The sequence below is a fragment of the Chenopodium album genome, chromosome 2 (genome assembly GCF_948465745.1).
Source record: "Chenopodium album chromosome 2, dcCheAlbu1.1, whole genome shotgun sequence".
In the NCBI taxonomy this organism is placed as follows: domain Eukaryota; kingdom Viridiplantae; phylum Streptophyta; class Magnoliopsida; order Caryophyllales; family Amaranthaceae; genus Chenopodium; species Chenopodium album.
The window spans coordinates 14,493,806-14,565,894 of NC_137835.1; the positions used below are offsets into that span (position 1 = coordinate 14,493,806).

The window sequence follows — 72,089 nt, forward strand, 5'->3', positions numbered from 1 at the left end:
TCCTTCGGCATTTTAAGTGCCAATTGATAATATCGGGCCTTTTCTGACTTTTTATTATTAGGGCTAAAATAAGAAAATAATTAAATAAAAATAAATAAAGAATTTGGGCCAAAAATAAATAATAAAATAAAAAAAAGGTTTGGGCTAAAAATTAATTAATAAGTTTGGGCTGAAATTAAAACTATGCTTTTACCAAACATCAAGACTAATCCATGGACTGTTCAAAAATATGAAAATATGATTTTTTAAGCACTCTCGGGATTAAATACTAAACCCGACCAATAGTGGCGGTGAAAGGTTGTTCATCATCGGGTTTGGTTTTGGGGAGACATTTTTAGGTGTCTACAGAAAGTAAGGATTGTCAGTTGGCTTAAACTTAGGGATGTCATTGGCATTGAACTTATGCGGAAGAAGTTCCTTGTCCACTGAGACCCCTTGTGAGCTAATGCCCTGTAAGCTATAGTCATTGGATATTTTTCTCAAGCTCTCTTGCATGGGCTCCATTTGTTGTTGCTTCACAAGGTCATTAATTTGGAGGGTTAAAGTCTTCAACACCTCAGTCACGTCAGCCATTTGCTTCTTAATTGACTTCTTCTTGACTTGCCATTATCTTCTTAGATTTTCTCTTTTGACGAATCGGTTTATCAAAAAGTTGAACTTGAACGAAGGTGTTGTCCTTGATTAATCGCCCTTCTCTCCTTACCAAGTACTGTGGAAAGGGAAATTAAGGATATTCACTATTAATTATTTGAATCAAACTCTATTCAACATGCAATAGATGGAAGGAGGTTGGAAGAATTATTGTGATATGGGGAAAGCATGTAGAGAATAGAAAGATGATGTAGATGGAGAGATATGAAAAAATTAGGAATAATAGAATGTACCCCCAACTCAAATGACGGAAAAAATCGACTCATGCATGAACCTAAGACATGGTCATGGTGACATATACACAAAGCGTGTGCTAAGACTAGTGAGTGTATGTGACATTTTAAGACTCGTGTCATGACCATGTGGCTAGACCATATGAATAGACTCAAGCAAAGAATAAATTAAGACCTCACGTATATGCATTGAACTGAACAAGCTGTGGTATTTTAGTCATACTTTTGATCTGTGACTCTGATTGGGATGAAACCAATGCCAAATTAAATATAAAACTTGGTGCTACAGATCCATAGGTTATACAACTCGTAACTCTTTCTAGAACTCCGAATATGACCAAATTAAGTTGACGCTTGTGCAGTATACGGGAATAAAAATCTGGGTTGACTCAAAGGAACTATGACTCGATTTTAGACATATTTATTAGCTCAAATTAATTAATCAATTAATTAAGCAAAGTCCTTTAGTCCTTAATTAGTTTATTTATACTTAATCACAAGTCAAACAAACGGTTAGGAAAAACACATAGAGTATACACGACAAATAATGCACAAGTAGTCAAGTAGGCACAATATGATGCAATGAGTTTGCAACCTAACCATGGCTCTAGTTCTCTAAAGTTTTGGATATGGGTTAGTCAAAGAGGGTCCATGGTTATGAGTCCAGATGAACCGTGCGGAAGCCTTACCTTTGTAAGGGTTGGCGCGAGTGGATGGGATCCCACGAGTTAGAAACTCGCTTCCATGGTTTGGTGAATTCAACATTCTCGGATGTACCGTACCCTTTGTTGCACAGAGCGTTCAATCAGGTAGATGGAGCATGAATTCCCAGAGGGTTATGTCCATATGTAGAACACATATGGGTTTCAGAAAAGTGAGAAAAACTCAATAAGGAAGTAGAATCGAGCCAACAGTGCTAGAACTGGTCGAAATTAGAACTCATATTTCTAGCTCGGTATTGGAAGAACGCAGCGCTAGCCAACAGAGACCGTCGTCGCAATATAGCCCTGTCGCCTGGCGACAGAAATGTCACTCGGTGACAGAGCCATATCATCGGCGACAAGCTCTGTTTGCTTGACGCCAGTTCCTACATGCCTCAATAGCTTTCTGTGTTCGATAAAATTTTCCAGTTTTTCGCAACATTATTTTGATCCTAGTTGTGAAAGATATTCCTCAAATTTCCTATGTGTAAAAAATCCTATGTTTTTAACTCATTACAGATGGTCTTTCCAATGAGATCTTTTTTATGCATATGACAATAATGTTAATCAAAATTACACATATGAAATACTTAGAACTTTACGAGTCTCATCCACTCATTCTAAATCATTGCCGAAATAAATTTAAGGAATTAAAAAGAAATCCTTCCCAGTGGAGTAAACTGTAGGGAATATTTCAAGCATCACCCCAGAACCCCACTGTGATCATACACTTAAGCATGGTGGTGTCCAAAGGGAAATAAGCTAGAGCAAAAGAGTCGCCAACAAGTTTTAGGAACTTGTAAACCGTTCACAAGGTGAAGGTTACACCCCTTAACGATCCAAGAGATCGTTAACTCCAATAAGTCTGGAACCATGACTGGAAGTTCGGGGATGAAGGTACAAATCCAACCTAAAAGGGATTGAACCTTCCCTAATAATAGGCCTTTACTTTATTCTTCTCGTATTCATGTGCGCCATCTGACTAACATGCAATCAATAGGTTTACCCTAAACCTGTTTAATCTATGTTGGTTGAATATTAATGCACAAACAAAACTATTATTGGCGATCACTTGAATTATAATCATATTAACCCTAAACAAGATTATTAATTATCTTACTAAGCGTGATTACAAGTACAAATTTCCTTCAAACATGCATAAAAGGTGTGATCAAGCAATAACAATATGATAAATCAAGCAACATAATAATAATAATTATAACAATCATAATCATAACTATAATAATTATAATCATTTTAAAGCATAATAATAGCAAGATCCTAGGCATGATACTAACAAGATTAATAACTGTGGGGAATAGTTTCAAGCCTTAAATCCCACTAGCTTTAACCCCACTGTGATCATACACTAAAGTACGGTGGCGTCCAAAAGGGAAGAAGATAGAGCAAAAGAGTAGCCAACAAGTTTTTTAGGAACTTGTAAACGGTTCACAGGGTGAAGGTTACACCCCGTAACGATCCAAGAGATCGTCAACTCCATAAGGTCTAGAACCAAATAAGGGTTCGGGGATGAAGGTACAAATCCAACCTAAAAGAGATTGAACCTGCCTTAATAATAGGCCTCTACTTTATTCAGATCGTATTCATGTGCGCTTTCTGACTAACATGCAATCAATAGAATTACCCTAAACCTGTTTATCTATGTCGGTTGAATATAATGCACAAATAAATCTATTATTGGCGATCACTTGAATTATAATCAAAATTAACCCTAAACAAGATTAATAAATATCTTATTAAGCGTGATTACAAGTACAAATTCCCTTTAAACATGCATAAAGGTGTGATCAAGCAATAACAATAAATATCAAACAACATAATAATAATCATGAATAATTATAATAATATCATCATAAATAAAATAATCATCATCAAAATAATAATAATAATATTCATAATCGTCATAACAATTATAATCATAATCATGTTCATGTTAATATTAAAGCATAATAAAAATAGCAAGATCCTAGGCATGATACTAACAAGATTAATAACAAACCCTAGCATGTCACTAAGCAATAAAAATCAAATCTTTAATCCTAACATGATACTAACAATCATAAATATTAGGAAGAACACAGGAAGCATCGTAACAATCATATTAAGCATATTTGATATTATAACCTTTTCCCTAAACATTATACTAGGAATATCATAATAACAATAAAAACATGATTTCTACATCATAATATCAATAAAATCAATTAAAGTACTTACTTTGATGCTTCGTACCTCTTTCTAATAACAAAATACACACGTTAGTAACTTCAAGGAAAATAATAAACAAACAATTAAATTAAATAATTGAAATAGAGATTTGGGACCAAACCCTCAGAAATTAAACCTTTCACGTCTAGGGCGAAGGCAACTTCAAATATGGCTAGGTGTTTCTAGATCTTGTGAATGCGGAATTTTGTATGTGAGAACAAAATTTAGAAGAAAGAAAGAAAGAATTAAAAGATTAAAGAATGCTAATTAAAACTGATTGTAGATGAGAACTTGTGAATGAGGAGAATTAGTGAATGTAGATTCTTGAAAACGGAGTTTTTAATACGATATTTATAGAGAAAATCATCCAAAAAGATAAAATAAACAAAACAGAGTCGACGCAAAAAACAAAGTTGGCGCACACCCTGGCTAACTGGCACCAGGCACCAACACTAGCGCCAGGCGCCAATGGCTAGCGCCAGGCGCCAGGCCTAGTTCCAGGCGCCAAAGCCTGGGGTCAGGCGCCAAGCCTATTTCCAACGCGTTTTCGAAAATCAGATAAGTTTGCCGTACTGGATGATAAAATCATATAATTTCCTCAAAAATGCTATTTGATTTTGATTAAAACTCTGAAAAGTCAAAAGTCAATTTATCAATGCTAATTGAATTAGAAATGAAAAGAACCTTCTAGAAGATTCTAGAAGACTAAAACCATTCCTAATTGAATTAGGAATGATAAATCATATTAGGCCCTCCCCTAGATCATTGGGCCGTATATAAGGCTCAAACCGGGCCTTGTTTGGTAAATTGGCCATAAATTCCTCAATATTCATCGGAATTGGGCTTATAATATATCGGTTGTAAGCTCTTGTCAAGCCCCATCCAACTACACTACTATTGGACCCATATCATGGACCAACCAAACTGGATTGGCTATTTTCTTAAAATAAGTTTTCAAAAACAGAGAGAAGAGAAAAGAAAATTAAAACTATCCGCAACACTAGACTTTCCACACTTTCACTTCATTCGATTATGATTCGACATGAAAGGTACTCATCACTGGGTTTGGTTTTGGGGAGACACAAATGGGTGTCTACAGAAGCCCCCACTTTGACTGAGTTTGGAGAAACGCAGGTTTCGAAAACAAAAGTCAAAGTAGCGATAGGGACGGAGAATGATTCAGAACGTTCTGCGATCCTAAATCACTCTTGTAACGCCGATACCTGCAAACTAACGTTAGTTAAACAGATAAGTGAGTGAAGAAACGCGTATCTTGCACCGTCGAGCACACGTCTCTGAAAGTAACCGATTTGTTTTGATGACCTCCTACAAACTAGAGAATGTCATCCCGCTTGAAAACCGCTAAGCCCGTAACTGCTTCCAATATAGAAGATTGCTTCGCCTGAAACGATCCTCCACCGCATTGATAATATTCCACGTCCAAGGGAATACCATCGAAGATTGCTTCTCTTGAAACAAATCTCCATCCGCATTGATAATATTCCACGTCTAGGGGAATACTATCGAAGATTATTTCTCTCGAAACAATCTCCATCCGCATTGATAATATTCCACGTCCAAGGGAATACTATCGAAGATTATTTCTCTCGAAACAATCTCCATCCGCATTATGACTATCTTCCATGCCTAAGGGAATATGATCGAAGACAACTTCGCCCGAAATTACCTTCAGTTGTTTGTGACAACTCTCCGCAATCTAGGGAATGTCGTCGAAGATATCCTCACTTGAAGTCATCCTCATTTGATGCGATAATTTTCCAAAGGAAATTACCGAAGATCCACGCCTGTCGATCTTTAAAAGTTCGCCTGAACTTTGCTTCTGCTATGCCTGTACGTCGACATTTCTGCTGCTTTGAACCTGTACGTCGGTGCCCTTTTGCGAATGAACCATTATGTCAGTGCCTCTTTGCCAATGAACCAGTATGTTGGTGCCTTTTGTTAATTAGCCAATGCTTAGGCGCTTTAAGCTAAGTGAGACAATCTATCATCAGGTCGATCACTTTATGTAATCAAGCCGATTACTAAATCATGTCAAATTTCTCAAAGGGGCTAACTGGCGTACCAAGGAACCCAAAAATATGTTGCAAAAAGGTAGAACAACCTCGTCAGGTGGCTGGGTGATCTGGCGCCACTGAAAAATCTATCAGCCCCAGTTAACTAGTCTTAGTGCCAGGCGCTGAGATTGGCGCCAGGCGCCAAGCCAAATTCGTGACGCCAATGCATAGGGCTTGGCTCCAGCACGGGGATTTCCTTAAATACCCATTTCCTCTTCATTTTGCTGGCTGCTCGTCGCGAATTTGCTCGAAAAAAAAATCCGAAAACTTCAATTGCTTGGTTCTTGCTCGTTTCTCAACCGAATTTGCTCAAATTTGTTTCAAATCAAAACTCCTTTCATCTATTTTCCCGATCTATGTAAGTTTTCTTCAAACTCACATCGGTTTTTATGAATTTTTGGCATGTTTATTCACGAATTTCATGAAAATTCGAAATTTATAATGCTCAATTTGCTTTGTTTGTCAAGTTTTATGCCATGAAATTGCTTGATTATGTTTGTATATTGCCTTGGGAGTAATTTGAGACTTGTTCGACTAAATTTGGCGAAGAAATCAGCAATTTGCCATTGTTGGACCTCTTAAGGTCGTGAAGAACAATGTGACTTGTTCTTGATGTTTTTGCTAGCAATTCTTGTCCAATTTGTCACAATAATTACTATAGTATTGCAAGAAATTGTTTGATTGCTTGAAAAATGTCGTTATGCTCAATTTGAATTTGTGCTCTGTTTTAGTACTACGTACTCTGTTTTTTGCGAACATAGTATCATGCGGCTAGGCGAACCTTAGACATTATAGAACCTCAATTTATGATGTTTTTGCACAATGTAGCATGGCTAGACAACGAGGTTTGGGTTCACGGTCCCGAAATACCAGACGGGAGCATGAGCCCGTAGAGGATGACGTCACGCCTTCCACTTCGCTTGGTCGACTTCCGGAGTGGGATGAGCGGACCCTGTTCTTCGCCCCCGTCCACCACATTCTGAGAGGGTGAGACGGGGCATCACGCCCGGGAGGACGCGGCATCATGGCTCCGGCTGTGATGGTTTGGGGGATTTGTACAGGATGTACATCGCCAGGGATCTCGAGACGAGACTCCTATGGGAGTCTTGCGGGCTAGCTACTCTGTTCAAGACCTCCGAGGCTATGGTTGCCTCCAGCGGGGGTCATTATGTAGTGCGCGCTTTGGTGGAGTTCTATTGGGACACCACCAACACCTTCCATTTCCCTTGGGGGGAGATGATGGTCACCCCTATGGACTTCATTCTCATCACAGGACTGGAGTTCACCTCTGTGTCACTGTCGTTTGACAGTGGAATCGACGTCTTTTCTTCGGAGGTCGAGGAGCTGTTGGGGCCGCTCGCTATTCGGGCCAGAGCTGAGGTCGAGACGACTCAGTTTAGTGCTAGGGGAATTCGCCTCTCGACGCTGGGAGCGACCCTTGATGACGATGCGACCACCCGAGAGCAACGGGTGCGCATCTTTGCGTTGATGTTGTTGTCAGGGACATTCTCCCCTGACAAAGGTAGTAGGGCGTTGCTTTACTATCTTCCTGCTGTCCGTGATCTTCACCGGATCGGGACTTATGACTGGGCCAGCTTGACCTATGCTGACTTTGTTCGTGCGCTGAGGGACTCGTGTTGACACTGGTCCTTTGGGACGAATGTTGCTTTGTCTGCCTTTTGGAAGGTAGTAGAGGTAAACATTATTCCCTATAAAGTTTAGCTCTACATATTAGCTAGCATTTACTCACACTTTTAACTCTTTGTAGATCTGGTTCTACGAGCACTTCCCTTCTGCTGCGCCGGCGAGACCATCTCCGCGGGGATTTCCAGTGAGCGCCTCTTGGGGCGGCCACCATGTGGATATGTCTACTACACATGTCCGGAACTGGATCATCGCGGTACGACTTTTATTGTTTATTTGCTTTTTCGCGATGCTTTAGGTATAATTTCGCCTGATTGATGTTCGTTGTAGGGTCCTGAGGTGGTGTACCGGCCGTGGGGCGGTTGGACAGTCCCTGGATTAGCCGCACAGTATTCTGCTGAGCGTCGCTATTTCTTGGGGACTTATGGAGCGATCGTATACTTAGGAGAGAGGGTTGCTAGACAGCATTCCTCTAATGTCTTCGTCGTTCCTGCTGCTCCACCACGTCATATGTTCGACGAGGCGCGATTGTCGAGCATGTCTGAGGGAGCTGGTACCCCTTGGCGGTCCTATGTGATCCCTGGGCAGTGCTATGCGGAGGAGCTACTACCGTTGTTAGCTCCAGCCCCCGTACCAGCCGAGGATGTGAGGGTAAGCTTTTTTCAGTTTTTACTTTCCATGAAGTAGCCCCCAAGTAATGTTTTACTGACTTTTTTGTTTCATCATGACGGTGCTGCTAAGTTCGTGCCACCCTGTATGTCCATTCACTACTAGGGGATGTACGGGCCGATTGAGGAGATGATTTCTCCTGCTCCCGAGGGTGAGCGCTTCGTAGAGCGGTCAATTCCTCGCCACCAGACTCGAGTAAGCCTAGTTATTCACAATTTTGTGTTCATATATCATGCATGTTTACTGACTTATTTTTCTGACAGTTTTCGCGCGAGGTGGTTTCGGCGATGGCACGATGTATAGATGTCTTTCGGAGCCAGCTCATCCGGATACGGAATGCGGCCACTTGCCGTCGGGATGACGTCACCCGAGAGGTAATCTTTCTTTTTATTTTTTTTTTGCATTACCGCTTCAATTTTGCCTTGTTTCCGATTTAATTCTTTTTGCAGGGCCAGCCTATTGCTTCTCACACCCGCACGAGACCTGAGGGGCGGAGGGATCCGGCGAGGTCCAGTTTGAGACGTCGTCGTACTTCATCAGGGGGTAGAGGTGGTCGCTCTGAGGCTGCTCGTGCTGACGTTGCAGAGGGCTCAGGATCTTCTTTTGAGGGTGCTCATGCTGCGCCAGTAGGAGAGGCTACCTCGGCTTTCAGAGGTGGTGGGATGTACGAGGTAGGCTAGTCATCGCGGCAACCTGCGCAGCCTCAGCCTCAGGTTGATCCTGGGTGGAGTGGTCCTACATTGAGTCTTCCTCCTCCTACGGAGACTAGAGCTGGAGCTGGAGCTGGTGGAGAGGTGACTCCTCGTACGGCGCAGTTTTATGAAATGATGGGCCTACGTCCTCCAGCGCCGTAGTTTGTTCCTGTGTATATTTTTATTTTGACTTTTATAGAACTTTGCCTTAAACTCTTTATTTATAGACACATTTTGTATATTTATGCTATTATGAGTTTATTTGTTTGTTATTATTATGTGTATGTTTGTGTGTGCAAGAGAAGTGTGACAAACAATTTTGCGCAAAAAATTCCGTCATTTTTATTATTGATGGAGGGTATCCGACACTCTCCCCCAAAAAGAAAAAATAAAAAGGAAAAAATCAAATAAAATGTCGGGTGTTTATAAAAAGAAAAAACTTGGAAATTAATCTAGATAAAATCCAAATAAAAGAATAATATAATTAATATAATAGCTATTAATTAATTAAGAAAGAGGATAAAAAAAAAAGATGTTTAGGAAAGATAATCAGAGCCATAAAGTCATTAGTCGACTCGAGTTTAGGATTAAAAACGCAAGTTAAGCACGCGCGTCTGTTGTGACAACTTGGCGCCAGCTGGCGCCACAATATGGCGCGTGGCGCCAGGCGCTACACCTGGCGTGTGGCGCCAAACGCTGGCGGCTGGCGCCAATTACGGGGTTTTGACGCCAATTGACGCTGATGCCGTATTTCATTCTGATTAAAACTTCTCGCAATTTGTGTATAAATAGCCCCCTGCCCAGCCGATTCTTCTCATAATTCCAGCGAATAAAATTATTCTTTGCTTTAGAAAAAATAATAATAACCATGTCTTTAGTCACCAAAACCTTCACCCAATATACTCATGAATGGTGTCGATCTCTTAATGCTAGGGAGAGAAAAGAATTAGATTTATTTCACTTGGGGGGAATTTATGGCATCAAAGGGGTAGATCTTGACTTAGATTTCATACATACCGCTCTAGAATTTTGGAATGTTGATATTCATTGTTTCAGAATAGGGTATGATGAGATTAGCCCTTTGCCAGAGGAATTTGGTGCTATCTTAGGCTTCCCTGCAATAGACCTCATAGTAATCCCTAGAGTAGATGCATACTATTATAAGGATTTTGAGCGCTTCTTTAATTTAAAAGAAAGGGATTTATCAAAAATAGTAGATGACAATATAGTTAATTTGAAAGAATTTGCACGCCATTATTTTGATAAACCTCTTTCTGAATCTTTTGATATATATAGAAGAAGGGCGTTCCTACTTTACATGCTTAATCAATTTTTCCTTAGTAGTAGTAAAAATAATGAAGGTCAATCAATTATAACCACTGTTTTAGAACAAATTGAATCAGGGAGAAATCCAATGCCATTGATAGTTGGAGAGACTATGATTAGTCTTGATGAATTAAAAAGGGACCCAAAAGCACCTTTTCGTGGCTCTCCAATTTTATTACAGGTAGAAAAATAATATTTTTAATTACAGAAATCAAAAAATATATTTTAGTATTGTAATAATAATTTATTTGCATTGCAATTTTTTTACAGATGTGGCTAATGGAAAGGCTAGGATTAATTAGCCCTCCGGACGATATTGAGAAGTATACTCCTAATTGCTTCGTGAGGAGGAAGAAACGCTTCCCTAAGATTGGGCGCCATGGGTGGAGAAAAGTCTTCGAATCACGTGATTTTGCTATTAAGTGGGTCGTCCCATGGTGGAAGATAGAAAGGATGGTTGGTGTTAACAAGCAACCTTTCTGCCGTCTTCCAAGCTTGTCTCGTGTGACTTATTATTACCCCTGCAGGGTAAAAAGACAATACGACTTGCTTCAGAATATTCCTTCCGGGGATCTTCGTCCTCCCTACGAGTACTCTGTTTCTCAAGAAGTGGACAGATTTGATGCTTACTGGAGTGCTAGACCTTTGTGGGAAGTGGTTACCCAAAAGGTTCCTCCTTCTTTGCCCAATGATGTGAAGAAGTGGTTGCTGAAGAAGTCTTCGAAGGATCAGGGTAGAACTGATGTGAAGAATCGTCTAGGTGACAGGGTGATTCCTGCCAAGGAACGCTTAGGTGCAAGAATTGAATTCAAAACACCTACAATGCCTAGGAAGAAAAATGCTACCAAAGATAAAGGGAAAAGGAAAGCTAACACCACAGATAAAAAGGCTTGGGTGGAAAAGAAGCATGGAGTGTTAGCTGAAGGGGAGACTATCTACTCCAAAATTGAATGTAGGTCCTCTAAAGGATGCCTACTAGCTAAAGTTATGGATGAGGAGGAGGAAGCAGACAAAAATTGGAAAAGGGCTAGAAAGGAAAAGAAAGATTAGGAGCATTGCTTAGCTTTAAATTATTAGACTTAGTTTATTATTTTTTATTTAAAATTTATTTCAGCTTTATTTAAATTCCATCAATAATGTAAGTTTATTTTATTAACAAAATTTTAGCTTTTAATTAAATTATGTACTTTAAATTTATTTTATTAAAGCAATGAAAACCGAAAAAAATTAATTTTACGGAAATTCTTCGAGTACGGAAGTCGAAAAATTTCCGGAAAACACCGAAATTTGCCCAGAATTTATTTTCAAATTGGCGCTACTTATTTGCAATTGGCGCCAATCATTGGAGTTTGGCGCCAGGCGCCAATTTCATCGGCTGGCACTGATGATTTCTGGCTGGCGCCAAGCTCTTCTCTGCGACGCCGATAATTCGCCGATCTTCTGTTGAATTTTTAATTAATTCTGGAACGAGGAGATGTCGAAAAACAAACTGGCTGCACCCGTAAAGGGTTGCCTACGTATCCTTTCTTAAGGAATTAGGCCGAACGTAGCTCTCTTGAGAATCCTACTCAAGTGACTATGGGTAGTATTTCTTAAGTTGGTCAAGATTTGTCATGTTTGAGAATTCATTGCCATCCATATCAGTTAATTTTGCTGCACCTCCTGACAGGATTGTTTTGACAATGTAGGGTCCAGACCAATTAGGTCTAAATTTACCCCTTGGATCTAAAACATTTTTCCTTAGTGCTTTTAACACCAAGTCTCCTACTTTAATATTTCTCGTCTTGACCTTCTTATTAAAATGCCTAGCCATACGAGTTTGGTAACACTGAGTGTGATGTAGAGCTTCTAGTCGTTTCTCGTCGAGTAGAATTAATTCTTCATATCTTGCCCTAGTCCATTCAACTTCATCGAGTTCACTCTCCAACGCAATGCGTAGAGATGGTATTTGTAGTTCGACAGGTTGTACGGCATCCATTCCATATACCAATGAAAATGGCGTATTTCCTGTTGATGTGCGAATTGATGTACGGTAACCCCACAATGCGAAGTGAAGTTTGTCAGGCCAATCCTTATAATTCTCCGTCATTTTTTCGATGATAGTCTTTAGATTCTTATTAGTTGCCTCGACTGCTCCATTTGCTTGAGATCTATAAGGGGAAGAATGATGATGTTGAATGCCGTATTTTTGTAGCAATTCTTCACATTCGGCCTGAAAGTGAGTTCCATTGTCACTTATCATTTCATGTGGGACTTCGTATCGACAAATAATATTTCTCTCGATAAAGAGTGCTACATGTTTTGCAGTGAGTTTAGCGTATGATTGCGCTTCGACCCACTTTGTGACGTAATCGATTGCTACTAGGAAATATTTGTGGCCTCCAGTTCCTGGGGGAGTGATTTTGCCAATGATATCAATTCCCCATGTAGAGAATGGCCATGGCGATGTGTAGGTGTAGAGCAAAGATGGAGGAACATGTTGTAAATTGGCATAAATTTGGCATTTAGGGAATCTTTTTACGTACTGATGGCAATCCCTATTCATCGTAGTCCAATAATATCCTTCTCGCATTATCTTTTGGACTAACATTTTGCCATTTATATGAGTGCCACAGATTCCTTCGTGGACTATCCTCATTGCTCTTTGTGCATCTTTCTTTCCTACACATAGGAGAGCTCGACCTTTAGGTACCCTTTTATGTAGCTCGTTGTCTATGAGTACATATTGGGAAGCCAAGAGTCTTAAGGCCGTGTACCACGGCTCTTCTTCTTCTTCTTCTTCTTCTTCTTCTTCTTCGCCTTGGACTACTTCGTCGTCTTCTATAGCTTGTATGTATGCTGGTTTGTGCCTTTTTTCAATAGTTAGAGGCATTTGCTCGATTTCCGTGGGAATCCTAACCATTGAGGCTAATCTTGCCAAGGCATCAGCAAATTGATTTTCCTCTCTAGGTAGATATGTATATTCTACCTTGTCTAGCTGATTGGTAAGAGTTTCCAGACAGGTTTGGTAAGGGGCTAGGCTTTCGCTCCTTACTTTCCACCTTTTAGTTATCTGATTGATGATCAAAGAAGAGTCTCCGAATATCCTTAACTTTTTTACTCCCAATGCCAAAGCTGTTTCAAGGCCTACCACGCATGCTTTATATTCAGCAGCATTGTTGGTAACATCGAAATCAAGCTTTATGGAGATTGGAACATGCTCTTCTTTGGGTGATACAAATAACAATCCAACGCCACATCCCTTTTGGTTTGAGGCTCCGTCGAAGTATAAGGTCCAAGTATCATCTTCAGTGACCATTAAATCTTCATCTGGAAATTCATTGTCTTGTATTGGCGTCGAGTCTTCAATTAGAAAATCTGCTAGAAAATCTGACACCACGGATCCTTTGATAGCTTTTTGTGGCATGAACCTTACATCAAACTGAGCTAGATTGACTATCCATCTTGAAATGCGTCCATTGAGTGTAGATTTCTCGAATAGATACTTGAGTGGATCTAATCAGGAGACTACGAAGACGGTATGCACCAGCATGTAATGTCTTAACTTAGTTGTGGCCCACACCAAGGCGAGGCACAACTTCTCAAGCGGTGTATAGCGTGCTTCGTATTCGAGCATCATTTTGCTTAGGTAGTAGATTGCGTTCTCCTTGCCTTCTACCTCTTGTGCTAGCATAGCTCCCATTGTCTCTTTGGTAACCGTCAACTATAACCTAAGAGGTACTCCGAGGAGTGTTGGTACTAATACGGGAGGATTTGCGAGATAGGCTTTGATATTTTTAAAGGCTTTTTGACACTCGTCATCCCATATTACCGGTACATTCTTCTTAAGCTTTTTGAAGATTGGTTCACATATCGTCGTCAGTTTTGATATGAACCTACTTTTGTATTGCAACCGGCCAATAAATCCTCGAATCTGTTTCTCAGTCTTGGGCGGTGGCATGGACATGATTGCTTTGATCTTGGTTGGGTCTACCTCTATTCCTCTAGAGCTTATGATGTAACCCAAGAGCTTGCCTGAGGTGACTCCAAAATCACACTTAGATGGATTCAACCTCATATTATATTTTCTTAGCTTTTCGAAAAATTTCCTTAAGGCTACTTGATGGCCTAGACGGTCTTTTGATTTTACAATCATGTCGTCGACATATACTTCGACTTCTTTATGCATCATGTCATGGAGTAGAGCAGTTGCTGCACGTTGGTAAGTAGCACCCGCGTTTTTCAACCCGAATGGCATTACCGTGTAGCAATAAGTGCCCCATGGCGTTATAAAGGTTGTTTTCTCCATGTCTTCTTCTGCCACGAGAATCTGGTTGTAACCTGCGTATCCATCCATAAACGAAAGAAGCGCGTGATTTGTCGTGTTATCTACCAGAATATCGATGTGTGGCAAAGGAAAGTCGTCCTTTGGACTTTCCTTATTTAGATCTCGATAGTCGACACACATCCTTACCCTTCCGTCTTTCTTCGGAACTGGGACGACGTTGGCGACCCATTCGCGGTATTTGGATACCTTGATAAAACCTGCAGTTATTTGTTTTTGAACTTCTTCTTTTATTTTAAGAGCTACGTCGGGTTTCATTCGACGTAACTTTTGTTTTACAGGTTTCATTCCTGGAATTAATGGTATAGTGTGTTGAGCTATTTCTCTGTTAATTCCTGTCATATCTTCATATGACCAAGCAAATACATCGATAAATTCTTTAAGTAAGTTAATTAAATCGGTTCGTTCTTGCTTATTCAATGTTAATTCGATTTTAACTTCTCTTTTATGAGTTGAATCATTTGAGATATCAACTGTTTCAGTTTCATCAATTATCGGTGTTTTCTTTTCGAGTGTTTCCATTGCTTTAATAATTTTTTTGTCTTTTTCATTGTTAGCTAAGCAATTCTCGTCAGGATCGCTAACTATCCTAGGAGAAGAAATAAGAGGGGGAGGTGTTACTACTAAAGACTTAGAAAACTCTAGAGGGAGAGACTCTGACTCAGACGACTCCTCAAACATCGGTCCTTGTCCTGTCGTGATGGATATCTTCCTTCCGCTTGGAGTAGTCACCTTGATAGTCTTGCGCCACCCTTGTAATGATCCTTCAGCTGGAGTAATTAGCTTCGAGGGATCGAAGCTTTCACTTTGTAGGACTGTTTGAATGAGCGAGGAGTTATCTTCTTTATAAGTTGGCTCATTCTTTTCTTGCCAGAACAGTAATCCCATGACGTTAAAGTCAAAGCATGGGGGTGCTTTCTCCTTGTGGACGGGGGTTGGGATTTCATCAGTGAAGTAGCAATCCAAGAAAATCTCGAATCCCGGTTGTCGTATGCCGTTTACAACAAATGGCTCGGGAAATTCATGGCATGGATAGTCCTCTCCTTCTTTTAAGAACTGACCATTAAGCGTAAGAGGGTACTGATCCATTGGAATTGCTTTCTTTTGAATGCGAGCGTCCCTACGTGCTTTCGACTTTTCCTGGGCTCGCTTGAGATATTTCCAAGTCGGTTCGAAACCAAGTCCGAAAGTGTCTAACTTAGGGAGGCCAGGTGACTCCAGCGGTTTTGCCATTCCTTTCTTCTTCCCTAGGGTCATCCCAGGAAAGTGTCCTTGTTTCTTCAGCATGGCGTTGACAATCATGTTGGAATGGGGGTCATGGCAAAGAGGGGTTCTTTCATCCTCCTGGATTAAGGAGTCTTCTTCGTTAAAGCCCCATAAATCTTCATCATCCTCGTCGTGCTCCACATTAATAATTGGATTCTCTATGGATTTGATCCTCATATGCGAAGCATCTATGGTGATTGGAATTCCCTCAACTATAGCTTTTACTTGTTGGTGGAGAGATGAAGGGACGACCTTTAGATCATGAAGCCAAGGGAGTCCCAACAATAAGTTGAATGAAGCTTTGATGTCTACTACTTGGAAAGTAGTAGCATGTTCTATTGCTCCTGCCGTTTCATTTATGGTAATCTTGCCAAGAGCATGACGATGAGTGTTATCGTAGGCCCTTATTCCTTGTGTGGACGGAGTTAAATCTTCGTCCCTTATGCCGAGCATCCTCGCAGTTCTAAGTGGACAGACATTGAAAGCCGATCCATTGTCTACAAGAGTCATAGAAACATTCATCCTCTTACAAACTACTGTGAGGTTTAATGCCTTGTAATGTTTATCACCTTCTGGGGGTAAATCTTTGTCAGAAAAGGTAATCAAGTTAATCGGACTAGGAAGGTCACTTGTGAGGAAGTTGGCTAGTCCCTCAGGAGTAGTGTCAGAATCTATCCCGATTTTGTCCAAGGCATTCATTACAGCCAACCTATGTTCTCGAGATGTTGCCAGAAGTTTCCATACATTCATCTCAACCTTTGTCTTCTTAAACTGCTTAACAATGTCATTATCTTCAATGATAGGTATGGGAACTTGTTGTGTGGTTGGCATAGGTTGTGTTGAAACGGGAGGTTGCATTCTCCAAAATCTTGTGAGGACGTCTATTGATGAGTCTTCTTCACCCCAAATGTCATCTGTGGTATATGACACAGAAGGTGTAGGTCCTACTACATCCTTTAGATAGACATCTTCTTCATCACTGTCCCAAACTCCATTAATGGTTGCATCTTCTTCTTGTTGAACTTGGACTAGTTTCTTTTCATCAATCATTTTCTGAACCAAATCCTTGAATTTAAAACAGTTTTCTATAGTGTGACCCCCTGATTGATGATACTGACAGTAATATCTATCCGTCCTTTTCAATGATTCGAATGATCATGGTTCGAGAGGTTTGACCTCGCCACTCTCGGAGAGCATTTCGAACATTTGTGCATATGGGATCCCAATTGGAGTGTAAAATCTGTTACTCTTCTTGGGTTTTTCCGTGACTTGTAAGGGAAAATTCTTTGCCTCATAAGTCGTTCCCACTGGTGTGAATTCTCTTTTAGGTTCATCTTTCGGAAGTGGAAGCTCATCATATTTCTTATGGAGTTCGTTTATAACTTTGAGAGCTTCGCGTAATAGCTGCGATACCTCCCTCATAGATAGTGTGAGCAATTGTATATCTTCCTTATCTGCTGGTTCTGGAAGGTTATCCTTGACATCGAAAAAGATTTCCTCTTCTTTTTCTATGGCACGGATTTCTTTGATAGGTCTAATGAGATATGAGGGGTCAACCTCGTTTTCCTCATCACAGATAGCCAGGGTATGAGCGAAAGGTGCATTGTCAATGCTCGGCTTCTTACTGGCAGGGGGCAACGGCATCTTGTTGTTGTCGATTAGGTCTTGGATAGCTTCCTTAAGCTTCCAACAGTTTTCAGTGAGATGGCCCCTACCTTGGTGATACTTGCAGTGTGCATTAGGGTTCCAATTAGCCGACCTCTTCTCAACTGGTGGGTCCCCAAATGGTCCAATAGGAGTTATAAGACCTTTTGCATTTAATCGATCAAATGCGGTGTCATAACTCATACCAATAGGAGTGAAGTTCCTCCTAAATGGTTTCTTCTGTCCTTGATTGTTCATGGCAAGGACTTCTCCTAAATTAAAGGTTCTAACATTGTTTGAGTGGGCGGTTTTGGAAGAAGAAGGATTGTCGTTCTTCTTTCCTTTCCACCCACTGTTGGAGTTATTGTTAGCAGCTTTTAACTTAGCCAAGTCATCTTCAATATTGATCCCAATGTCATAAACGGCTTTGAAGGTATGGAGGTTATTTTGATACTTGAGATGCTTGGAATATTTTTCTTGGAGATTTTTGATGAACAGTCTCACAGACTCTTTTTCACTTGGCACCTCAATCATTTTTTCTGAGGTTTCTCTCCACTTGTTAAAGAAAGAGGTGAAGCCTTCATTCTCTTTCTGCTTGAGGATTTCAAGTTCCCTATGATCAGTCTTGACTTGAATGTTGCACTTGTACCTATCAACGAAAGCATTTGCTATGGACTCCCAGGTGGAGGTCTTTTCTTTCTCAAGAGAAAAGAACCATTGTTGGCAAACGGTCTCGAGAGATAGTGAGACCAGAGAAGGGAAGACCTTCTTATCAATACCCTTGATACTCATGATTGTTTCAAATGCTCTTAAATGAAAGTAAGGGTTGTCAATTGCTCTGAATTTTGGGATGTCGTTGGCGTTGAACTTCTGCGTAAGAAGCTCTTTGTCCACCGAGACCCCTAGTGATGTAAGCTCTTGAAACTTGTAGTCGCTAGACAACTTGCTTAAACTCTCTTGCATGAGGTCCATCTGTTGTTGCTTCACGGGATCATCAATCTTGAGTGCGAGAAGCTTCAGTGTCTCAGTCACGGTAGCCAGTTGGTTCTTAAGATCGTTGACTTCTTCTTGTGTTGCCATTATAGTCTTAGCTTTCCTCTTACGAGCTATGGGTTTGTCTAAAAGTTGGACTTGTACGAAGAGGTTGTCTTTGATTAACCGTCCTTCCTTTCTTGACCACGCGCTGTAAATTAAACCATTTTGCGTTTTAATTACTTGACTCGAATCAACTTGACTTTACGGTTTATTTTAAGGAGGAAAAGAGAAAAAGAAGGAAAACGGGTGCATATTTTCTGGCAAAAATAATGTACATATTTTTAGGAAAGTAAGTATAGTTTTTTTTTATTGGAGGATTAATATTCGACTTACCCCCCTAAAAAAATGACAGAAAAACGCGCACACAAGACTCTCTTAAATATAGTCAAATTATGTGTATTGGTGTGTGCGTTGAGTGTAAGTGACATGGGACTTAGTGCCTAAACTCGATCATTGACTCAAATAAGTACTATTGACAACAAAATTTAACCGAATTAAATAGAAAACTGATTAATTAGACTCTAGGTGATGACTCGACCAATAATCCGAACTGTCGGCCAAGCGACAGGACTGGCGTCGCACTGTGGAGCTTGGCGCCAGACGACATAGCTGTCGTCAGGCGCTACACTCCATAATGTGGCGCTACAGCTCAGACCTTGGCGCCAATATTGAAGCTTCGATCTGGGACTGTTTTCGGTGTTATTAGTCAATCGGGGTATGCCTAAAGTCGTATTAGGTCAATTCAGATTAAAATATTAGACTTTATTGACTCAAATTAATTAATTATTTAATTAATTAGGCAAAGTTCTTTAAGTCATTAATTTATTTAGTCTCAACACAAGTCAACAAACGGTTAAGAGAAACATAGAATATATATGCACAACAAATAATGCACAATTAGTCAAGTAGGCACAATATGATGCAATGCATTTGCAACCTAACCATGGCTCTAGTTCTCTATAGTTCAGGATATGGTTTAGTCAATAGAGGGTTCATGGTTAATTGTCCAAATGCACCGCGCGGAAGCCTAACCGTGAAGGGTTGGCGCGAGTGGATGGGACACCGCGAGCTTTAGAACAAAAACTCGCTTCCATGGTTTGGTGAATTCAACATCTCGGATGTACCCTTTGTTGCACGGAGCGTTCAATCGGGTAGATGGAGCATGAATTCCCAGAGGTTTATGTCCATATGTAGAACACATATGGGTTTCAGAAAAGTGAGAAAAAATTCAATCAGGAAGTAGGATCGAGCAAACAATACGAAAAACCGATCGAAATTAGAACTCATATTTCTGGCTCGGTATTGGGGGAAATTGGCGCCAGCAATCAGAGACTGGCGCCAGCTTTTAGCTGAGCGCCTGGCGCCAATACTGGCGTCTGGCGCTACGGTTTAAATGCTGGCGCCAATGCTCTAGCCCCTGACGCTACTTCCCACATGCCTCAGCAGCTTTCTGTGCTCGATAAAATTTTACAGTTTCGCGCGGTGTTATTTCGGTCCTAGTTGTGAAAGATATTTCTCAAATTTCCTACGTGTAAAATCCTATGTTTTTAACTCATTACGGATGGTCTTTCCAATGAGATCTTTTTTATGCATATGACAATAATGTTAATCAAAATTACGCACATGAAATACTTAGAACGTTTCGAGTCTCATCCACTCATTCTAAATCATTGCCGAAACAAATTCAGGAATTAAAATAGGAATCCTCCCAGTGGATTTGCCAAAAACTGTGGGGAATAGTTTCAAGCCTTAAATCCCACTAGCTTGAACCCCACTGTGATCATACACTAAAGTACGGTGGCGTCCAAAAGGGAAGAAGATAGAGCAAAAGAGTCGCCAACAAGTATTTTAGGAACTTGTAAACCGTTCACAGGGTGAAGGTTACACCCCTTAACGATCCAAGAGATCGTCAACTCCATAAGGTCTAGAACCAAATAAGGGTTCGGGGATGAAGTTACAAATCCAACCTAAAAGAGATTGAACCTTCCCTAATAATAGGCCTCTACTTTATTCATATCGTATTCATGTGCGCTTTCTGACTAACATGCAATCAATAGAATTACCCTAAACCTGTTTATCTATGTTGGTTGAATATAATGCACAAACAAATCTATTATTGGCGATCACTTGAATTATAATCAAAATTAACCCTAAACAAGATTAATAAATATCTTATTAAGCGTGATTACAAGTACAAATTCCCTTTAAACATGCATAAAGGTGTGATCAAGCAATAACAATAAATATCAAGCAACATAATAATAATCATGAATAATTATAATCATAAAAATAATAATATCATCATAAATAAAATAATCATCATCAAAATAATAATAATAATATTCATAATCATCATAACAATTATAATCATAATCATGTTCATGTTAATATTAAAGCATAATAAAAATAGCAAGATCTTAGGCATGATACTAACAAGATTAATAACAAACCCTAGCATGTCACTAAGCAATAAAGATCAAATCTTTAACCCTAACATGATACTAACAATCATAAATATTAGGAAGAACACAGGAAGCATCGTAACAATCATATTAAGCATATTTGATATTATAACCGTTTCCCTAAACATGATACTAGGAATATCATAATAACAATAAAAACATGATTTCTACATCATAATATCAATAAAATCAATTAAAGTACTTACTTTGATTCTTCGTACCTCTTTCTAATAACAAAATACACACTTTAGTAACTTCAAAGAAAATAATAAACAAACAATTAAATTAAATAATTGAAATAGAGATTTGGGACCAAACCCTCAGAAATTAAACCTTTCACGTCTAGGGCGAAGGCAACTTCGAATATGGCTAGGTGTTTCTAGATCTTGTGAATGCGGAATTTTGTATGTGAGAACAAAGTTTAGAAGAAAGAAAGAAAGAAAGAATTGAAAGATTAAAGAATGCTAATTAAAACTGATTGTAGATGAGAACTTGTGAATGAGGAGAATTGGTGAATGTAGATTCTTGAAAACGGAGTTTTTAAAATGATATTTATAGAGAAAATCAGCCAAAAAGATAAAATAAACAAAATAGAGTCTGACGCACAAAAAACAGAGTTGGCGCACACCCTGGCTAACTGGCGCCAGGCACCAACACTAGCGCTAGGCGCCAATGGCTAGCGCCAGGCCTGGTTCAAGGCGCCAAAGCCTGGGTTAAGGCGCCAAGCCTATTTCCAACGCGTTTTCGAAAATCAGATAAGTTTGTCATACTGGAGGATAAAATCATATAATTTCCTCGAAAATGCTATTTGATTTTGATTAAAACTCTGAAAAGTCAAAAGTCAATTTATCAATGCTAATTGAATTAGGAATGAAAAGAACCTTCTAGAAGATTCTAGAAGACTAAAACCATTCCTAATTGCATTAGGAATGATAAATCATATTAGGCCCTCCCCTAGATCATTGGGCCGTATATAAGGCTCAAACCGGGCCCAGTTTGGTAAATTGGCCATAACTTCCTCAATATTCATCGGAATTGGGATTATAATATATCGTCGGAAAGCTCTTGTCAAGCCCCATTCCACTACACTACTATTGGACCCATATCATGGACCAACCAAACTGGATTGGCTATTTTCTTAAAATAAGTTTTCAAAAACAGAGAGAAGAGAAAAGAAAATTAAAACTATCTGCAACACTAGACTTTCCACACTTTCACTTCATTCGATTATGATTCGACGTGAAAGGTATTTATCACTGGGTTTGGTTTTGGGGAGACACAAATGGGTGTCTACAATAACAAACCCGGCCTAGCATGTCACTAAACATCAAAAATCAAAGCTTTAATCCCTAACATGATACTAACATGAATATTAGAACAGACAATAAAAGGCATCGTAGAAATCATAATAAGCATATTTAATGTTATAACCTTTTCCCTAAACATGATACTAGGAATCATTGTTGTCATTCAAAACATCAAGCATCCTAACATGATACTAGGAATCATAATAACAACCTAGAAATGATTTCTATATTATAATATCAATTAAAGTACTTACTTGGATGCCTCGTACCTCTTTCTAATAACAAAACACACACGTTAGTAACTTCAAGGAAAATAAAAAAACAATTAAATTAAATATATGAAATAGAGATTTAAGAAATTTTAGACTAGATTTGGGACCAAACCCTCAAAAATATCAAACCTTTCACGTCTAGGTCGAAGGCGACTTCAAATTATGCTAGGTGTGTCTAGATCTTGTGAATGCGGAATTTTGTTTTAGAAAAGCTAGTTTAGAAAAGAGAGAAAGAGTATCAAGAATTTCTTGATAAGAGTTGGTAATAATTGATGGAAATTGATGATTGAAAATCGAATTTTAGGAGGCTATTTATAGAGAAACTCGGCCGGATATGATAAAAAACGAATTAGAGTTTCGAAAAGAATAAAACACGACATTGTCGCCAAACACACGCATGTCGCTAGACGACAGGGCTGTCGCCAGACACTGCACGTGTCACTAGACGCCAAGTCTGTCGCCAGGCGACAGACGTGTCGTACAACGCTGCAATCAGTTTTCCACACGTTTTCTTATTTTGATAAAATTTAAGCGTACGAGAGGGTAAAACTGTAATTTCCTTAAAACACTTCTTTTATTCTAATTAAAATTCTTAAAAGTCCATTTATCAATGCTAATCAAATTAGGATTCAAAAGAACCTTCTAGAAGATTCTAGAGTACTATAATCAACCCTAATTGCATTAGGAATGATAAATCATAATAGGCCCTCCTCTAGATCATTGGGCCGCATAATAAAATCAAACCAAACCCAGTTTAGTTATCTAGCCATAACTTCCTCATTATTCATCGGAATTGGGCTTATAATATATCGTTGGAAAGCTCTTTTCGGACCCGATCCAACTACACCATTATTAAACCCTTGTCATGGACCAAACTAAACTGGATTGACTGTTTTCTTGAAAAAGGTTTTCAAAAACAGAGAGAAAGAAAAGAATTAAAAACCAACAGCAACACTAGACTTTCCACACTTTCACTTCATTCGATCATGATTCGACGTGAAAGGTACTCATCACTGGGTTTGGTTTTGGGGAGACACAAATGGGTGTCTACACCGGTTGATTATTAATGCACAAATAAATCTATTATCGACGATCACTTGAATTATAATCATGTTAGCCTAATTCAAATTATTAATTATCTTATTAGGCGTGATTTCAAGTACAAATTTCCTTTAAACCTGCAAGAGAGGGCGTGATCAAGCAATAACAATAAATATATTTAGCAATTATAACAATATTGATACAACAAATAACCATCATCATCAGCATAATATTCTCATCAAAGCATAATATAAGTAAGATCTTAGACATGATACTAACATGATTAATAACAAATCCTAGCATGTCACTAAACAATGAAGATTAAAGCTTTAATCCTAACATGATATATATGAAATAGGAAGCAACATAAATATTATACTAGAAAGAAATAAAGGCATCCTAACATGATACTAGAAAATAATATAATCTAAGCATGCTTTCTAAAAAGATAGAGCAATTGAATTACCCACTTTGTTGCCTCGCATCTCTTTCTATCAAAACAATACACACGTTAGTAACTTCAATGAAAATATTAAATCAAAATAATAATTAATATTAGATTTGGGACCAAACCTTCAGAAATTACCAACCTTTCACGTATAGGGCGGAAGCAACTTTAAGCTTGGCTAGGTGTGTCTGAATCTCGTGATGGACGTATGGTGTATATTGAAAAGGCTTGGCTTAGAAAGAGAGAGAAAAAATAAGCTTCTTGCTTAAAGAGAGAAAGAACAGATTGGAGATTGTTGATAATTTAAAAACGGGGAATATCAACCCTATTTATAGAGAGAAATCGTCCGAAAACGATAGAAAAGAATCAGGATTTCACTCGGAGTAAAATAGGATATGTCGCACAGCGACAAGCTTTGTCACATTGCGAAAACGTTGTATGATAATCTTTTGTACGGAGTTTGTTTTCCAAAATAATTGGGTTAATTAGAGTCTGTACTTATCTTTGTTTAAAATCAGATTTAATCTTTTAAAAACACTTGTTTTATTCAAAATAAAATCCTTTATCTTTTCAAAATCAATAAAAAATATAATTAATTATCCTAATCCCATTAGAACTTAAAATAACCTTCTAGATTATTCTACAAATTAAATTAAATCCTAATGACTTTAGAAATAATAATTAATAGACCCTCCACTTAATCATCGGTCCGTACATAAAATCCGGTTTGGACCCAATTTAGTATCTTGGCCATAACTTCCTTGTTATAACTCGGAATTGAGCTTATAATATATCGTTGGAAAGGGTTTTTAAGCCCCATCCAATTACACAATTATTGAACCCATATAATGGACTAAACTAAAATGGAATGGATGTTTTTCATAAACATGGTATGAAGAGACAGATTTTCAAAAACAGAAAAAATTGTTTTTATTAAAAACAGAGGGATTCACGAGACTCTTTCACATTTAACCTCATTTGATAATCAATGACGTTAAATATATTCATCACCGAGTTTGGTTTTTGGGGAGAGACAATCAGGTGTCTACAGCGTGGTAGGTGCATCCAATGGCATGGTAGCTTCTTTTTTTTTTTCTTATTTTATATTTTTATGCTCACTAGTTGTTGGCTCGCACGCAACACGCACAATCCCCAAATTTGGTGATCTCTGATTGGTGATTAATGTGTAATTATGCGATCTTATATGTTAGATTATCGCTAATGTTTTATTTGTGACGAGGTTAGGTAATAGTTGTTAGCATTGATCAAAGTTGAAATCTGACGGAATAGATCGATTATTGACAGGGTAAAGTCGTATCCCCTAATCAAAAATAATTACCTAAGTCTCTAACTAAAGTAGATAGGGAAGTAGGGTCGATCTCCACAGGGAAACAAGTCTTTTTACTCCTAATTAATTATTATAATCTAAATTATCTAAGTAACCAATATTTATATTCAAATGAGAAACTAAACTACTAAGATTGAGAATAGGGAGAAAACAATATATAAAAGGATCTAGGGCATAGGTTCACCAATAAATAATACTCCAGGGTAAAACATAGTAATCAATCATTGACATTGCATAAATAACACGATTAACAGGCTCTCGCAATTTATTAATCAACATAGATCTAACAGGCTTTCGCAATTTACTAGATCTAAGTTCTTATTGAAAATAGCCTTTAATATCAAATTAACATCTGCTCGATTCATCAATTTAATATTGCTATACTTTTACAAGCCGCAATTGTAAAACGTTAAAACAATTCAATAAGAAATTATCATGCAATACCAATAATCAATAATAGTCAATCATCAATGCATCAATTAACCAGATTGTAAAGGGCTTTCGCTACGTATTACAATCACACAATTAATTTACCGGTATTAAATCTCATCTCTCGAATCTCGACTTAACCATTTATAAATTAATTAACCTATTGAAACTAGACCTAAACATTAATTCTCATCTTTCGAATCTCGAATCAATGTTGTCAAACTCATGCATGAAAGATCTGCGCAAATCTAGTCATAGAGCATTAAATCAATCAATAGGAAATTAATCTAGCATTGATAATTAACAACAACAAATTGCCCCTTCATATTATTTATGGACCCCCATAACCCTAGAAATAAAACTACTCACACATATTAAAAACTAAACTAATCAAAGCAATAAAATAAATCATAATAAAAAGAATAAAGTAAATAACTGAGATTAAGAGAAGAGAAATCGTTACCAAAATAAATCTGGAATTAAGAGTAGAATTAAGAACAAAGATTTAAGAGAAAAGAAATCTAAGAGAATAATTAAGATAGTAAAGAAAGAGTATAAAGGAGAAGAAGAGATCCTAAAATCGTATTACGGAGGAGTATTTATACTCCGTACAAAAATCCTAAACTAAAACAAATTAAAACGACGTTAAGCATCCACTAATAAATACACGCGCCCGATCGGGCGAGGCACCGCCCGATCGGGCGCGCCTTTTTTGCTCATAATAATAATCTCGCGCCCGGCCGGGCGCGTCACCGGGCACCAGCCTAATCTTCTCCCGCTCGGCCGGGCGCGCCTTCGGGCGCCAGCCTCTTTAGCCGGGCGGCTCATTTGGGCCACTATTTGGACTACGATTGGGCTCCAATTCTTCGGGCCAATCTGAGTTTCCTCTTCCGGTCTTGAATACTCGGTCCAAATGCCCCGGTATCACCTATACCGAGCCCTTAATCATCGGTTCGATGGCTCTAACCGGCCCTGGGCTATAGAATCTGGTCGTGCTTCTCCAGTGTTCGTGATTGCTCTAAAATATCTCGGGAAAATACTCCAAAAGCATAAATCCCTGCAAAAGTCAACCAAATCTACGAAAACACTAGAAAACACCAATTAGTAATAAAAGTGGCTCTAAAGAGCCAAAAACACTACTAACTATGACCAAGGGACGGGGGTAAAATACTATATAAAATAGACACATCAATTATGCTGCTAAGGAAGTAATGTAATATATGGGTGTGTTGATTGAATTGAATTTATTGCATTATTTTAATTTTGGTGATCTTAATATTTTATTATTTTGTAAACTTTTTTATTATATATTGATTTATCAATTGTAAACATTTGTGTTAGTTATTATTGGATTGTTTAATCCCCTTATATGTGATTAGTAAGGTAGCTTCAACAAATTACTCACGATTTGTGTTAGTAATTTTTAGTAGCTAGTGCTCCTTCTATTTCATGAAATTTGACGGGAAATAAAAATTGAATGATTTGTGATGGTTGCATTTGTATTTAATGTATTGTAGACACCCATTTGTGTCTCCCCAAAACCAAACCCAGTGATGAGTGTCTTTCACGTCGAATCATAATCGAATGAAACGAAAGTGTGGAAAGGTCTAGTGTTGCGGAAAGTTTTAATTTCTTTTCTCTTCTCTCTGTTTTTGAAAACTTTATTTTAAGAAAACAGCCAATCCAGTTTGGTTGGTCCATGATATGGGTCCAATAGTAGTGTAGTTGGATGGGGCTTGCAAAGACCTTTTCAACGATATATTATAAGCCCAATTCCGATGAATATTGAGGAAGTTATGGCCAAATTACCAAACTGGGCCCGGTTTGAGCTTTATGCACGGCTCAATGATCTTGGGGAGGGCCTAATATGATTTATCATTCCTAATGTAATTAGGAATGGTTTTAGTCTCATAGAATCTTCTAGAAGGTTCTTTTCATTCCTAATTCAATTAGCATTGATAAGTTGACTTTGTTGACTTTTCAGAGTTTCAATCAAAATCAAATAGCATTTTCGAAGAAATTATATTATTTTATCCTCCAGTACGGTAAACTTATCGGATTTTCGAAAACGCGTTAAAATCAAGCTTGGCGTCCAACCCCAGGCCTGGCGCCTGACGCTAAGGCTGGTGCCTGGCGCCAGCTAGCCAGGGTTGGCGCCAGCTCTGTTTCCTAAGCGTGAGACTCTGTTTTGTTAATTTATCTTTTTTGGCTGATTTTCTCTATAAATATTGTATTAAAAACTCCGTTTTCATTCACCAATCATCATCTACATCTATCATTCACCAATCATCACCAATTATCATCATCTACATTCATTCATTCACCAATTGAATCATTCATCTCTCTTTCATTCATCTTTCCTCTAAACTTTGCTTTTCTCATACAAAAATTCCGCATTCGCAAGATCTAGAAACACCTAGCCATATTCGAAGTTGCCTTCGCCCTAGACGTGAAAGGTTTTAATTTCTGAGGGTTTGGTCCCAAATCTCTCTTTCAATTATTTAATTTAATTTGTTTTTATTATTTTCCTTGAAGTTACTAACGTGTGTATTTTGTAATTAGAAAGAGGTACGAGGCATCAAAGTAAGTACTTTATTGATTTTATTGATATTATGATGTAGACATCATGTTTACATTGTTATTATGATATTCCTAGTATCATGTCTAGGGTAATTTTAATATTAAATATGATTGTTACGATGCTTCCTATATTCTTCCTAATATTTATGAATGTTAGTATCATGTTAGGGCTAAAGATTTGATTTTTATTGCTTAGTGACATGCTAGGGTTTGTTATTAATCTTGTTAGTATCATGCCTAGGATCTTGGTATTATTATTATGCTTTAATATTAACATGAACATGATTATGATTATTATTATTATAATTTATGATTATTATTATTTTGATGATGATTATTTTATTGTTATGATTATAATTATTATTCATGATATTGATTATTATTGTGTTGCTTGATATTTTATATTTATTGCTTGGTCACCTTTTATGCATGTTTAAAGGGAATTTTGTACTTGTAATCATGCTTAATAAGATAATTAATAATCTTGTTAGGTTTAATATGATTATAAATTCAAGTGATCGCCAATAATAGATTTGTTTGTGCATTAAATTCAACCAACATAGATAAACAGGTTTAGGGTTAATCCTATTGATTGCATGTTAATTAGAAAGCGCACATGAATACGATCAGAATAAAGTAGAGTCCTATTATTAGGGCAGGTTCAATCTCTTTTAGGTTGGATTTGTACCTTCATCCCCGAACCCTTATTTGGTTCTAGACCTTATGGAGTTGACGATCTCTTGGATCGTTAAGGGGTGTAACCTTCATCCCGTGAACGGTTTACAAGTTCCCTAAAAAACTTGTTGGCGACTCTTTTTCTCTATCTTCTTCCCTTTTGGACGCCACCGTACTTTAGTGTATGATCACAGTGGAGTTCAACCTAGTGGGATTTTAAAGGCTTAAAATTTATTCCCTACATGTATACATATGATTAATGGGGCTAGGTGCGATTAGGACGATTGGAGGATTGACAAATTAGGTGGTGCAATCAAGGCGATGTGAGGATTGAAAAACTGGGCGGTGCGATCAAGGTGATTTGTGGATTTAAGAAATGGATGGTGTGATCAAGGCGATTGGAAGATTGAGTGGAGGATTGGCACACTGGGTGGTGCGATTAAGGTAATTGGGGTCTTAACAAAATGGATGCTGCGATCAAGGCGATTAGAGGATTGAGTGGAGAATCGGCACACTGGGTGGTGCGATCAAAGCGATTAGGGGATTGACAAACTAGGTGGTGCGATCATGGCAATTAGAGGATTAGTAATAGGCAAGCTGCTTGCATCATTTTAATGTAAAATATCAACCCTTACTCAAATTAAAATGAATAAAGACAAGTAGGTTTTAGTATCCTAATATTAGGATAAGTATTTTTTATATATTACAAATACTTATTGAGATTAGTGTATAGCATAAAATTTGAAAGTTAAAAGCAAGAGAGGGATGTCATAAGAATGGAGATAGAGAGAAGGCGGGAGTGATAGAGGGATTAGTTTCCTTCTTTCTTTTCTCTTAGCTCCCCCCCCCCCTTTCTCTATTTCCCCCCCTACCCCAATCTACCACAATATCTTTTTAAAAATTTCTTATATATAATTCATGTTGACTACGAGATAATCAATAAGTTTATCATAATTATAAGTTTTAGTTGTTAAACAACTATCTAAAAGGGTTTTCACGTATTATAACATTGATGTCTTGTTATTGTGTTATTTTACGAAATAAGTATTAGGGCTATAACCAGTGAGGTAAAAATCTTCTATTTATCCTATTTATTTACTTGTACTATATTTACCTTCTTTAATAATATCGTTTATTTAGTAATCTCTTTTTAAGAGGTTTCTATCTCTTTTTACTTGTTTTAACAAACTGCAGAGTTTATAGCTAAGTTCCACTTGAATATGTACCTTATTCATTTGGATTCATGTTTATAAGAAATTTATCTATCTAAATTTTATTGATTACAGGTTGTACTCCCTCTCCTCCCCCCCCCCCCCTTCTCTCTCTCTCTCTCTCTCTCTCTCTCTCTCTCTCTCTCTCTCTCACTCATAAAAACATTAATGTACAAATCTAGCATGATTCTATTATAGATTCTTTATAGTGTTGTCGTCTTCTGACGCCACCTTACCTCATTTTCATTTGTATTAAAACATGAGTAATTAGTTGAAACTTAAAACTGATTGATTGTCTATATATGTATTTTTTTCTTCAAACTTTCGTCATTTTAAAAACAAAAATATCTTCTAATATTAAACTTTTTTTAAATGTTCAACAAATGAGAAAAATAATTAATTTTTAACAACTTACATGATAGTTTTTTTTAAAAAATTAATAATTTATTGAATTGAACAGCTAAGGAAAAATTATAAAAGTTTTTTACATTATTGATGGCACATGTTATTTACGATTTTTCCTCAATTAAAATCTACAAAATTTCTTCTATTCAATAAAATCTTACAAGACCCCATCAATCTCAAAATAAATAACCAACTTTTTTCCATTGACATCTCGTGGTTGCTCAATCAAATAGGCAGAAGAATGTGAGTAGAAAAACCTGAAATATTACAAAGAGGAAATTAATCTTTACGTAGCCACAACATAAATTAGGAAGCTCTAATCAATCACCTTAAGAATGGCTTAAGACATACTTTAACAATCACTAGGTTTTCGCAGAACAATTAATATATCAGTCTTCTTAAAAAAAACAATTAAGATACGTTGTTAGCGTTTACTACAGCTAGATAACTAGAATTGATTGTCCTTATTCGTTTCCATAAAGGAAGTAAGACATTACTGCTTGCAAAATTCAAAAATGAAAGCAAGTTTCGGAAAGAAGCATCCACGCACATAAACATATTTTTTTACTAAAAAAAAAACTATCAGCTGAAGTAAGAAAAAGCTCTAGAGTCTAGAACTTGTAAACCAGTTAATAGTTATAAAAACATTAAGTTTAGTAGGGTGTTACCTTTTTCTCTCTATTTTTTTACACCCTAAAGCCTGGTTATATCATCACCACAAATAAAAGTTAGCCTTTTGACACTTTCAGACACTTGGATCCACTTATACACATTTTCAAGCACACAAACACTGGATCTTGAGAACTTAGACAACAACCCTGTATATTTGTCTATTTTACAACATTGTGTGTGTTGTTTGAGAAACATTACTCTTGTTCCTGATTCCAATCTTCAAATCTCTTTTTTTGCTTCATAGCTAACCCATCTGTGTCATCTGCAGTCACAAGATAGTATGTTGTAGGAAATAAGGAACTTATTAACTACTCTGAATACATTGGATAATCAGTATAATTTAATAAAGTGTAGTACCTGACAGTCAATGAGAATAAAGTCAAATGGAGGGAACTTCCGGCTTAGTGTTGGAGTTATACTTGCTACGCCTTCTAGTAAGCTATCTAGGGAGATGTTGTGCAGCATCCTTCCGCATTTAGAGAGGATTTCAGAGTGTTTACTGCATGTAATCCATATACGACAGCCATCAGTCCAACTCCTACTTTGTCCAACATTATTGTAACCACTCTCTGAATATCTGTATTCTGCAAGGATAATCTTAGCTCCTTCTAAGGATTTCTTCTATTCACTCGAATTCTTTTGTAATAGGCAAGCTGCTTGCATTATTTTATTGTAAAATACCAACCCTTACTCAAATTAAAATGAATAAAGACAAGTAGGTGTTATTATCCTAATTTTAGGATAAATATTTTTGTATATAGTATAAATACTTATTGAGATAAGTGTATAGCATAAAATTTGAAAGTTAAAATCAAGAGAGGGAGGTCATAAATAAGAAAGATAGAGATAGAGAGTAGCCGGGAGTAATAGAGGGTTTAGTTTCCTTCTTTCTTTTCTCTTAGCTCCCTCTCCCTCTTTTTTTGATTCTCCCCCTACCCTAATCTACCACACTATCTTTTTAAAAAGTTTTTATATATAATTCATGTTGACTACGAGATAATTAATAAGTTTATCATAATTATAAGTTTCAGTTGTTAAACAATTATCTAAATATTTTTCACGTATTATAACATTGATGTCTTGTTATTGTGTTATTTTACGAAATAAGTATTAGGGCTATTACCAGTGAGGTAAAAATCTTCTATTTATTTTATTTATATACTTGTACTATATTTACCTTCTTTAATAATATCTTTTATTTAGTAATCTCTTTTTAAGTGGTCTCTATCTCTTTCTATTTGTTTTAACAAACTGGAGAGTTTATAGCTAAGTCCAACTTGCTTATTCATTTAGATTCATGTTTATAAGAAATTTATCTATCTAAATTTTATTGTTACAGGTTTTACTCCCCCTCCCCCCCCCCCTCCTCCCTCTCTCTCTCTCTCTCTCTCTCTCCCTCTCTCTTCCTCTGATAAAAACATTAATGTACAAATCTCTCTCCTCCTCTCTCTTTCTCTCATAAAAACATTAATGTACAAATCTAGCATGAATATATTATATATTCTTAATAGTGTTTTCGTCTTTTGATGTCACTTTACCTCATTTTCACTTGTATTAAAACATGAGTAATTAGTAGAAACTTAAAACTGATTGATTGTCTATATACGTATTTTTTTCTTCAAACTTTCGTCATTTTAAAAATAAAATATCTTCTAATATTAAGAATTTTATTTAAATGTTCAACGAATGAGAAAAATAATTTATTTTTAACAGCTTACATAATAGTTTTTTTTTTTAATCAAGAATTTATTGAATTGAACAGCTAAGGAAAAATTATAAAAGTTGTTTGCATTACTGATGGCACATGTTATTTATGATTTTTCCTCAATTAAAATCTATAAAATTTCTTCTATTCAATACAATCTAACAAGACCCCATCAATCTCCAAATAAATAACAAACTTTCTGCCATTGACATCTCATTGTTGCTCAATCAAATCGGTAGAAGAATGTGAGTAGAAAACCTGAAATATTGCAAAGAGGCAATTAGTCTTTACGTAGCCACATTATAAATTAGGAAGCTCCAATCAATCACCTTAAGAATGGCTTAAATCATACTTTAACAACCACTAAGTTTTCGCTGAACAATTAATATATCAATCTTCTTAAAAAAAACAATTAAGATACGTTGTTAGCGTTTACTACAGCTAGATAACTAGAATTGATTGTCCTTATTCGTTTCCATAAAGCAAGTAAGATATTGCTGCTCAAAATTCCAAAATAAAAGCAAGTTTCGGAAAGAAGCATCCACGCACATAATCATATTTTTTTACCAAAAAAAAACTATCAGCTGAAGTAAGAAAAATATCTAGAGTCTAGAACTTGTAAACCAGTTAATAATTATAAGAACATTAAGTTTAGTAAGGTGTTACCTTTTTCTCTCTATTTTTTTTACACCCCAAAGCCTGGTTATATATTCACCACAAATAAAAGTTAGCCTTTTGACTCTTACTAACACTTGGATCCACTTATACACATTTTCAAGCACACAAGCACTTGATCTTGAGAACTTAGACAACAACCCTATATATTTGTCTATTTTACGACATTATTTGTTCTGTTAGAGAAACAATACTCTTGTTCCTTATTCCAATCTTCGAATCTCTTTTTTTGCTTCATAGCTAACCAATCTGTGTCATCTGCAGTCACAAGATAGTATGTTGTACGAAATAAGGAACTTATTAACTACTTTGACTACATTGGATAATCAGTATAATTTAATAAAGTGTAGTACCTGACAGTCAATGAGAATAAAGTCAAATGGAGGGAACTTCTGGCTTAGAGTTGGAGTTATACTTGCTACTCCTTCTGGTAAACTATCTAGGGAGATGTTGTGCAACATCCTTCCGCAGTTAGAGAGGATTTGAGAGTGTTTACTATGTAATCCATATCCGACAGCCATCAGTCCAACTCCTAATTTGTCCAACATTATTGTAGCCACTCTCTGAATATCTGTCTTCTGCAAGGAGGATCTTAGTTCCTTCTAAGGATTTCTTCTATTCACTCGAATTCTTTTGTAATAGGCAAGCTGCTTGCATCATTTTAATTTATAATTCTAACTCTTACTCAAATTAAAATGAATAAAGACAAGTAGGTGTTAGTATCCTAATTTTAGGATGAATATTTTTTATATAGTATAAACACTTTAAGATAAGTGAATAACATAAAATTTGAAAGTTAAAATCAAGAGAGGGAGGTCATAAATAAGAAATATAGAGATAGAGAGTACCCGGGGGTAATAGAGGGTTTAGTTTCCTTCTTTCTTTTCTCTTAGCTCCCTCTCTCTCTTTCTCTGTTTCTCCCCCTACCCCAATCTACTACAATATCTTTTTAAAAAGTTCTTACATATAATTCATGCTGACTACGAGATAATCAATAAGTTTATCATAATTATCAGTTTCAGTTGTTAAACAGTTATCTAAAAGATTTTTCACGTATTATAACATTGATGTCTTGTTATTGTGTTATTTTACTAAATAAGTATTAGGGATATTACCAGTGCGGTAAAAATCTTCTATTTATCCTATTTATTTACTCTTACTATATTTACCTTCTTTAATAATATCTTTTATTTAGTAATCTCTTTTTAAGTGGTCTCTATCTCTTTTTATTTGTTTTAACAAACTGTAGAGTTTATAGCTAAGTCCTACTTGCTTATTCAATTAGATTCATGATTATAAGAAATTTATCTATCTAAATTTTATTGTTACAAGTTTTACTCCATCTCCTCCCCCCCTCCCTCCCTCTCCCTCTCCCTCTCCCTCTTTCTCTCTCTCTCTCCCTCTCCCCCTCTCTCTATCTCTCATAAAAACATTAAGCATGATTCTATTATATATTCTTAATAGTGTTGTCGTCTTTTGATGTCACTTTACCTCATTTTCACTTGTATTAAAACATGAGTAATTAGTAGAAACTTAAAACTGATTGATTGTCTATATATGTATTTTTTTTCTTCAAACTTTTGTCATTTTAAAATTAAAATATCTTCTTATATTAAGAATTTTATTTAAATGTTCAACAAATGAGAAAAATAATTAATTTTTAACAACTTACATAATAATTTTTTTTAATCAAGAATTTATTGAATTGAGCAGCTAAGGAAAAATTATAAAAGTTGTTTACATTACTGATGGCACATGTTATTTACGATTTTTCCTCAATTAAAATCTACAAAATTTCTTCTATTTAATACAATCCTTCTGCTTTTTTAGAGGATTTGAGAGTGTTTTCTACATGTAATCCATATCCGACAACCATCAGTCCAACTCCTACTTTGTCCAACATTATTGTAGCCACTCTCTGAATATTTGTCTTCTGCAAGGAGAATCTTAGTTCCTTGTAAGGATTTCTTCTATTCACTCGAATTCTATACAAAATGCACATCCTTCCTTTCTTCAGAACTAGCTACTACTAATTAAAGTTATTTTATTCTCGTCGAAATCTCTCAGACAATATGATCCATACAATCTTAGAATTATCATCCTGCTCCTTCTCCCTCTTTCTCAGACTAAGTATGACACTCTCCCTCTCCCCCTTGCCCCTTTATATCTTTTGGCTTCTCTCTATCTTCCTTTTTTTTAAAACCTCACTTTCTTTCGTTTTCCTCCGACCCATCTCTCGCTTTATCACTGTATCTCTTTCTCTCTCTCTATCTCTGTCAGCCATGCTTTCTCTTTATTACTCTATATCCTTCTCTTATGACCCTTCTATATATCTCTCTCTCCTCCCTAAGCTATCCCTTTTTCACCCAGCCCCCCTCTCTCTATATATATATTAAGAATTAAGTAAAGGATTCCCAGTGTTTCAAATCCTAATTGTTGTGATATTAAGTCAACACTAACATGCTAAAGCTATATACGGATAACTGACCTCTATTCACACTTGATCAGATTTTTGACATAATGGAAGCTAAAGAAGTATTAACTGAATAAAGTAAACATCCCTTAGCTCATAAATCATAGAGAATTAATCCTTCCACTTTCCTGCACTTATTTAAATTATCCCACTTCATCCTGAATAAAGAACCCTTCTCGTTGTTATTGTCACTGCTTATAGTACCTCAATCAATATAGCAATATCGATTTGATAACTTCACATTCATTTTATTCAATATTAAATCAGCTCAACGCTTCCCCCAATAATCCCATGCCTATCACAATTCATGTTGCTCGTCAAGATATTACTGATTGATTAACTAATCTTTAGATATACTACTTGCATCACAGTTAAAGAACTCCTAGTCTAAACAAGGAATTTAATTACTAATTTATTTATCATACTGTCTTCATTATTATAAAAAAAAAAAAGTTAACAAAAAAAAATACAGCTCAATTATCAAAATTCCAAACAAAAACCCAATAACGATCATTACAACCAAAGCTTCAAATTCCTCAACCTCCGCAATAATTTAATTTTCTCAAAATTTAATAACAATAATCGCAAATACAATTATTATAATTTAGCGAACAATGCAACACCATTAAAATAAAATAAAAACAGTCAGATAAAACAGGTTAATATGAAGGTGAGCAATAGTAGACCGGTGATCAAAGGAGTAGAGAGGGAGATTCATCTTGGTTGATGAAGGCATGTAAAGCATGTTATCGATCCGATTGTATACAATACAACTGTAATTAAACAAAATATTTACAATTTTATAGAGGAAATATACAAAGTGTACTGATGAGCGATTATCAGGAGATTATTCGATTTCAACTTATCAAATAGTAACAAAACCTGAAAATATACGAAATAAATCATTTCCACTTATTTGGGATAATCTAAAAACCACGTTCAATGGTAGAAGATAAAGGAACCTGCAATATCACACTATCACATGCTCATATTCTTAAGCCTTCATAGTAATTAGATGAGAAATCTATAATATCAATTGACCACCAGAGATAAAACGGACAATCTGAACCTGTATTCAGAACAATGCACCTAAGGTTCCAATGTAGATAAATATATAAAACTAACATGCCATTCAAATCAAGAGATCAATAAAGTTATAGTATCATCATATAAAACCTAGGCTGATGACAAGATCACATTTCTTTAACGTATTACAGATAGTCATATCACATCTACACCATGAAGATCACAATGTCACAGAAATAGAAGATAAAAGCACTAAGTAGTACATTTCAAGTATCCTTTAAGCTCTTTAATGATTAAAATCATTCGAAAATCCAGCAGATTATTCATGGAAAGACAAATAAAGATTATTTCAATCAGCAAAAAAGCCTTTCTTTAAAAATAGGAATACAATTCTTAAACAGAATGAGCAGTGCATCATGAGCATTTAGTAATTTACAGTAGAAGTTAAAAGACACTCTGATACACACGAGGTGATTCAAATACATAAATAACCGATTGAAGGGTGTAACCAAGGGCTGAGGTTAACAATTGAACATCTAGGTTTGAAAAATAACAGATCACTTTAATAACTACATACTTAAGAATAAAACCCATCATTTTGATTCATAAAACTCGAGATCTGGAACAAAATACTTCATTTTACCCTGACAAATTTATACAGGAATAGCTCATACAATTTTCACCCAGCCTTAATGAGATTTTTGGCCATTGGAGAACCCATGATTCCCAGACAAAGAAACCTAACACGACATGAAAATACATCTGCAATAATACACATTGATATTAAATATTGGCTAAAATTAATAAAATCATTATTCATCAACATAATTGAAATATAGTGAAATTACTCAGAAATGTGAAAAGAACATTAATTGTACCGAAAAATTCTGATTTATTTCAAAATATTTAGAAACAAATGTCCAATTTTCATTTGACGGTCAATTTATTACTCATGCGTTTTCAGGTAACAAGATCTCAACAAGATTTTATTTTAAAAAGCATTAAGTCTAGCATATTAGCTGCCAGATATAAGAACTATGCAAATAGCCAACCTTTTTCAGAAAATCCGCTTTTTGCTGACAGCTCAAGATTGCAGGTTAAAGAGAGCAAAAGGAAAACACACGCAAGGAAATAAATGTGTGGGTGTGGAGCTTCACCTTCAGCAATAGAGTATAGACAGTGGGAGTGAGGCCATGGAACCGGTCATGCTCTTTCCGATATGAATCTCCGCGATTGAAATTGTTCGACTTTCCTCCCAAGTCATTATCCGAGTCTATTATCAGTCAACTCGGTTAATTAGTCCCAGTTTGAATTCTTCTAATACTTCTCTTCTCTACAATTTCACGCAAATTATGTGAAAATACAACTTTGGTAGTGAATTTTTCTACCAAATTCTATAAAATCTGTGAAATTAAGAGGTAAAATTATGCAATTTCTAGCTAAAGATACATAATTTTACATAAATTGAGCTTGAATATTGTTGTAAAAGACAATCAAATTTTGGAAACAATAAATATTATTACTTAAAAAATTCTACCTTTTTTTATGAAAATAACAGCTTAGCGAAGATTTAATTAAGTTAATTACCTTTAAAGAAGGAAAATTTGATTGAAAATCAATTACAGAAAGAATTTGACTACTCGATTTCTTGTGATGTTGTGAATCAACTACTACTTTGAATTTAAACACCTAACTTCTCTCTCTATTCATAATGTTGACAATTTTGAGCAAAGAAAATTGAAAAACATTAATTATGCGCTATAAATAAAAAAAAAATCGAAAAGCCCTAATTCTTAAAAAATTATCCAAATAGAAGATCAAAACCGAGATTTTTTGTTGAAATTGCACAAAAATTCAAGAGGAGGGAGAAGCAAGACTCATTTCTGGAAGCTTGTTCAACAATTGCAAATATAGATGAGGTATGAAAGAGAAGAGATCGACAACTGTTGGAGTAGAAATGGATTTGCTAAGAAGAAGAAGGAAGCGATCGTTTGGAATAGGGTTTCTGCAGAGTTATCGATACCATTTTTGGCGATGTGAGGAAGAAGATTGGGGTAAATGAGAAAAAAATGAAAAGGAGAGAAAATAGGGCAAAGAGGGAAATAACGATGGAAGAAAAGCAGGAACAAGCCAAAAAGACAAAACAAGTCTAGGTAAATTGGGGAGTTTAACCAAGAGAGTAAAGGGCAAAATGGGTAATTCACTATACATACGGAACAATAAATTTGGAATAGTCTTGGTGCTTGGGACTTTTATATATATATGTTAAAGAATTAAGATTTTATAATTAGCAAAAATCGTAAATGAGAAGAAAAATACCCTTGGGCGCACCTTGAACTCGGGATACATATATATTTTTTTAGTGGTGTATCATATCATTAACTCCGCCAGTGGGTTTCCCGCTGCCAGTCCCAAGCCTGGATAAAGGAGGAGGGTTACGGTAGGCCAGTGACAGCCAGTATAAAACTTCGTCACATCCCATGACATGAGCCAAACAGATATTTTCGTGGGGGCGTTCCCTACTCAGCGACGCGCTGCACTTCCTAGACCCGGGTGTAGTGATAAGTATGCAAGGGTTGCTAGGTCGTCGCCCAGAAGCGACGCGCCACATTGCCCGAGTGTGGTGTCAAATGAGCAAGGGCGTGCCATTGGGGCGTTCCCTACTGAGCGACGCGCTGCACTTCCCAGACCCGGGTGCAGTGATAAGTATGTAAGGGTTGCTAGGTCGTCGCCCAGAAGCGACGCGCCATATTGCCCAATTGTGGTGTCAAATAATCAAGGGCTTGGAGTTGGGATCAGGAGGGAGCGTGGGAGAAAAGAATTTAGTTTGCGGATTGGTTCTTGGAATGTGGGGTCTCTTACGGGAAAATCAGCAGAATTGGTAGAAGTAATGAAAAGACGACGCGTGAACATCATGTGCCTCCAAGAGACAAGATGGACAGGAGAAGGAGCTCGAGGCTTGGTTTTGGGGTATAAGGTATGGTATGTTGGGCAAGAAACGAGCCACAGAACAAGGAATGGTGGAGCTAGGAACGGAGTTGGTGTGGTTCTCGATGAGAGGTTGGCAAAAGAGGTGATCGAGGTCTATCGGAAGAACGATAGGTTGATAAGGCTGAAGTTGCTATGTGGCAAGGAGATTGTGAATGTTATCAGTGCTTATGCTCCCCAAGTGGGTTTAGATGCAGAAGAGAAACGACAATTTTGGGAGGACCTAGACGAGGTGGTGCAGGGTGTCCACCACTCAGAGAAGTTATATATTGGAGGGGATCTAAATGGGCACGTTGGGGCGAGCCGAGATGGCTATGAGAGTGTCCATGGAGGCTTTGGGTATGGGCAGAGGGACGCCGGTGGTGAAGCTATTATGGATTTTGCCCAATCATATGATTTAATTTTGGCTAATACTTGGTTTAAGAAGAGGGATTCACACTTGATAACTTTTCGGAATGGAGCAAATGCAACTCAAATAGACTTCCTGCTCACAAGGAGCATAGATAGACAAAGTTGCATAAACTGTAAGGTTATCCCAGGGGAGAGTGTGGTCACCCAACACCGGCTATTGGTAATGACTATTCGTCTGAAAGAGAAGGCGAAGAAAAAAGTTAGACAAGAAGAACCAAGGATAAGATGGTGGACCCTAAGGGATGCAAAAGCTAAGGTTTTTACAGAAAAGGTAATTGAAGAAGCGGATTGGGATGGAGAGGTGGATCCGGACATGACTTGGTTACGAATGAAGAACTGTTTCCTAAGAGTGGCCAAAGAGGTCTTAGGGGAAGTAAGGGGAAGAACTTCGGTACAGAGAGATACTTCGTGGTGGAATGAAGAGGTGAAAGCAGTAATTAAGCAAAAAAGGGAATGCTATCAAGCCTTAGGAAAATGTAGGAGTGATGAAACCTTTGCAGCGTATAAGGAGGCTAAGAGTAAGGCAAAGGCAGCTGTTCGCCAAGCAAAAGAAAAGGCATATCAGGAGGTTTATGAAAAGCTTGATTCCAAGGAGGGAGAAAAGATCATTTATAAGATGGCAAAGAGAAGACAAGAGGCAAGGAAGGATATTGGCATGGTGAAGTGTGTCAAAGATAAGAACCAAATGGTCCTAGTGCAAGAGGAGGGCATCAAGGACAGGTGGAAGGGGTACTTCGATGAATTATTTAATGGAAGTAATGGAGTTGTGATAGGAGATACCTCTATGAGTGATGAAGAAATCAACATGGAGTATGTGCGAAGGATTAGGAGAGTAGAGGTGGAGATTGCACTGAGGAAGATGAAACCTAAGAAGGCGGTTGGCCCTGATGGGGTACCGATAGAGGTGTGGAGGTGTTTGGGTAAGATTGGTATTGATTGGTTAACAAACCTTTTCAACAAGATATGGACGGCTACAAGGATCCCACAAGATTGGAGGAAGAGCACCTTGGTCCCGGTTTATAAAAACAAAGGAGACGCTCAAGATTGTTCTAACTATCGAGGAATTAAGCTTATGAGCCATACTATGAAGTTGTGGGAAAGGGTGATTGAACAAAGGTTGAGGGCATGCACAAGCATTTCAGATAACCAATTTGGTTTTATGCCTGGGAGATCTACTATGGAGGCAATCCATTTGATAAGACAAATGATGGAGTTTTATAGGGTAAAGAAGAAAGATCTTCATATGGTCTTTATTGATTTAGAGAAGGCATATGACAAGGTGCCAAGAGAGATACTTTGGTGGGCAATGTTGAAGAAAGGTATCCCACGAAGGTATGTAGACCTAGTTAAGGATATGTATCGGGATGTGTCAACAAATGTGAGGACATGCGGAGGGTTGACAAAAGATTTCCCTATTACAATCGGATTGCATCAAGGGTCTGCATTAAGCCCTTTTCTTTTTGCAACGGTTCTAGATGAATTAACTAGACCAATTCAAGATGAGGTTCCATGGTGTATGCTGTTCGCAGATGATATCGTTTTGGTGGATGAGACTAAGGATGGGGTTAATGTCAAGTTGGAGCAATGGAGGCAAAGGTTGGAATCTAGAGGGTTTAAGCTAAGTCGGAGTAAGACTGAATATTTGGTATGTCGTTTTGGCACTCAGAGGGGGACAAGCAATGAAGTGGTGAGTTTGGATGGAAAGGATTTGACCATGAGTGAATGTTTTAAGTACCTAGGGTCGATCATCCAGAAGAATGGTGACATTGATCAAGACGTGACCCACAGGATTAAGTCAGGGTGGCTTAAATGGAGAGCGGCCACGGGAGTGTTATGCGACCGCAGCATTCCCTTAAAGTTGAAGGAAAAATTCTACAGGACTGCCATAAGACCAGTGTTGCTCTATGGTACAGAATGTTGGGCTTCTAAGAAAGAGCATATTAAAAAGATGGAGGTTACGGAAATGCGCATGTTAAGGTGGATGTGTGGAAACACTTTAAGAGATAGAATCAGAAATGAGGTTATTCGCAAGAAAGTAGGTGTGGCGGGCATTGTAGATAAATTAAGGGAAAATCGTCTGCGTTGGTTTGGACATGTAAGACGGAGACCCGAGGGTGCACCGGTGCGAAGAGTGGAAGAGTGGGACCATGGAGGGATTAAACGAGGAAGAGGGAGACCAAAGATGACTTGGTTGGAAGGAGTGAGGAAGGATATGAAGTGCATGGATTTACGTGAGGATGAAGTTTTGGATCGTAAGGGATGGAGGAGAAAGATTTATGTTGATGACTACACGGAATAATCAAATTTGGTTCATGTTAGCCGACCCCACTTTTGGGATTAAGGCTTTGATTGATTGATTGATTGTATCATATCATTAAACTAGGATACTAGAAATTTTTTCCAATAATTAAACAAACTAAAATTAGGAAAAATTGCCAAAAATAATACAACCTTTGACCGGTTCTTTTTTAATAATACAACTTTTGGATAATTTTGTAATAATACAACTTTTAGGGGTGTTAATTTTAAATAAGACAAAATTGAATTTTCGGTGGATTTTGAGTTTAGGAAAGAGAAAGGAGTGAGTTTTTAGTGGTGGGGACGGGGAAAAGGGGAATATCCCCTCCCCTCCCCCCCCCCCCCCCCCTCAAACTCTAACAAAAATTCGATTTTGTCTTGTTTAAAAGTAACACCTCCTAAAAGTTATATTACTATAAAATAATCCAAAAGTTGTATTATTAAAAAAGAATGAGCCAAAGGTTGTATTATTTTTGGAAATTTTTCCCTAAAATTATTTATATCATTAGATTCGTAATTTGACATATGAGTCTCATGATGTATGTGTTACAATGAAATTAAATTGGTTTGTTAAACCTAAATTATTGATTTATCGGAAATTTATATTACAACATTATTATGTTACACAAAACTTATGTTATACACTTAAACTTCATCCACTTCTCTAATATTGTAACATGGGAAGGAGACAAATTTTTAAGGAAGATGAGATAGATAGAGAGAAATTAAGATAGGGAGCCATGTGATTATGAAAAAGCTAGAAATTAAAGAGAGAAAACTTAGCTTGAACAAATAGGAAATTATTGCAATATTTATGAAACTTTTTAAAATAATAATTGTTGCAATATTTGTGGAAGGAAGTAGTATAATTATTCACATGCAATGCATAAGTATCACCATTAATATGTATTCATAACCAATTAAGAATATCTTTATTATTATACATTACTTGGTTAGGTTATTTAATTAAAGGTGAAGACTGTCATTATTAAGTTTCATTGTAAATAATGTGAATAGTACATATAACGTAGCTATAAATACAAAAATAGGTAAGTAATTAAATTATCATAATTAGTGTAACATATACAGCCATATTATAAATAGATAATGTGACAATATCAGAGAACATTATACTTATAAATTCATCACTTGCATAAATTAATAAGAGTATATTACATTTCTCAACCTTGAAGTACATATTCATTTCTGAAAATGTAAGTATATCGAGTTTCTTATTGTAATCTATATTATGTCATACATTGTTTTTTTGTTGCTCATTTTGGTTTTTATTTTATTTTATTTTTTGTTCCTTTTTGTCGTTTTATAGAGTAGTAACTATTAAGTCATATATGTATCATTAATATTGAAAAGATTAGGGATTCATTTTGTATTAATTTTGATTCATTACTGGAGGTATATTTTTCCATTTATCTTTAGTCAAATTTTGGGTAATTTTGTATGTAATAATTGTGTTTTATTGATAATGGGTCACTTATTAAGATATTGATGATCGCTAATATAATTAAATTGGATTGACTCGAATAGTGATTTACAATAATATTATATTTAAATGATTACAAGTTCGCAATAACTTTTATAAACATATATGCTCTATATTTAATGAAATTATTTTTATTTATAAATTTACAAACTTTTATATTTCTTGTGATTACATATGTTTCTATAGCAAAAAAATGGATGCATCCAACAAGAAGTCTGGCACCGCAAACAACCAAGAAGGGCAAAGCCTCCCTAAGGATGCAGCCAACTCTGACCCTGAAAGGCTTAGAAGGTTAAATTTAATTTTGCATCTTCTACTAGTTAATCCTAAATTATTCGACGAATTTACATGAGAATTATTTACATCATAAGTTTAATAAGAACATCCATACTAAGGCTTCTTATGTTCTTTTATCTTATGTATGTATATATACATGCATTTCAGATTGTTATTAAACAGATTGTACGCTAAAAAATGTTACTATAAGAAGCAAGAGCGCATACAGGAGTTACAAATAGCAGCAAATGAAATTCAGGTTTTCTCTCTTCTTATCTTTAGCACTAATTAAAATATAAAGAAAATGGAAATCCATAAAGTCAAAATATAATTCTATTTTTTTTTTAAACAAAGTCAACATATAATTCTTAGGTCAAATAGAAATTAATTGACGTCTTAAAGTTTTTATGCATGGTATTGTGTTCAATGTGAGAGTAATTAGGGTTGTCACCATAATTATTTATGCAAAATCTTTATGAATAAATATGAAATATTTATATTAAATGTGACCTTAATTATAATAATTTGAGGCATTTTCACATTCTTTATTACATTTAAGTAGAAGAATTGATTGCATCATTAGTCATATGTAATGCACTTAATAGTTAATAATTATTATTACCATAAATGTTCTAAAGGTAAAATATTTATCGCGAGTAATCATAAATACTCGTAGTAAATAGATGTAGTTACACAATAATACCATTTCAAACTTAGTGACTCATGAAAATTTTAAGATTGTGATTAAAATAAAGTTTGACTAATGGTCAATTAGTAATAGAGAACGATGAAGTGTCATAGAAAATGTAATTGGGTACTACAAAGTTGAACCTTGTTCTCTTCGTCTAATATTTACTAAAATAATTTATGCAAAATTAGTACTTGAACAAAAATTAAATTATCTTCGATGAACTTAAATTATTTTTAGTAATGATTAAACTTATAATTAATTAGCAAAAATTATATATGCAAGTTCCATATTAATCTTCTTACGATATTTGCTCTCTAAAATTTTCAATTTTTAATATTTAAAACTTTATTTTACTACACTAAACTTGTTTTTGTTGATGAATTTTTTTTTTTTTTTTTTTTTTTACACAAGAAATGAAATTGTTTTTTCTGAAACTTGCATATATGATTTTTGCTAAATATTTCCTCTGTTTTTTTTTAAAAAAAAAAAATTAGATGCATCACTTTTCTAATAAAGGTGAGTTCATGTAAGAAAAGTTAAATAAAGAGGGGTGCATACAAAAAGTATAATCATTGAATAATTAACGGGGAAAGATGGTAAGGATCGAAGTAAATCAAACATAAAATGTGGAGTAAAGTAAAATGAGTAGAACCAAATACAACAGATTAATATGGAAAATGATTTGATAAAAGAGAACAAGTAAGGTATTAATTTTAATACACACCACAAGCTGTTTCTCCCATTTATATTGAAGTTATATTATTATTTATCCTTTTAGTTTGTCTAATAATTTGAATTTTCATTCAAATATAGGAGAATATAGTATTTTTGTCCACCCAAGTTGCATCATGCCGAGCACAAAATGCAATACTAACTTACGAGAATAATGAATTGAGGAGCCAGTTAGCTGTGCTTGATCATCAAGCCCGTGTTGCTAATGGTAAGTATAAATGTGTAATAGAAATAATCTAGTTACGAGTTTGCGATCTATTTGATTACAATATTAAGTTAATTTGAAGTTGAAACAAAATTCACGATATAATTATTACTACTCCCTCTGATCCTTTTTGTTCTTTCAACTTGGATTAAGAGGATAGGAGGGAGTAGAAAATAGGTAAACACTTGTAATACTTTCCCTTATTTAATGTTATAGTTTCTTTGTTCTAAACTGAATTGTTGCTCAAGAATAATAAAATAGAAGACTAACTAATTTAGTTATTTTTTTTTAATTTCAGCTAAATATGAAAGATTGAGGATGGAAAAAAACATACTGAGTACATTGCACATGGAAAGTTTTTATCAGACACCGCCAGGCAATGGGGATGACATAAACAATGGGCTATAAACCCGATAGGGATTTCAATAGTTCTTATAATTTCTAGTTTTAGCGTTGCAAATAGTTTCGATACTTATTATGTATTGTACTGTTTGCAAAACTTATTAAGATGGAACTTCATTTGAAAATTTAGAGTTTAATTTCATATATCGTTTGAATAATTTTTTGCAAATATATTCTCTCTAGAATTGTCAATTTCTAACCCATAAACCTGATTGTTTTGAACAAAGTCGAAAGGGTACTAAACCATTGAAAACCTTTTTTAAAAAATTATAATAAACTTGAGCTGGCTAGAGCCGTTAAAAACCGAACCAAACATTTTAGAATTGTTTTGAAAGGAATGAAAAATAATCTGTTATTTTAAAATCAAAAACTGACTCGAAAACTCTCCAGCATGCCTCGCCTGACTATTCTTGCACACTTATTTATGTATAGTAGAATTTACTATGTAATTTGAGGATATAAGTAGTTCTTGGGGTTCTTTTGTACGGACATCCAAGTTTTTAGAGCTTTCTCTTAGTTTGTAGTCTTTGAAATCCAAAAACTCTTAAAATATTAGTTAGCTTTAAATTCTTAACTTGGAAATCTCAATCCAAATCATTATATAAGAAAAGTTCCACCATTGTTATTTAAATTTGAAGCTTGTAGTAGCTATTTCTCACTCTTTTCTTCAATCTTCTTTACTTTAATTGCTTATTGCTTTCTTAATTCTTGTATGCTTAGATTTTCAAATAGATTAATATTAATCTTGAATGTGTTGATGAACTACTTAGAATTGTTGATTGAATTTTCCTACCATGAATTGTAAGTAGTCTAATTTCTAAGGTTTGGGTAAAACCCTCAATGTAGTCACTAAAACTTGTTGCATGTGGTAATTTAATTTGGTTATTGTGAAGGTGTTAATTTGTTGAGCTTAAGCAGTTTCATTGTTAGTTCTTGCACTTGGCTAATTAATGTTAGGATTATTTATCTAAATAAACTTTCTCAACGAAGGATCAAGGGATGAACTTGATTTAGCTCCCTTTTGTTTAATAGACATGAAATGCCATAAGATTAGGAATTTCTAGTCAAGGGAATGTTTATGTCATCGTGATTATGTATGCTTTAACACTTGTTTTATGCTTTGTAACCAAAAGATTAGGTTGCATGTGTTCATAATTCAAGTAATCCCTCTAGCTTGAGAGAGTAGTTGGGTGCTTTAAATGACTTCCCCTGATGTATCCCCTAATTCACCTTATCATTGCATGCTAATTGTGATGAAGTTGAGTGGTGTAAGTGTGTAACCTGAGCCCTAGATCCCATCCTCTTAATATCGTTAATATCCTCTTAGCGTTTATTTGAGTTGAACTAGTAGAAGTTACTTAAAACCAAACAAAATTTGACTTGATTTAGCTTATTTAAACGGTAGTATTTTGGTGGATGATCGATCAAACGCCTCTCTTGGGTTTTTCCCTTTCTTATAAGTTGATGAGACCAGGATATATAGGACTATCTTTCGTAGGCTCGACGACATCAACTATTTTTGTATAGTTAATGCTAGCTTTCTAGTGAATATCAAAGGATGTTTTGACTTTTACCACATTTACTTAAGCTTATTTGACTTTTACCACCTTTTAAAAATAATATTACCTAGTACCGCTGTTAACTTTTATTTGCAACTCACGGACTCCTAGGCGATAATTTTTAAAGCATGATTAATAAATTATTAAATTGTACTACGTATATTAAATTGATGATGGTTAATAAACCACCATTCACAACAGTACGTGAACACCCACGCACCTTACCACTAACCACCCCTTTGACACCATGCTAAAATATAATGAATTGTATTCTCTGTCAATCTCATTCAACATAAACGGCCATATACAAATATATAGACTAGGATACTTGGAGGGCAAGACCAAATAACCTAAAGATAATCACAAGATATTCTAAGATATCTTTCATATATAATATTCACAATATTTCACAATATTTATATTTCCTAATACCCCTCCTCCAAGTTGGAGAGTACGAATCTAGGACACCCAACTTGCGAAGAAGAAACTCGAATTTAGCTTTTCCCAAAGCCTTAGTAAAAATGTCAGCCAACTCAACTGTCGTGGGAACATACGAAGGTATATACCAGGTCTCTTGGACCATAGAGACACGTTATGTAGATAACATGTATTTTATGTTAGGTCTCTTTGGCCAATTTTGTAGTAGTGTATAATCGTCCCATTTGTAATCGCATCCCGAACAAAATGACAATCTGACTCAATATGTTTTGTTCGTTCATGAAACACTGGATTATGCGCAATGTATAACGCAGACTGACTATCACAATAAAGGTGCATCCCATTCTCATGTTTAACACCTAAGTCACCAAGAAGTCGCTTCAACCACTTGAATTCCCAAGTCGTTGCATTCATACAACGATATTCTGCTTCCGATGAAGAAAGAGCAACAGTAGGTTGCTTCTTGATTTTCCATGACACTAGGGACAAACCAAGAAGCACAAACCAACCAGTTAAGGATCGTCTGGAGAGAATACAACCTGCCCAATCTGAATCACACCAACCTTCCAACTGTGAAGCATTATCAGATCTCAATAAAATTCCCTGTCCCGGACTCTTCTTCAAATATCTAACAACTCGCACAGCTGCTTCCCAATGATAAATCCCGAGATTTTGCATAAACTGTGATAAAATGTGCACAGAGTATGCTAAATCGGGTCTCGTAACAGATAAATAAACCAGCCGACCTATGAGGTGACGATATTTCTCAAAATCATGAAAATATTCTCCTTGAGATAAAGCTAACTTGTGATTTTGTTCCATAGGGAATCTACAGGGTTAGCATCAAGTAAACCGGCCTCAATAATAATATCCAATGCATACCTCCTCTGGAAAATAAAAATTCTCTGTTTATTCCGGGCTACCTTTTGCCCCAAAAAATATTCCAACACTCCAAGATCTTTCATCTTGAAACAATTTCCCAGATATGGTTTAAAACTGAGCATATCATTTTTATCATTGCCTGCAACAATTAAATCATCGACATATACTAACACATTGAGCTGCATTTTATCCTTTGTCATAGTAAATAAAGAATAATCATAATATGACTGTTTAAAGCCATCATTTTTCAAAGCTGTAGCAAGCTTTGCAAATCAGCATCTTGGAGCTTGTTTAAGCCCGTACAGAGATTTCTTCATCCTGCAAACTTTGTCAGATGTATCTTTCTCAAAACCAGGGGGAATTTTCATATATACCTCTTCTTCCAAATCACCATGAAGAAACCCATTATGAACATCCATTTGATGGACTTCCCGATTCTTCACCGCCGCTACTGCAAGAAATGTTCGAACCGTCACCATTTTTGCTACAGGAGCAAATGTCTCGTTGTAGTCTAACCCTTCAACCTGATGATGGCAAAATATGACTAATCTCGCTTTCAATCTCTGCAAATTCCCATGCTCATCATATTTTTCTTTGTACACCCACTTGCTTCCTAGTGCCTTTTTTACCAGGTGGTAGTTTTTCTAGCACCCAAGTACCCTGCTCTTCTAGTGCTTGGATCTCATCTGCCATTGCTTTCCTCCAACCCTCATGTTTCATGGCCTCCCTGAAACTTTTAGGTTCATTTCCTTCTGTAATAGCAGCAATATATTTTCTATGTTTCACAGAAAACCGGTGAGAGTCAATACAATTCGTTAAAAGGTAAACAATAGATGAGGGAAGTGACGTCGCAGGTGAACTCTAAGATGTAGATGGACTATTATTTCGGATCGTGTGAGTTACATAATCACGTAGCTTCACAGACGGAATTTTAGGTCGCATGGCTTTACCCAAGGCCTCGTTCACACTGTTGGCTTTTGTGGTCTTACTGCTGGCTAGCTGCTGTGTGGGTAGGGGTGTTCATCACCGGGTACCCGGGATTTCGGGTACCCGGAAGTGCAGTTAGTAATTTTGACGGCCCATTACCCGACCCGGTAAAAGCAGGTACCTGCCCGCTGATCGGGTACCCGAAATTTTAATATGTATGCTTTTTTTTAAAAAAAAAAAAAAAAAAAACACACACACACACACATGCTGTTAATATGGAATTATAAAACTGCTGTTAAAGTTCAAAGTTCAAGGTGTCTAGCTAGAGAGAGTTCAGAGAGTTTAAGGAGTTTACATCAAATTAAAACAACAAAACAACCAAATAAATTACAAAGTCCAAATAATATTTCAAAGCCACAAATCAAACTAAATGGGAGAGAGGATCATTTCAGACACTTGTGACATCCGAAGCTTCAATTGCCTCATTAATGATAATTGTTGGTTGCTCCGAAACCAAGTCTTAACCCCTGCACAAAATAAATCATTCCAAAAAAAAACATATATCAATTGTAGAATATCACAAAGAATTAACAAGAAAACATGAAAATAACTTATCAAACATAAGCAGCGAAATAATACAAAATGCAAGCAAACATGAAAATAACTTATCAAACATAATCACACTTAATCAACAAATTAACCCCAAAAAATTCGAATAAAACCCTAAAAAATGTAATTTAAAATAACTGGAGTATAATCACACATTATCAGCAAATTAACCCAAAAAAATTCAAAAAATATCCCTAAAAATGTAATGGAAAATAACTTGAGTATAATTAAACATAAGCAACGAAATTTGCCCAAGAAAATTTGACAAAAAGCCCTAAAAAATGTAATTGAAAACAACTTGAGTATAATCCAACATAAGCAAAGAAATTAACCAAGAAAATTCGACGAAAAACCCAAAAAAATGTAATTGAAAACAGCTTGACTAGAATTTAACATAAGCAAAGAAAAATTAACCAAAACAATTCGAGAAAAACACCAACCTTACGCGACCGACGATGGTCGGTGAGGGACTAACGGTCGACGAAGGTTCGCCTGAGAGGTAGGACGTCGGTCGCCTGAGAGGAAGGAAGGAGGGTCGCCTGAGAGTGTGTGTTTGAGAATTGAGAGTGAGCGAGGAGAGAGGAGAAAGGAGAGAGAAGAGGGGTAAGCTTGAGAATTGAGATGCGTCTACTAATTGTCTGAGGAGAGAGATGAGTAAGTAACCCTAATTTGAGTTCCAGCCAAGAAAATTTAAACAAAAAACCCCGGGTATTTAACGGGTACCCGCAACACTTAAAGGTCGGCCCATTACTCGACCCGCAAATCTGGTATTTTAGCGGGTCAGGTACCCGACCCGCAAAATTGGAAAAATTCAAAATTACCCGGCGGGTCAACAGGTCGGGTATTTATGAACATCCCTAAGTGTGGGTGTCTCGAAGGGGCTGATCAGTGTGGGCAGGGGGCTTTTGCGAGCTGCCAATAAGGACAGCAACATCAGTGCTCGCTGGAGATCCTGCGGCTTGATCTGATGGCCTGGTAGGGGACTCCATGGCCTGGTCGCGGGCTGTGTCTGCAGGTCACCGGGGGGGGGGGGGGGGGGTCACGGACCTCACTGCCTCCCCCTCAATTATCTCTGCCTCCTTGTTTCTCACTGTCGCTTCCCCCATAGTACTCCCTACCTCCCTCTCACTCACAGTCTCCTCACTGCCCCTGCACTCGCACACTCCCTTTCAACTTCCACGCCCCACTCATCATCACTCACCCCCGCATCCACAAAATGGTCATCACTTACTCTTTTCTCATCAAGTATAGGGGTTATGTAGGGGTATTTCGTTGCATGAAATTGAACATCCCTTGACACAAAAATTTCCCGAGTTTCCAAGTCATGCACCTTCCATCTCTTCTTCCCAAAAGGATATCCTATAAACACACATTTCCGACTACGGCTAGCAAATTTGTAACCTTTACTCCTTTGATTATATGCATAGCATAAGCACCCAAACACCCTAATATGCTGATATGTAGGTTGTTTGCCAAATAATATTTCAATGGGGGTTTTAAAATTAAGCAATCGAGATGGGGTTCTATAGATCAAATGACAAGCGGCTTCCACACAATCCCCCCAAAATTTTAAAAGTAAATTTGCTTAAAACTGTAAAGCCCTAGCAACATTCAAAATATGTTGATGTTTTCTCTCAACACGCCCATTTAATTAACAGCAACCATAAATCAACCCTCAAAACCAACCCCGACCCATGACCAAAAACCCACCTTCAAACCACCCACAATCACTAACCCACCCCCCAAAACAATCGCTAACTTACCCCATCAAAGATCTCCTATCTTCTTCTTCTTCTTAGTATTAACCACACCCACCCTATAAAAACAAAACCACAAACCCAATAACCCACCCCCACCACATTGTCGTAATCCTAACCATTCACCTAATAACCCAACTCCACACCGTTTAAACCCCTAAACTAGTTAAAAGCCACTCTAACAACCCATATTCTCAAAACCTAGAACACCTAACCTAAAATAGCTTAAATCTAAAAGATTTCCAAAAAAAAGAGTGATAAGTGAGGAGGAGCGGTGATAGCAAGAAGGTAACTTCGTGAGGGTGCTGGTGATAGTATGGTGGTGGTAGTGGTGGTTGATGTGATAGAAAAAAAAATAAGAAAGAGAGGTGGTGGTAATGGCTAATAAGGAGGAGGATAGAGAAAATAATAAGTGGTATTGATGGTAGTTTTTGTCGTCACTGGGAATGAGGCTGGAAAGAGAAGGTGGGTTAGATTTTAAAACTTTTAACTAGCCATTTTTATTTTTTTTTGGTGGAAAGGACGGATTTTTTTATAGGTATACAATATAAATGTTAATTTTATAATATGTTTTTATTGAAAAATAAATAATTTATAAAGGAGAAGAAGGGGTGAAAATTGAATGTAATTATAGAACATATTTAATTTAAGGAAAGTGAACCAAACAACATTCATACATGTTTTGATTTAAAGCTAATTTTTTTTTTTTTAAATATGAGAAAGGGGAATAAAAAAAAGAAAGGTTAAATGATGAATTAACATGTGACATTGGTGAAAAAATTAATTTACATGTTGCATAATGAAGACGATAGTTTTTGTTTTTAAATACTAAGTATAGAAATATAGATAGATATAGATAGACTAGTTTTGGACCTGTTTATTGAACGGGCTTATTATATGTAAAATTTATAAAGATTTGTATACCTTAAGATATCAAGCTTACATAACATTCGAAAATGATGTTGTTAGATAATAATTAATTGTTTGAGGCTGTGAGCAACATCTATACACCCTCCGTGTTTTTTTAAGTGTTACACTTTGACCAGCATATAGTTTTGGGCAATTTATTTGAATTAAATAAAATATGCAGTAAGTGGGGTAGTTGGAGTATTAAAAAATTGTAAAACAAAGATAATGGGGTTAATAATTTATTGAAAAATAATGAATGTGAGAGGAAAGATATAATTAAAAAAAAAATAGTATTGAGTTTAGATGGGGACCATGAGAGGACAGAGATATAATATTAGGAAATTCTACAATATAACCCGCTACATTTAGAATTCCTACGCTGTGCCCTTACTTTTTAAAACTTCTATATAGTAACCCGCAAGTTCATTTAGTGACTATATAGTAACCTTGCCGTTATCTCACTGTTAATTAATTCCGTTAGTGGGACCCACTCTCCAATTTTAAATATTTTTGCGCGTTGTAAAATACTAAAATGTTACATTAAAGGCTTTGGAGGCCATTTTGGATCTAAAGGGACTAAATTTGTACTGTACTTTAGAGATTATCTTCTATTCTCATCACAAAGTTCAATGTGCTTCGTATAAGATTTGTGTGTGTGTGTGTGTGTGTGTGGGTGGGTGGGTGGGTGGGGGGGGGGGGGGTAGTTTATTTTTTGCTAAACGTCTCTTTGTCCATTTCTGGTCAAAATCGCCATCCATTTTAATGGGGCAAACTTGAAACCTCTCACATTACATTATCTACATTACAATGGCAAATCTAAAGTAAACCATTCCAATTGGAATCTACTTCATAAACAATAGTAAAAATCGTGCTTTAATAATTGAGTACTCTACGTCTCTACCCAAAGCCTCAAATAACATATAAAGTCGAGTAAAACATAAAATTAAGGAAAATAATCTAAATTAAACATGCAAAAATTGTATAAACAATCTCAACAACGTGAACAACCAAGGAAATACTTTGAAAAATCAAAATTAAAGTTGACTGAATTCAAATTAAGTAAAAAGAAGCAATACATAAATAGATAAGAAAATCAATATCAAAATCAACATATAAATAAACAAACTCAAAAGATCAAAGTAACTCACCAATCAGAACATGCATATGAATACGATGATAGGTCTTTATTTTATAGAGTCAAAATTTTATGAAGAGAGATGAGAGAGGAAATCCCATTAAGTAATTGGGAATTAAAATTGTAATTAATATGATTACAAAGTGTATTTTTTTGAGGAGTATTATTGAATTGGAATATAGTAGGCTACGTACTAAAGAAGGGAAAAGACCTAGGTATTGAATTTGAAGGGAAAATGAATGGTTATTGTAAATTAAAGGTTGAATGGCACATTTATTTAGGAATTAATTGTTGTAAAGGGAGTAGAAGAATCACCTCAATGAGATAGAAGATGAACTATGCAAAAGTCTGTAACAATAATTATTTCTTTATTTATTTTGTGTAATAATATACAATTACTACATACTTAGCTTTATAAGTTTTTAATTATATTTTTATAATTGTTAATTAATTAATTACTTTTCCTTTGAATTAAAAAGAGAATAGTGCACACGTGGCACATTAGATTGGAATAGCAAGTTAGCAACCACTTGGCACATTGGATTGAAATAGTGAACATTTAGCGCATTGGATTGGAAAAGAGAATATAGGATGGGGACGTGTGTGTCATGGTTTGAGTTTTCAAATACTAAAATAAAGATATGGATATTGATGAGGATGAGTTCAGTTAGATTAATTTGATTTAATGTATAAATTAAATTAAAGTAAGCGTATGTTGGTAATTTTATTGTTAAAAAAAATGCATTTATGAAAAATAAGGGCCTGTTCTCATTCATTTATTTTTAATTCAGTTCAGTTCAGTTCAGCTCTAATCAGTTCAGTTCAGTACAGGTCCAATCAGTTCATTTTATGTCTAATGATATTGCTAATGATATAAAGCAAATTTATTCTTTTAAACTCTTATTACAACAACGACAATAATAATAATAATAATAATAATAATAATAATAATAATAATAATAATAATTATAATTATAATAGTAATAATAATAATAATAATAATAATAATAATAATAATAATAATAATAATAATAATAATAATAATAATAATAATAATAATAATGATGATGTTAAACTCATTGACAAAATGAGAGTACTATAAAACTTAAACTAATTTTATTTTGTAATTAAATAGTATATGTTTTTAAAATGTTTTGGGGTTTCATGTTATTATTACATTTTTCATAATTATTTTAATTATATAGTATATTTTTATTAAATATTTTAATATGTATATTTGTATATACACATACGTATAATAATAAATAATCAAAGATCACTAATGTAGTTAAAAATCATTAATTAATAAGTTCAGTTCATTTCAATTCAGTGCAATTTTAGCTCAGTTCAGTTCAGCTCAGTTTAGTTCAGCTGAGTTCAGTCAATCAATGAGAACAGGCCCTAAGTAAATTTCATGTAAATATTATATTTTGTGAATGATTATTGCAAATAATATACTTCATCCGTTTTTTTATTATTGCACCATAGGGGTTGGGTACAAATATTTTGGTAGTGGAAAAAAGTAAGAGAGAGAAAGGTAAAAATACAAATTTGCCCATGTGACATATTAATAAACTAAAAAGTAAATGTGAAAATCCAAGGGTATGTTGGGTATTTGTAGTGTGAACACAAATAATTTTTTTCCTAAAGAGGAAATGGTGCAATATTTATAAAACTTCCTAAAATGGCAAGTGGTGCAATAATAAAAGAACGGAGGAAGTATATGTAGGTTCTATATTTAGTAAATGTTAGAAATTAAAAGAAGGAAAAATTCACTTAATAATTCCAAAACTTTGCTCAATTACTTTGAATTATCCCAACTTTTGATTATTCCGCAACAATTCCAACTTTAACCTGTTTTTATCTAACGATCCCAAATCGATCAATAAAATTCAACAACCTATTATTGTAGGTTATTTACCATGTGTTGTCATGTGAGTGGTTCAATAAAAAAATAAATTAAAAATAAAAAAAACCTTAAAATAGAAAAAATAAACAGCCCATTACCCAGCCCGACAGCCACAACCACCTACTTACCTAGGCCTCAGCCCTAATAACCACCTCCTACCCCTGCCCCATCGCCTAAAGCACCCTCGCTCTTTCCATAACCACATGACTGTAACATATTAACATACCCTTCTCCCTATCCCCACCACCAAAACTAGAACCCCATGCCCCGAAACTGCCCTAAACTCAAACCTCAAAAATCCAAACGAAAGCTTCCACCCTAAATGAAAGATTTCCCTACCTGAAGATTTCCTCCCACCCATCAAAACCAGGGTTTAAGTGGTGGAGGAGCACCAGATTCATGATATGAAAGAGATAGAGTGAAAGAAAACAATAAAGGGGAAGGTGACGGATTTTTGCAGTAGGCTTAATTTGGAGGGGATGGTGCTGGGAAGGGAAATTTTCTAGTATTCTGGGAATGGGAGAGTTTTTCCGGCGAGTTGGGAGGGAGAGTTTTTCCGACGGGTTGAGAAGGGGGAATTTTTCCTAGCGGGCTGGAAGAGAGGGAGGTGTTTGTCAATTTTAATTTTTTCTTTTCATTTTTTGGACTAGTAATTGAGCGACACGTGAAATATTAGAAAAAAAAAATTAACCTTTTTAGCAGGTTGCCGGTTTTTGAGATTAAAGAAAAAAAATGGAGGTAAAATTAAAGTTGGGATTATTCTAGAATAATCAAAATATGGGATTATTCATAATAAATTGAGCAAATAAAGTTGAGATTATTAAAGAGTATATTTCCTAAAAACAAAAAAATGGTAGTATGTTTTTTCATTGAAAACATACCATCTTCCCCATCGTCCATTTATTTCTTTTGTTTATTATATTTACCTCCAATGAAACGAGATTTAAAAGAAGTGATTAAATTCGACCATAAAATTCCTTTTTTTTTTAGTTTTATGGACAAATTTAATCATCCAAAGCCACAAAATTGATGATAATTAGAAAAACTATATTTTACTATTTATCTATCTTGTACTAAATCTTTTTTTTTGTCAAGGGGGCGAGAGTTTGGAGGGTAGGATACAATGGTGGTTGTATGGGGATGGAAGTTTCAGTACGTAGTAGTGTGGGGTGTTTCTTTGGTGGGAAGGATTCTACAGTGGTTGTATGGTGGTGGTTTTAATTGGGTTGGGTGCAATGATGAGACATAAGGGTTGTTTTTGGATAATAAGGTAGCACTTGAGGAGCCATTACGGATGAGGAGATGCAACTATCCCCCTCACTTTAGAGAAGAACTATTATAAATGTCTATAATATTATGTTAATTATGAAAGAAGATCGTTCGGCAGTGAAAGGGCTTCCATGCATGTCTCCATGATCATTTAATTAGTTCAATCCCTTTGTCCAAATTTTTTTTCCTCATTTATTATTTAAACTTTTCTCCTTTCTTTCTTAATTCCTAACATCATTTTTTTTTATTCATTCGTACTACCTCCATTTAATTTTATTTGCAACTTTTGGGGTGGACCAGACTTCTAGGTTAAATTTCTAAATGACGTCGTTTGAATTTAACCAATGTGTAGTTAAGGGGTGATTAATTTCTACCGCACAATTAATCCACCCACCATATGATCACCTCACCCAAACCCATCATATGCATTATGTACCCACCAAATCTACAATGACCTACCTACAAAACCTACCCCACCCAGATCTACAACATATGAACCACCCACCACCTCAACAAATCCTAATATTCTTGAAAACCACCTCTAGGAAACCTACAATAACTTACCTACAAAACCTACCACCGCAACCCTAATATTCTTGAAAATTACCTGTAGGAAACCCACCAAAACCGCACCCATAAAAACCACCCTAACAATAAAGAAACCCATCAATAACACACACCCCTAGGAAACTCACCAAAACCACCCCACCCTCTCCAAAAAAACCCTTCCAACCCACCAACACCTACCCTACAAACCTAAAATCATCATACCTCACAAACCCACAAATCCCGCCCCCCCCCCCCCCAAAAAAAAACGATCGAAACCACGTCCATATAAAATATATCAACCAACCAAAATTCGGCCTTGTACTATAATCGGGTTTAATCTTTTAAAGTTGAAGATAGAGAATGAAGATGATGTGATATAGTGAGATTGAAAGGTGAGCGAGAAAGAAAGATATGGGGAAAGATGAGAGAGAAAGATATCATGAATTATATATGTTATGTTTAATTGAACTGGGAAATAGAAGAGTAGATGAATTAGATTGGGTTGATTAGGGGGAATTAAATTGGGTGAAATTATTGTTAACAAAGTTAAAAAAATCAAATTTGTATGTAATTGTATATCAGAAATATTCAAAAAGGGCATGTTAGTAATTTTTTAAATTAATGAGAAAATTTTTGGAAAATTGTGGATAATGTGAACCATGTGTTTTTGGTAAAAGTTGCAGATTATACTTAACGGAGGTAGTAATTTTTTAGTTAATTAAGAAAGATTCTTTTATTTTATTTATTAAATTTTCTTAACTATTGTAGGGAATATTTCAAGCATTACCCCAAACTTGAACCCCACTGAGATCATACACTAAAGTACGGTGGCATCCAAAGGGAAAGAAGATAGAGCAAAAGTTTCGCCAACAAGTTTTAGGAACTTGTAAACCGTTCACAGGGTGAAGGTTACACCCCTTAACGATCCAGAAGATCGTCAAATCCAATAGGTCTGGAACCATGACTGGTAGTTCGGGGATGAATGTACAAATCCAACCTAAAAGAGATTGAACCTGCCCTAATAATAGGCCTCCACTTTAATCTGATCGTATTCATGTGCGCTTTCTGACTATCATGCAATCATTAGGTTAACCCTAAACCTGTTTATCAATGTTGGTTGAATTTAATGCACAAACAAACTATTATTGGCGATCACTTGAATTATAATCATATTAACCCTAAACAAGATTATTAATTATCTTATTAAGCGTGATTACAAGTACCAATTCCCTTTAAACATGCATAAAAGGTGTGATCAAGCAATAACAATAAATATATATCAAGCAACATAATCATAAACAATAATAATCATAATTAAAAATAATCATAACAATAATAATTAAAAATAATCATAATCATGTTACAGCATAATAATAGCAAGATCCTAGGCATGATATTAACAAGATTAATAACAAACCCTAGCATGTCACTAAACAATAAAGATCAAATATATAGCCCTAACATGATACTAACATGAACATTAAGAAAAGAATAGGAAGCATCGCAGAAATCGTAATAAACATATTTGATATTAGAAATTTTAGTTATTACCCTAACCATGATACTAGGAAGATCAAAACACCATAATATGACACTAAGAATCATAATAACAACCTAGACATGATTTTTATATCATAACATCAATAAAATCAATTAAAGCACTTACTTGGATGCCTCGTATCTCTTTCTAATAACAAAATACACGCGTTAGTAACTTCAAGGAAAATAAAACACGCGTTAGTAAATTTGGCTAGGTGTGTCTAGTGCTGATGTATGAGGAATTGTGTATGTAAAAGGGTTGGTTTAGAAAGAGAGAGAGAATAATCAAGAGATTCTTGATGAGAGTTGATGAGAATTAGATGAGAATTGATTGATGATGAAAACATAATTTTAGGAGGCTATTTATAGAGAAAATTAGTCGGATGTGATAAAAAAGAATAAGAGTTTCAAAAAGAATAAAACACGATCGCAGCGTCAAACACGTGCGTGGCGCCAAACGCCGGACTTTAGCGCCAGACGCCAGGTCTGGCGCCAGGTACTGCTTCTGTCGTCAGACGCTGGAAAACAATTTTTGCGGATTTTGTTTTTATCATATCTTTTGATCCTGAAGTCCAAATAAGTCATATAATATGTCGTTGGAATGCTCTTGAAGTCTGCTTTCAAACCCAATTAAAATCAGATTAAAATCTTTTGTAGATAAAAGATATGGCCGAAATAGTGGAAGGGTGTCAGTTTTGGATAAAGTTTCATATCCCATTCATATCTTTTTCGTTATAGCTCGGATTTAATATTATAATATATCATTGGAAAGATAATAATTTCAAGATCTATCCAACCATATAAAATTTGGATGAAGATTATGAGGCAAGAAAATAAATCTGAATATATTCCACTTCGTACAAAATAAGGATTCTAAAAAGGAGTAGTTTTATTCAATTTCAAACTCTTTGAAACATAATTATCAATCCTAACTCCATTAGGATTTAAAAGAACCTTCTAGAGTATTCTAGAAGACTATAATCAATCCTAATATATTTAGGAATGATAATTAATAATAGGCCCTCCTCTAGATCATTGGGCCGCATATAAAAACCAAATCGGGCTCAGTTTAGTATTTTGGCTATAGATTCCTAATTATTTATCGGAATTGGGCTTATAATATATCGTTGGAAAGGTATTTTCAAGCCCCATCCAACTAAACCATTATTGCACCCTTATTATGGACCAAACTAAACTGAAATGCACGTTTTTCATAAATAAGGTAAGAAAAGAAATATTTTCAAAAATAGAAAGAAGAGATATTTTAATAAAAACATCCTCATCACTAGAATTTTCACACTTTCTCTTTGTTAGATAATCAAATGACATGAAAGGTATTCATCACTGGGTTTGATTTTGGGAAGACACATTTGGGTGTCTACAGAAGCCCCCACTTTGACTGAGTTTAGAGAAACACAAGTTTCGAAAACAAAAGTCAAAGTATCGATAGGGACGGAGAATGATTCAAAACGTTCTGTGATCCTAAATCATTCTTGTAGCGCCGATACCTGTAAACTAGCGTTAGTTAAACAGATAAAAGAGTTAAGAAACACGTATCTTGCACCGTCGAGCACACGTCTCTGGAGGTAACCAAGTTGTTGTTGCATTTGCTGTTGTTGTGACAACTTTCCGCAAGCTAGGGAATGACATCCTTCTGTTTGTTTTGACGATCTTCCGCAAGCAAGAGAATACCGCCTGAAGGCTGCTACGCCTGTAACTGCCTCCAATTCCTCCGTGATAGTCTTCGAAAAGACCACTACTTGTTAATCCTTAATGTTGTTATGCTAGTGCATCTGCGCTTTGCTGCTTGTGAACTAGTATGTCGGTACTTTTGCTGTGATGACAATCCTCTTTTCTTTGGGAATAGTTGCCAACACAACTCTTGTATGATGTATGACAATCCGATTTAGGAAAAGTTGTCAATGCTTCGTAACAATCCATCCTTGGAAATGTTGCCACGATGAAGCGACAATCCGTATCTCGGAAAATTTGCCAAAATCCATTTTTGGGAAAAGTTGCCAATGCTTCGTAACAATCTGTTATAAGAACCTTGCTATGATCGACAATCCACATCTTGGAATATAACTCTTAAAAGCAATCCACCTTGGAAATTTTTCAATGCTATGCGACAATCCTTTTAGGAAAATATTGCCACTATTGAGAATCCGCGTCTTGGAACATTTGCAAAAAAGAGTCGACCGATAATCCACTTCCGGAAAATTTGCCACTTACTGAAATGAATGACAATCCACGTTGAGGAACCTTTGTCGAAATTTATGATGAGTAGAGACCTACGACAATCCTTTGGGAAATTTTTCCATAGGAACTATATGTATGACAATCCAATCTCGGAAAACTTGCCAAAGATCAATGAATGTATGACAATCCAAACTTGTAAAGACTTGCCAAACAAATAAGGAGCACGACAATCCACACTTGGAAACTTTGCCAGAGATGACTATCCAATCTTGGAAAAATTGTCGTTGAAGAAGATGCGCGACAATCCATATTTTGGAAATATTGTCAGTTGGAGATGACAATGCAATCTTGGAAAAATTGTCGTATAAGAAGAATGCGCGACAATCCATATTTTGGAAATATTGTCAGTTGGAGATGAAAATCCAATCTTGGAAAAAATTGTCGTATAAGTGATGCGCTTGCTTTTGAACCGATGCCTTGGTGCTTGTAATGCGCCAGTGTTTTAGGCGCTTAAGCTAAGTGAGATGATTTTATGTCAAGTCAATCACTTACTACGATTGTAATCGAGCCGACTACTAATCATGTCAATTTGCTTATTGAGGCTAACTGGCGTACCAAGGAACCCGAAATTGATGTACGAGGTCGAAATAACCATTCTGAGAGGCTTCGAGCTCTGTCGCTGCTGAAATATCGCTGGCGCCAAGAATTGGCTATGTCGCCAAACGCTGGGATCTAGCGCCTGGCGCTGAACTCTGTCGCCAGACGACAGATGTTTTCGCCAGGTGTAGACACCCATTTGTGTCTCCCCAAAACCAAACCCAGTGATGAGTGCCTTTCACGTCGAATCATAATCGAATGAAACGAAGTGTGGAAAGGTCTAGTGTTGCGGAAAGTTTTATTTCTTTTCTCTTCTCCCTGATTTTGAAAACTTTACTTTAAGAAAACAGCCAATACAGTTTGGTTGGTCCATGATATGGGTCCAATAGTAGTGTAGTTGGATGGGGCTTGCAAAGACCTTTCCAATGATATATTATAAGCCGAATTCCGATGAATATTGAGGAAATTATGGCCAATTTACTAAACTGGGTCCGGTTTGAGCTTTATGTACGACCCAATGATCTAGGGGAGGGCCTAATATAATTTATCATTCCTAATGCAATTAGGAATGGTTTTAGTCTTCTAGAACATCCTAGAAGGTTCTTTTCATTCCTAATTCAATTAGGACTCTTCAGAGTTTTAATCAAGATCAAATAGCATTTTCGATGGAATTATATTATTTTATCTTCCAGTACGGGAAATTTATCAGATTTTCGAAAACGCGTTGAAAAACAGTTTGGCGTCCAACCCCAGGCCTTGGCGCCTGGAACCAGGCTTGGCGCCAGACGCTAGCCATTGGCGCCTGGCGCTAGCCACTGGTGGCGCCAACTAGCCAGGGCTGGCGCCAATGCTGTTTTGCGATCTTCAGACTCTGTTTTGTTAAATTATCTTTTTTGGATGATTTTCTCTATAAATATCGTATAAAAAACCCCGTTTTCATGGACGATTCACCAATTATCATCAATCTTCATCAACTCTCAAGTTTTCAATTACCATTCATCTAATTCTCCTCATTCTTAACAATTCATTCATCATCTTCATCTCTTTCATTCATCAATTCTCAATAATATTAATTCTTTAGCATTCTTTCTTTCTTGCTTTTTAATACATAATTCCGCATTCATTAGATCTAGATACACCTAGCCATATTCGAAGTTGCCTTCGCCCTAGACGTGAAAGGTTTTAATTTCTGAGGGTTTGGTCCCAAATCTCTCTTTCCATTATTTAATTTAATTGTTTTGGTTATTATTTTTCCTTGAAGTTACTAACGTGTGTATTTTGTTATTAGAAAGAGGTACGAGGCATCCAAGTAAGTATTTTAATGGTTTAATTGATATTATGATATAGATATTATGCTTAGATTGTTATTTTGATTCCTAGTATCATGTCTAGGGTAACTTTAATATTAAGTATGATTAAAAGTATGATGCTTCCTATTCTCTTCCTAATATTTATTCATGTTAGTATCATGTTAGGGTTAAAGATTTGATTTTTATTGTTTAGTGACATGCTAGGGTTTGTTATTAATCTTGTTAGTATCATGCCTAGGATCTTGCTATGCTTTAACATGATTATGATGATTATGATTATGATTGATATAATTATTATTGTTGATTATTTATTATTTTGCTTGATATACTTTATCTCTTTATTGCTTGATCACCTTTTAATGCATGTTTAAAGGGAATTTGTACTTGCAACCGCGCTTAATAAGATAATTAATAATCTTGTTAGGGTTAATTGTGATTATAATTCAAGTGATCGCCAATAATAGTTTATTTGTGCATTAATATTCAACCAACATAGATAAACAGGTTTAGGGTTAATCCTATTGATTGTATGTTAGTCAGAAAGCGCACATAAATACGAGCAGAATAAAGTAGAGGCCTATTATTAGGGCAGGTTCAATCTCTTTTAGGTTGGATTTGTACCTTCATCCCCGAACCCTTATTTGGTTCATGACCTTATGGAGTTGACGATCTCTTGGATCGTTAAGGGGTGTAACCTTCACCTCGTGAACGGTTTACAAGTTCCTTAAAAACTTGTTGGCGACTCTTTTGCTCTATCTTCTTCCCTTTTGGACGCCATCGTACTTTAGTGTATGATCACAGTGGGGTTCAAGCTAGTGGGATTTTAAAGGCTTGAAATTATTCCCTACAGTTTTTGGCGACTCTACTGGGGAGGATTTCTATTTTAATTCCTGAATTTGTTTCGGCAATGATTTAGAATGAGTGGATGAGACTCGAAAAGTTCTAAGTATTTCATGTGCGTAATTTTGATTAACATTATTGTCATATGCATAAAAAGGTTCTCATTGGAAAGACCATCCGTAATGAGTCAAAAACATAGGATTTTACACGTAGGAAATTTGAGAAATGTCTTTCACAACTAGGACTGAAATAACACCGCGCGAAACTGGATGATTTTATTGAGCACAGAAAGCTGCTGAGGCATGTAGGAAGTAGCGTCAAGGGCCAGAGCTTGGCGCCACACTTTTAGCCGTAGCGCCAGACGCCAGTATTGGCGCCAGGCGCTACAGTTAAAAGTTGGCGCCAGTCTCTGTTTGCTGGCGCCAATTTCCCCCAATACCGAGCCAGAAATATGCGTTCTAATTTCGACCGGTTTTTCGTATTGTTTGCTCGATCCTGCTTCCTGATTGAATTTTTTTCTCACTTTTCTGAAACCCATATGTGTTCTACATATGGATATAACCCTCTGGGAATTCATGCTCTATCTACCCGATTAAACGCTCCTGGCAACAAAGGGTACATCTGAGATGTTGAATTCACCAAACCATGGAAGTGAGTTTTTTCTAAAAACTCGCGGTGTCCCATCCACACGCGCTAACCCTTCACGGTTAGGCTTCTGCGCGGTGCATCCGGACAATTAACCATGGACCCTATTTGACTAAACCATATCCCGAACTTTAGAGAACTAGAGCCATGGTTAGGTTGCGAAGTCATTGCATCATATTGTGCCTACTTGACTAAATGTGCATTATTTGTTTATATATATTCTATGTTTCTCCTAACCGTTTGTTGATTTGTGTTGAGACTAAAATTAATGACTTAAAGAACTTTTGCCTATTTAACTAATTAATTAATTAATTTGAGTCAATAAAGTTTTGTTTTTTAATCAGAATTGACCTAGTACGACTTTAGGCATACCCTAGTTGACTAATAATACCGAAAACAGTCCCAGACCAAAGCTCCAATATTGGCGCCAAAGTCTAGGCTATAGCGCCAAAGTATAGTGTGTAGCGCCAGACATTAACTAAAACGTCTGGCGCCAATCACCATATTGCGACGCCAGTCCTGTCGCTTGGCCGACAGTTCAGATTATTTGTTAAGTCATCCCCTAATGTCTAATTAGTCAGTTTTCTGTTTAAATCGGTTAATTTTGCCGACAATGATGCTTAATTGAATGAATGTTCGAGTTTAGGCACTAAGTCCCATGGTCTTACACAAGAGTTCAAACATGCCACTTACACTCAATACACACACCAATACACATGTCTTGACCATGATCAAGAGAGTCTTGTGCGCGCGCTTTTTTCCGTCATTTTTTTTAGGGGGGTAAGTCGGATATTAATCCTCCAATAAATAATAATACTTAGTTCCCTAAAAATATGTACATTATTGTTGCCAAAAATATGCATATATATGCATATACTTTTTAAAAAAAATAAAAACCATAAAGTCAAGATGATTCGAGTCAAGTAATTAAAACGCAAATTGGCTTAATTTACAGCGCGTGGTCAAGAAAGGAAGGACTATTAATCAAAGTTAACCTCTTCGTACAAGTCCAACTTTTCGACAAACCTATAGCCCGCAAGAGGAAAGCAAGAGTCATAATGGCAACTCAAGAAGAAGTCAACGATCTCAAGAACCAACTTGCGTCTTTAACTGAGACACTGAAGCTTCTCGCACTTAAGATCGATGATCCCGTGAAGCAACAACAAATGGACCTCATGCAAGAGAGCCTAAGTAAGTTGTCCAGCGACTACAAGTTTCAAGAACTCACATCTCAAGGGGTCTCGGTGGATAAAGATCTTCTTCCGCAGATGTTCAGTGCCAACGACATCCCAAAATTTAGGGCAATTGACAACCCTTACTTCCATTTAAGAGCATTTGAAACAATAATGAGTATCAAGGGTATCGATAAGAAAGTCTTCCCTTCTCTGTTCTCACTATCTCTCGAGACCGTTTGCCAACAATGGTTCTTTTCTCTTGAAAAAGAAAAGACCTCTACCTGGGAATCCATAGCAAACGCTTTCGTTGATAGGTACAAGTGCAACATTCAAGTCGAAACTGACCATAGAGAACTTGAAATCCTCAAACAGAAGGAGAATGAAGGCTTCACTGCTTTCTTTAACAAGTGGAGAGAAACCTCAGCTAAAATGATCGAGGTACCAAGTGAAAAAGAGTCCGTGAGACTATTCATTAAAAATCTTCAAGAAAAATATTTCAAACATCTTAAATATCAAAATAACCTTCATACTTTTAAGGTCGTTTATGATATTGGGATCAATATTGAAGATGACTTGGTTAAATCTAAAGCTGCCAACAATAGTTCCAACAGTGGCTGGAAAGGAAAGAAGAACGACAATCCTTCTTCTTCCAAAACCGCCCACTCAAATAATGTTAGCACCTTTAATCTAGGAGAAGTCCTCGCCATGAACAACCAAGGACAAAAGAAACCATTTAGGAGGAACTTCACTCCTATTGGCATGAGTTATGACACCGCATTTGATAGATTAAATGCAAAAGGTCTTATAACTCCCATTGGACCATTCGGGGATCCGCCAGTTGAGAAGAGATCGCCTAACCGGAACCCCAATGCACATTGTAAATATCACCAAGGTAGGGGCCATTCCACTGAAAGCTGTTGGAAGCTTAAGGAAGCTATTTAAGACCTAATTGACAGTAACAAGCTGCCATTGCCCCCTGCCAGTAAGAAGCCGAGTATTGACAATGCACCTCTAGCTCATACTTTGGCTATCTCCGATGAAGAAAGCGAAGTTGACCCCTCATCTCTCATTAAGCCTGTCAAAGCAACCAATGTCGAGGAAGGAGGAGAAGAGATCTTTTTCGATGTCAGAGATAACCTTCCAGAACCAGCAAACAAGGAAGACATACAATTGCTCACACTGTTTATGAGGGAGACATCGCAATTATTACGTGAAACTCTTAAAATTGTGAACGAATTTCACAAGAAATATGATGAACTTCCATGTCCAAAGGAAGAACCTAAAAGAGAATTCACACCAGTGAAAACGACTTATGAGGCAAAGCATTTTCCCTTACAAGTCACCGAAAGACCCAAGAAGAGCAATAAAGTTTACACTCCAATTGGGATCCCATATGCACAAATGTTCGAAATGCTCTCCGAGAGTGGCAAGGTCAAACCTCTCGAACCGAGACCATTTGAATCATTAAAAAAGATAGATAGATATTACTGTTAGTACCATCAGTCAGGGGGGCACACCCTAGAAAACTGCTTCAAATTCAAGGATTTGGTGCAGAAAATGATTGATAAAAAGGAATTAATCCAAGTTCAACAAGAAGAGGACATAACTGTTAATGGAGTATGGGACAGTGATGAAGAATATGTCTACCTAAAGGACATAGTAGGGCCTTCACCTTCCGTATCATACACCACAGACGACATTTGGGCTGAAGAAGATTCATCAATAGACGTCCTCACAAGATCCGGGAGAATGCAACCTACCGTTTCAACACAACCTATGCCTACTGTACAACAAGTTCCCATACCTATCATCGAAGACAATGACATCGTTAAACAATTTAAGAAGACAAAAGTTGAGATGAATGTATGGAAGCTCCTGGCAACATCTCGAGAACATAGGTTGGCTGTGATGAATGCCTTGGATAAAATCGGGATAGATTCTGACACCACTCCTGAGGGACTAGCTAACTTCCTCACGAGTGACCTCCCTAGTCCGATTAATCTAATCACCTTCTCCGATAAAGATTTACCCCCAGAAGGTGACAAACACTACAAGGCGTTAAACCTCACGGTAGTCTGCAAAAGGATGAATGTTCCCATGACTCTTGTAGACAATGGATCAGCTATCAATGTCTGCCCACTTAGGACTGCGAGGATGCTCGGCATAAGGGATGAGGATTTAACTCCGTCCACACAAGGAATAAGAGCTTACGATAATACTCGCCGTCAAGCTCTTGGCAAAATAACCCTAAATGTGACGGCAAGAGCAATAGAACATGCTACTACTTTTCAAGTGGTAGACATCAAAGCCTCATTCAATCTGTTGTTAGGACGCCCTTGGCTTCATGATCTAAAGGCCGTCCCTTCATCTCTCCACCAACAAGTGAAAGCCATAGTTGGAGGAATTCCAATCACTATTGACGCTTCGCCGATGAGGATCAAATCGATAGAAAATCCAATCATCAATGTGGAGCACGACGAAGATGACGAAGACCTATGGGGCTTTAACGAAGAAGTCTCCTTAATCCAAGAGGATGAAAGGACATCTCTTTGCCACGACCCCCATTCTAACATGATTATCAATACCATGCTGAAGAAACAAGGACATTTCCCTGGGATGACCTTAGGAAAGAATAAGGGGATAGCAAAATCAATGGAGTCACCTGGCCTCCCTAAACTAGATACTTTCGGACTTGGTTTCGAACCGACTCGGAAAGATCTCAAGCGAGCCCAGGACAAGTTGAAAGCACGTAGGGACGCTCGCATTCAAAAGAAAGCAATTCCAATGGATCAGTACCCTCTTACGCTTAATGGTCAGTTTATAAAAGAAGGAGAGGACTATCCATGCTATGAATTTCCCGAGCCATTTGTCGTAAATGGCATACCACAACCGGGATTCAAGATTTTCTTGGATTGCTAGTTCACTGACAAAATCCCAACTCCCGTCTATAAGGAGAAAGCACCCCCATGCTTTGACTTTAACGTCATGGGATTACTGTTTGGGCGAGAAAAGAATGAGCCAGCTTATGAGGAAGATAACTCTTCACTCATTCAAACGGTCCTACAAAGCGAAAACTTCGACCCCTCAAAGCTAATTACTCCAGCCGAAGGAACACTGCAAGGGTGGCGCAAGACTATCAAGGTGACTACTCCGAGTGGAAGGAAGATATCAATCACGACAGGGCAAGGGCCGATGTTCGAAGAGTCGTCGGAGTCAGAGTCTGAGTCAGAGTCTTTCCCTTTAGAATCCTCTAAGTCTCTAGCAATAATGCCTCCCCTTCCTATTTCTTCTCCTAGGATAGTTAGTAATCCAGTCCCTAAGGACATATCACTCTTTGATGTAATGATCTCAGAGTATAATAATATTTCTCATTCTCCTTACTTCTCGTGTTCTTCCCTAACCTAAGATGACGAATATTGCTTAGCTAACGATGAAAAAGATAAAGAAATTATTAAAGCAATGGAAACACTTGAAAAGAAAACACCAGTAATTGAAGAGACTGAAACAGTTGACATCTCGAATGATTCAATTCATAAAAGAGAAGTTAAAATCGGACTAACATTGAATAAAAAATAAAGAACCTATTTAATTAACTTGCTTAAAGAATTTATCGATGTATTTGCTTGTTCATATGAAGATATGCCAGGAATTAACAGAGAAATAGCTCAACACACTATACCATTAATCCCAGGAATGAAACCTGTAAAACAAAAGTTGCGTCGAATGAAACCCGACGTAGCACTTAAAATAAAAGAAGAAGTTCAAAAACAAATAACTGCAGGTTTCATCAAGGTATCCAAATACCCCGAATGGGTCGCCAACGTCGTTCCAGTTCCAAAGAAAGACGGAAGGGTAAGGATGTGTGTCGACTATCGAGATCTAAATAAGGCAAGTCCAAAGGACGACTTCCCTTTGCCACACATCGATATTCTGGTAGACAACACGGCAAATCACGCGCTTCTCTCATTCATGGACGGATATGCAGGGTACAATCAGATTCTCATGGCAGAAGAAGACATGGAGAAAACAACCTTTATCACACCGTGGGGCACTTACTGTTACACGGTAATGCCATTTGGGCTGAAAAACGCAGGTGCTACTTACCAACGTGCAGCAACTGCCTTACTCCATGACATGATGCACAAAGAAGTCGAAGTATATGTTGACGACATGATTGTAAAATCAAAGGACCGTCCAAGCCATCAAGTAGCCCTAAGGAAATTTTTCGAAAGGCTAAGAAAATATAATATGAGGTTGAATCCATCAAAATGTGCTTTTGGAGTCACCTCAGGCAAGCTCTTGGGATATGTCATAAGCTCTAGAGGAATAGAGATAGATCCAACCAAGATTAAAGCAATCATGTCGATGCCACCTTCCAAGACCGAGAAACAGATTCGAGGATTTATTGGCCGGTTGCAATACATAAGTAGGTTCATATCAAAACTGACAAGGATATGTGAACCAATCTTCAAGAAGCTCAAGAAGAATGTACTAGTAATATGGGATGATGAGTGTCAAAAAGCCTTTGACAGGATCAAAGCCTATCTCACAAACCCTCCCATATTAGCGCCGACACTTCCCGGAATACCTCTTAGGTTATACTTGACGGTTACCAAAGAGACAATGGGAGCCATGCTAGCACAAGAGGTAGAAAACAAAGAGAATGCAATCTATTACTTAAGTAAGAAGATGCTCGAATACGAAACACGCTATACACCACTCGAGAAGTTGTGCCTCGCTTTGGTGTGGGCCACAACTAAGTTGAGACATTACATGTTGGTGCATACCGTTTTCGTAGTATCCCGATTGGATCCACTCAAATATTTGTTCGAGAAATCAACACTCAATGGACGTATTTCAAGATGGATAGTCAACTTAGCCCAGTTTGATGTGCGGTTTATGCCACAAAAAGCTATTAAAGGATCTGTGGTGTCAGACTTTCTGGCAGACTTTCCAATAGAAGACTCGACACCAATACAGGACAATGAATTTCCAGATGAAGGTTTGATGGTCACCGAAGATGATACTTGGACCTTGTATTTCGACGGAGCCTCAAACCAAAAGGGATGTGGCGTCGGAGTTCTACTAGTGTCACCTAAAGAAGAACACGTCCCAATCT

The 72,089-nt window shown here is 36.4% G+C and overlaps 1 protein-coding gene, 1 long non-coding RNA gene and 1 pseudogene across 2 annotated transcripts; 1 reads left to right on the forward strand and 2 right to left on the reverse strand.

Annotated features, from left to right (window-relative positions):
- Nucleotides 1-44,609: 44,609 nt before the first annotated feature.
- Nucleotides 44,610-46,728, forward strand: LOC145569009 (transcription factor VIP1-like). The gene is made up of 4 exons (XM_081628388.1): nt 44,610-44,707; nt 44,861-44,951; nt 46,197-46,323; nt 46,619-46,728. Exons 1-4 carry the CDS (start codon nt 44,610-44,612, stop codon nt 46,726-46,728), a joined length of 426 nt encoding a protein of 141 aa, XP_081484514.1.
- Nucleotides 46,729-48,893: 2,165 nt separating this feature from the next.
- Nucleotides 48,894-49,541, reverse strand: LOC145569020 (secreted RxLR effector protein 161 pseudogene; annotated as a pseudogene).
- Nucleotides 49,542-50,832: 1,291 nt separating this feature from the next.
- Nucleotides 50,833-51,766, reverse strand: LOC145583467 (uncharacterized). Its single transcript, XR_014100125.1, has 2 exons — nt 51,578-51,766; nt 50,833-51,055 (listed from the first exon to the last, which is right to left on the reverse strand). It is a non-coding gene; the product is annotated as an uncharacterized LOC145583467 (long non-coding RNA).
- Between the last annotated feature and the right edge of the window lie 20,323 nt (nt 51,767-72,089).

Excerpts from the sequence above, each read along its gene's own strand:
- LOC145569009 (XM_081628388.1), top strand. The coding sequence starts at position 44,610 with ATGGATGCATCCAACAAGAAGTCTGGCACCGCAAACAACCAAGAAGGG. Across the intron at positions 44,708-44,860 it reads GACCCTGAAAGGCTTAGAAG|ATTGTTATTAAACAGATTGT; the intron begins GTTAAATTTAAT and ends CATGCATTTCAG. Across the intron at positions 46,324-46,618 it reads TCAAGCCCGTGTTGCTAATG|CTAAATATGAAAGATTGAGG; the intron begins GTAAGTATAAAT and ends TTTTAATTTCAG.